The following is a 72,089-nucleotide window of genomic DNA, read 5'->3' on the forward strand; positions in this document are numbered from 1 at the left end:
GGCTCAAACTCAGTATTCTAGCTGACCCTCACTCTCTCTACCTGGGCACCAGGGACCTTCCTCATCTCTGATTGACACCTTTGTCCTCGTAGAAGTTCTCTCCCCTAAAATTGTCATGCCCAACCCTGGCTGTGGTAGTCACATTTCAAAAGTAATATAACTTTAAAAGCAGGGGTTGTAGCTCAGTGGTAAAGAGCTTGCCTAGCATGCCTGAGGCACTGGGTTCAGTTCTCAGCACCACATATAAATGAATAAATAAAAAATAAAGGACCATCAACACCTAAAAAAAAGTAATACAATTTTTACTGAAATAAACTCAGAATGAATAAAATTGGTAATAAACTATAAGTCTTTATTTAATGAGAGAACTTTTGGTATCCAAGGGACCAGCACATGCGGCAAAAGGATCTTGCTTTTTCTTTCTCGTTCTTACATTTTGTCTGTCAGTCAATAGAGGATCCATTTACTTTTGAAATTAATTTCCTAACCATCCGTCATTCCTGACTCCTTATTTTCTGCACAGTGGGATGTGAGCTGTTTCTATTTAAAACTAAAATATATGCTTGCAATTGACAGCAAGATAAGGTTTGGCTTGACTCAGCAAGATTAATCAAAGACAACCATTGCTATTTTTGGAGAAGGGAAGCTAACTAAAAATGGAGCAAATTATATATATTAGAGAACTAATATAATTAGATTGCAATTTTACAGTGACACAGTGATATAAGTAAGCATGACAATTAGAAGCAGGGGGTCCTGAATTAACAGAATGTTCAGTAGCTGTGTGGGGAGTGGGGCTGCATGATCAAAGTCTTTGAAAAGTCTGTGGCAGCCTTGGTTATGAGTATACCCATGAGTTTTTGTCTAAGCATCTTTTTTTTTTTTTTAAGAGAGAGTGAGAGAGGAGAGAGAGAGAGAGAGAGAGAGAGAGAATTTCAACATTCATTTCTTAGTTATCGGCGGGCACAACATCCTTGTTTGTATGTGGTGCTGAGGATCGAACCCGGGCCGCACACATGCCAGGCAAGCGCGCTACCGCTTGAGCCACATCCTCAGCCCCTTGTCTAAGCATCTTAAACATTCAGTACAAGTTATACAATTACATCATTCATTTTATTTATGATTTCTAGCAGTTTATGAGTGATATGGAGAAAGTGATGATCAAAAAACAAACTCTTGTGAAGAAAATAATTCTCCTAGAGAAAATAAAAGGCACAAGGAGACAGGTCTCCCTGTCATTATTTTGGTTTAATTAGCAAAGGTATACATACATACAAATATATATATAAATATTTGTGGTGCTGGAATGAAACTAGGGCTTTCAGTCTACCACCGTGCTATATTGCAAGCCCTATTAGAAATCTTTTCCTGTTTATTTTACCACACTTCAAATTAGCAAAGGATACTGTCTTGAATCAATGCAGAGTTGGGGAGAAATAAATCATGCCTGTTGCAAGGAGGGAGAAAAATAATGAAAAAAAAAAAATAAGGCAGTTACCTTTAAGGATGATTCTTGGCAGAAGGAAGTGGTAATTCACAGAGAGAGGGCAGTAGCTGTGGAAAGATAGTTCCTGTCTACTGCCCAGGATTTGTTCTTGTTTGCAGACTCCATTTGATTTAGGGCAGACAGGAATTGAAGGATAAAATAGCAAAATCTGTTGAGAGAGGCAACCTAGGATCTCTAATCAAAGGTTAACTTAGGGTGAAAATTGCTTGCCCCTTCAAATAGGATCCTAAATTTTAATGGTCATGTCTTGGGTATGTGTGGCTGTTCAGTCTTCTTTAGAAAGGAAAATCTGCACTCACACAGTGGCTCAGTCTGTTCAAGCTACTGTAACAAAGTACCAGAGGCTTGGATGCTTAAACAACAAATTTATTTTCTCACAATTTTGGAAGCCGGAAGTTTAAGATCAAGTTATTGGAGGAGTTGGATTCTGCTGAGGCCTCTCTCCACGGCTTGTGAATGGTCTCTCCTCTCTGTGACCTTAGATGGTGAAGTCTGTGTGTGTCTGTGTCCTAATCTCCTCTTATAAAGACCTCAGTCAGGTTGAACTCTGTGCCACTCTAGTGAACTCATTCTACCTTAAAGACCTCTGCAGAGACCCTCCAAATGAATGGCACTTTCCAGGGGTTGGGACTTCAACAAATAGATTTGAGGGGAGGGATAAGACAACAGAGGGTTATGACAGACCCAGAAAATAATACAATTGGCCTCTAGCCAGGATTAACTTGGGGAAGCCTTTATTGGGAAGTTAGTCCATGACCTGGGAACTATGCCATGTACATCCTTTCTGAAGGAGACAAAGTCTAACCAGTCATTAAGCACTGGTGGGATGCATTTGGCTGATTAGAATAGCAGGAGTCCAGTGGTATGTGTTCTACCTCCAAGGAGCAAGACATTGACAAATTTAAAATGCTTAGTAACAGCTAAGTCAGATATGTTGATGAGGCACTAATGTCTCTCATTTAAAAATGATGGAAGGCCAGGCATGGTGGCTCACACCTGTAGTCCCAGCTACCTGGGAGGCTGAGGCAGGAGGATTGCAAGTTCAAGGCCAGCCTGGGCAACTTAGTGAGATCCTCAACAACTTATCTAGACAGTGTCTCAAAATTTAAAAAAATTAAAATGGCTGGAGATGTGGCTCAGTGGTCAAGCACCCCAGATTCAATTTCCAGTGCCAAAAATAAATAAATAAATAAAAATAAGAAAAGAAATTTTCTGCAGCATGAACAAAGCTCATATAAAGTGCATATTGAGAAGTGCCATGGTTACTTATATCTGTCATCCATAGACAGAATCAATAGTGCAACTGGCCATGAATCCATCAAACCCCTTCACCTGCCCTGTGCTTCTGGAGTAAGTATTCTAAAGAGGCATGGATGGGACCATGGTTCAGTGTGGGGAAAATGAACCCTTTAAATGAGATGTAAATAAGCACTTAAATGTAAGGAGTATTCAATGAGCATGTTAATTCTTAGCAGCACGTCACATCTCTGTCTGAAAATGGGAAGACACGTGGAAGCCAGGAGGCACAGTGGCAGAGGATACACAGCCAGTGTTCACAGAGTGTCCTTCAGGTGAGCCTTCCCAGGGACACGGCAACATTGTTACCTTGAGAAAGATTTTATAACTGTGATTCTTTGTTGTTGTTTTGTTTTGTTTAAGAAAAGTTTTACTAATGTGTTGATATTTCAGCAAAGTTATTGCAATGGGTTTAAAAGGCAGACACATATAAGAGGCTATAAAGTAACAAAGTTTTATACAATTAAAATATTGCACAAACCTATGGGATTTATTGAATAACTACCACATCCAGAAAAGAAATTACATCTGAAAGGTTAAATCCAGGATTAGCATCTACAATATCCCTGAAAGTAAAACTTTTAACTACTTCATTCTCTCCTAATATATTTCTTAACTTTCTCCCAAATACAGTGCTCTCAAACCCAGAAAAGAATGAAGGGCATAAGAAACCCAAACACTAGGAACACACAGACAAAAGAAGAGCTATAAATATTGATTCAGACTTAAGAGTTTAACTTGGAAGTTAAATTAACTTATTTGAACCAATTATAAGATTTCTGTGCACTGAATACTCTAAGAGGCTGCATGAGGAATCTATAAATCATAAAGTTGCCAGTAGGATTAAAAATTAGCAATTTACAGTATTATGCCTATCAATTTTTTTCTCATAAGTTATATTTATAACAAAACTATAATTAAAATATTTACTATATTTGCTTATTACCCATTCAGGGACACAGCAGGGACATATGTGTTTGATGGTTTAGCATTCACTTTATTGTGCTTACTTATTTGTGTAATGAACAAACAACACATACCATGTCTTTCCAACATTCAAGGTAATGCAATAATAACATAAAAATCTCCAAAGAAAATAACCGGAAATTGCATTCAATACTGCTTTAATTAGGTATAACTGCTATAGTAAAACAAATAACATTATACAGTATTTTTTTCAATGAGCTTCGGTTTGAAAACTGAACAACAGAAATCAATCTCAAGGGACTGGGGATGTGGCTCAAGCGGTAGCGCGCTCGCCTGGCATGCGTGCGGCCCGGGTTCGATCCTCAGCACCACATACAAACAAAGATGTTGTGTCCGCCGAAAACTAAAAAATAAATATTAAAAAATTCTCTCTCTCTCTCTCTCTCAAAAAAAAAAAATCGATCTCAAGATTTGAATCATGGCAAAACTGGTAGTTCTTTGAAATCTGGGAAATGCATCAGCATAATCACAGACATAGTCTATCCCTCACCTGGAAAAAAGCCATTTATTAATTTGGGGGAATAAGACTGAACATTCAATAATATAAACTCATTGAAGACTAAAGCCACCTGAAAAACTGGCCCAAGGAATGAATAGATTTCATGGTACTGGTGGCAAGTAAGAAATAAATAAAACTTTGCATTGGGCTGACCAATTGCATATTTTATAATCACTTTGAATAAAAAAATGTGAAATGCTTCATTGTGTTTTCTCAGAAACAAATCAAAAGATTACAGAATCCTACACAATTTAAAGACACAAAGTGGATGCTGAGTGACCAGAGGTCACTCCAGGTGTGGAGTTTTAGAAAGTTAGTCCTTGGAGTAAATGGCACTGTGCCTCTTGGCAGCAGATACAAAGGAATGATGCTCTGCAGAGGAGGTAGGGACCCTCTGTGATCAGCCAGTGGGCAGATGAGGGTCCCAGCTGGATGTGGGATCTTTAATTTTATGGTTTATCTCCCACTGCTCATGCCTCTCTCTTCATAAATGGTAATTTCAATAACTGGAAGTCCTCTCTCAATAGGGTCTGTCAGGAGGAGGCCTTGGGGAGCATGTATCTTCTCACTCTGTTCTTGAATGTACTTGGAGACTTTCTTCAGAACCTTCTCATAGTGAGTTTCCATACATAAGGAAATGGTATATACTCTTAAACAAGCCAAACAGCCTTCAAGATACGATCGGCCCCAAGCTTCTCTGCTTCTGCATAAAGGTTATTTAGAGTTCGAACTCTCTCTTCAAACTGCTGCCTATCAATCCGGTTCTCAGCTCCGCGGGGAACTTGGTCTGGAACTGGCAGCGTGTACCACTGCTGTAGTCTCCTTGAATGAATACCTTCCCGGACACTGGAGCCTGCTGCGGCCTCATGGCCAGGACAGGACTAGCCGCGCTTAAGTCTTTGACTCCTCTATAACTGTGATTCTGAAAGAGTCTCCTTGGATGTTCCAGAGTTGCCATCCCCTGGAACTGGTCGGAAATGCAGATTCTTGGGCCCTACCCCAGACCCACTGAATCAGGATCTCGGAATGGACCTGGGAATCAGGATTTGAACAGGCAGGATCTCTGTGGAGGGGAGCTAGTAGAGCAGACAAAAGCCCAGAACACAAACAACAAATCCAAACAACAAATCCCATTTTTTATTATAAGTATATCCTAGTTATTGAATGGGACACACTTAATAGTAAACGGCTTGTGGGGTTAAGGGTGTATTTCAGTGGTAGACGGCCTAGCATGCACGAGGCCTTGGTTCTATCCCTAGCACTGCAAATAGGTAAATATTTCTTAAAAGGCCTGGTGGCACTCACCTGTAATCCTAGTTACTTGGGAGACTGAGGCAGGAGGATCCCAAGCTCAAGTCCAGCTTGGGCAACTCAGAGAGACTCTGTCTCAAAAGAAAAGATAAAAAATTTAAAAAGGGGCTGGGAATGTATCTGTGATGGAGTGCTCCTAGTAACATACAAAACAGATAAACAATAAATATAAAGTTAAAATTTAATTTTAAAGAGAGGGTTGGGGATATAGCTCAGTGATAAAGCATTTGCCCAGCATGTGCAAGACTCTCGGTTCAATCCAAGAAAGAAAGAAAGAAGGAAGGAAGGAAGGAAGGAAGAAATAAATTGTATTTAACAAATATTCACATAATTCACATTTAACTGGGATGATTTATATAGAAGCCTTGCTTCCAGAGGATTTGGATTAATATCAAAGTTGGGAAAACACAGGGTTGGGGATTTTTGCCAGGTTAAAACCCTGTTCTGGCTATTTCCATGTTGAACTCTGAATACCTTATTTTCTTAGAGACCTTCTCACTCATATTTTCTCCCTCCCCACACACCTCTCCCTCTCTCTCTCTCTCTCTCTCTCTCTCTCTCTCTCTCTCTCTCTGCAGTTCTGGGGGTGGAGCCAAGGCCTCATTCATGTCAGGCAAGCCTTCCACCACTGAACCTCAGCACCAGGTCTCCTCCCTTTTCTTAGTTGTGACTGCATGTTCTATAGACAGTCTCTTCCTGAGTCTGAATACAGGTTCACTCAAACCAGACACTTGTGATGTGCCGGTGTGCTCATCTGGTATATACCAAAAAGGGTTAGACGTGGGGTTGCCCTTCCAAATTCCCTGGTTCCACAGCTGTGGTTGTAGCCAACTGTGGATCAAAAATATGTGAAAAAACATTGCGTCTGTTCTGAACCTGTACAGACTCTTTTCCTTGTCAGTATTCCCTTAGCGATGGGAATGATTTACACAGCATTTGCATTGTATTAGGTATTATAATTAATCTAGAAATTATTTGAAGTATATGGGAGGACATGTGTAGTTAATATGCAAATACCATGCCATTTTATTTATTTATTTATTTTTTAATATTGTTTTAATTTTATTTATTTTTATGTGGTGCTGAGGATCAAACCCAGGGCCTCGCATGTGCTAGGCAAGCACTCTACCGCTGAGCCACAACCCCAGCCCTATTATGCCATTTTATACAAGGGACTTGAGCATCCACATATTTTGGTTCCTGCTGAAGCTGAGGGATGACTGCCCAGCTATTATAGGGAGAAGGACTACTGTCCACCAGCATTTACCATGCTAAAAACTCTCATGTTCTTTCTTATCTCTTTTCTTTCTTTATTTTGTGCTGGTGACTGAACCAGGGCATGCTAGGCAAGTCATCTACCACTGAGCCACATCCCCAGCTCTCATTCCTGATTTTTTTTTTTGTTGTTGTTTGTTTGTTTTTTGGTACTGGGAATTGAACCTATGGTCCCTTAACCACTGAGCCACATCCCCAGCCCTTTTTACATTTTATTTAGAGACAGGGTCTCACTGAGTTGCTTAGGGCCTCACTAAGATGCTGAGGCTGGCTTTGAACTCATGACCCTCCTACCTCAGCTTCCAGAGCTGCTGGGATTGTAGGCATGTGCCACCACACCTGGCTCATTCCTGTTCTTATACACACAGTACAAAATCATTTTGGATTAAGATCTGTTCTGATATTTGCCCATTATCTTAAAGCATTACTATTTGTTTCCACTGAGGAAGGCTCCAGGGCATCTCTGTGCACCTGTTCCTCTAACAAGGGTTCTCCAAGGACAGGAATGCTGGGCACAGTCAACTCCAGCTCAGTCTGCATGATGTCCACCTGCACCAGAAAATTCATGAAATAGCACATTTTTGCAATTACGGAGATTACAGTCGAACCCTGTACTATAATTTCTTTGACTAGCAAAGTGACACATCATTTTGGAGGAATGAAGGGTCTCAGAAAACGACTTTCTGACTTGAACCTTAGACAACATATGAACACAGAATTGTGTAACTAGGCTTAGAGAGTTAGAAAAGGGAGGCCAAAAATTGTGGGATTCCAAAAGCCAGCAATATCAATTATTGACCATATCAGTTTTGGTCCTTAGATCAATAATTTGGGTCAGTTGAACAAAGTATGCAATCCTCACGTTGGTCTCCCTGTTATTTCTCCCTCCCCTACCTTTTTGTCTCATTTTGCCTACTCTCTCTCTCTTCATGTGTGTGTGTGTGTGTGTATACACAAATTTTCTCTGCCTTTTCATATGAATGACTTCTTAGTTCTAGGTTGTTTGCTTGTTTTGCACTACTGAGGATGGAACCCAGGACTTTGTGCATTCTAGGTAAGCCCTCTTACTATAGAGCTACACCCCTAGCCCTCTAGGTAATTTTTTAAAAATGGCCCCCAAATGAAAAAAATTTTTATTGGTTGTGGCTAACTTAGAAAGAGCTTAGACTGTGATAAGCACATCAGCTTGCCCAAGCTCATAAATGCATTTTTAAGACCCTGAAAATGGCTCAGCCTTTGTTCTGTATTTGGTTTCATGCCTGCACATGTACATATTCAGAAAGTTTAGTCATCAATTACTCCTGCATTCAAAGAAAATGAAAAATTCATGCTTCAAAATTGTTGAAGTGGGAGCCAGGGGTATAAATGGTGGAACATTTGCTTATCATGAACATGTGAGGCCCTGTTCCATTCCTGATAACACTTCTCCTACACCGCCACAAAAGTTGAAGGGCATATTCCTGTGTTGATCCTGGTTGGACACTGAGCTACATGGAACTATCAATGGTAAAAGAACCTTTAATGTGAAGGACAGAGGGAATGGTATATCACAGTATTTATGATAGTAAGTGATCAACTAAGAATGGTTTACTTCATTTCACTGAATTATTGATTCAAGATATTAAATCAATTGGCTAAGAAATTGGGAGGGTCACATAATATCTTACCAACATGTTATACAGAGAAATGGAGGTAAAGTATACTCTGTTCTGATTACACATTGGATTACAAACAAAAAACATTAGCCCTTAATGTCTGATGAAACTTTTGAAATTAAAATGTTTCTTCTTTGTAAATATATTTTTGTTTTTGTACCAGGAATTGAAGCCAGGGGTACTTAACCACCAAACCACATTCCCAGACCTTTTTATTTTATTTTATTTTATTATTTTTTTATTTTGAGTCAGGGTCTGGCTAAGTCAGTTAAGGCCTTGATAAGTTGCTGAGGCTGGCTTTGAACCTCCTGCCTCAGCCTCCTGAATCTCTGGAATTACAGACAAGTGCCTCTGCACCTGGTTACAATGTTGTCAACCTTCTAATGGTGCAAAAGCAATGTGCTTTCAGAAGGAACTACCCTTTGACTTTGGAATTTTGATCTTTTCCCAGGCTAGTGGTAAGTGGCACGAACCTCTCTCATGATTCTGGGCAGAATCAGTGAGTCCCACAGTCAGCCCCGCAACCACTGGAGAATTAACACTGCAGTCCGCTGCGTGGCTAAGCTGTGATGTCCAGGTTATGTACATAATGCACCTTCAACTCACGATATTTTCAACTTACGATGAGTTTATCAGGACGGAACCTCAATGGGAGTGGAGAAGCATTTGTATTCTCGTATAATACACAGGCAGGTTAAGTTGACAAAAGAAGGAATGGGGTTATGAGGACATTATTTAAAAGTGTAAAGATCAGCAACCAAAGAATCAAAATGAATTGAGACTTTACAGAATAGTAAGGAGAAAACTGTAATATAAGAGTTCAAAGAAGAGTAATAATTACCAGAAAAGAGTTAACATGGGGGATCCGAGTGTGGGGAGGAAAACTTTTCCTCAACCAACTCGGTTCTGAGTGCTTGTGAGGTGGGAGGCTGCAAATTAATCAACAGACAAATGAACAGAAGAAAAATTTACTTCAGAGGTATTCAGGAGCACCCAAAAAGGAGTGGCTCTCAAACAGCCAGAAAAACGGTTTGTAGATCAGTGTGATTAAAAAGGGCAGAAGGTTAGAAATTTAGTGGGACAGCATGTGAACATATGTATTTCTGTTTGTTGGTTGGTACTGGGGATTGAACACAGGGCACTGGAACACTGAAATAAGCCCCAGACTTTAAAAATTTTTATTTTGAGACAGGGTCTCACTAAATTTCTCAGGCTGCCCTCAAACTTGCAATCCTCCTGTCTCAACCTCCCAAGTAGCTGGGTTTAGAGGCCCGAGCCACCATGCCTGGCTTATGTGGAAGGTTTTAACGGGCTTATTTAACTCAGCTGTTCATCTTGGTGCAAATAGATGGTTTCCTTCCTGGCTGGAAGCTGCCCCAGAGAAGGGATTTAAGGCAGCTTTATTCTCAGACAGCTTTGCTTCTCATCAGACAAGGGAAGCTCAGAACAGCTCCTGTGTCTGCTGCTTCATGTCTTCAGTCTAAAACCATCTTTAGGCCCTTCTGGTGGGGCATGGGGCCCTTCACTGGGAAGCAGTATTTCAGGTCAGGACACAGGGCAAAGGGGATTTTCACGTAAAGCTTTCTCACCTGTACTATTCGATTTCCCTCCTTACCTGTGAGGATCATGGACAAACAGGAAGTCAATCCCTTCCCCAGTTTGACCCAGTAACTGTGACTGGAGGGAGGCCTGGGGCAGGGTTGTCACAGGTCCTGTCAGGGACTGGCCAGAAAAGCCATGCAATGGATACCAGCTGAGGCAGGTGCAGCAGGAGTGTCACCTTCTCCCTGCCTCACTTCTGGGGACATCTTGAAGGAAGTTTTAGGGAACTATTAAGATAATAAATGAGGCACTCGATAATTATAGTTATTCAGAAGTTTTTAAAAATTATTTTAAGATACTCGATTTTCAAAACAGGTCACGATGCCAAGTGTGTGGCTCCTTTGACCGTTGAACCAATTCCAAATGCTTGCTCAGCAGCTGAGCTTCAGTAGCTTGTTTGGAAAGTGACTTAAAAATCCGTGTAAAACAAATATTCAAATAGTTTCCATAGGAACTCAGATAAGTGTGACCCCCCATCTTCTAGTCTTCTATGTTGCTGCATCTGTGCCAATCTTACTTTTAGATATTTATAAGAGTAAGATGTTTATAAGAGTGAGCAAGAGTATAAAATTAGCAGTAATTAAGTTAAATGCCCCCCCCCCAATCCCTTAATGCAAGCTAAACTCTGAGTTCACAGTGATAGGAATGCTTTGTACACATCGATGCTCGTGGAAGAACAAGCTGTCACATGATATTTCATTCTATTTCCCAAGCACAAGACATTGGTAGACAGCCAAGGAGCTGGTCTTCCACTTACAGCAGGAAGCCATGGTTCTGGATTTGCTACATAGTTGGCATGTTGGTCCTGATAACATATAATAGAGAGTGGGCCTCTGGAATCCAGTGGAATTCCACTCTGGGATCCACTCAATGATCCAAGCCTTCACATGTTGGTCCCCGTATACTACTAGATGAATTATACTTTGGATCTTTTCTGCATCAGGAGATTTACATGTGCATGAGCATAAAGTATGCAATTAAATGATTTGTATACTCCGTCACTCCGTATGTAAACATGTGTTGACTCCACTCATCTTTGCCATCAGAGTCTTTGATATGATTTTTTGTGGGGGTGGGCAATTATGCTAACTGCAATGTGACAGCTGCTGCCTGGCTCAGCTGTGATTCTCACTGCAGAGTCTGATGAAGTCCAGTGCTGGGTGGATTGCCATGAGCCATCCATGGGTTGCATGTGGGTCACTGAGCATCAAAGTCTAGTGGATAGAAACCTCTGATGTCTGGGAATGACCAATGGACATTTTCTCTGGTCAATTGCCCAGAGACATTGTGAATTTTTATCCTGCTCTGCCATGTCCCACGCAGCACCTGAGATGGGTGTGACCTGCCAAGATGCCAATCAACCTGCTGACTGCAAGACATCATCAGGAAGCAAGACTCTGCCCGTGAAACCTTATCCCTGCCTTTGATGTACCCTTTAAATAAACCACCAGAGCCATCTTTCCTTTGTCTAGTTCCAACTCTTGTATGGACTGGACATTTTAGGGGTTCCACTTTTGTGAATATATCTCTGACTCTTTGTGTTTTGTTCTTCACTAATTATTTTAGAGTTTAAGTTTTCCAGTGGCTTACATCCTCCTTGGCAGGAAGAAGAACCCCCAAACAAGAGGCAGGCCATTGTCCACTGTTAGTGGATCACATGGGTAATCTCTTTAAATTTAAGCTTCACATCCTTGGGTACAGGAAAGCCATGGTCAACATCAATCAGACACAGGTTGCTGAAACCAACCTCAGTTCCCAAGTCAAAGACAGAGTTGGCATCCAAGACTAGCTGCACGAACATCTGGGGATCAGTACAGACACACCTTGTGTGAAAGATAACATCAACATTTAGATATTTTGCCTGTTCCAAGGAAAGTCTGCAGATTTTGAGGGCAGCACACAGTTTAATACTGCCTTGGAGTCAGGAGTGCTGAACCGCAAAACCAACTTTGCCTTTGGATGTTCTGGTAACTTGTATCAACTTGACTTTGCTATCAAAGTCATCATCTGTTTGGGGTAAAAATGGGAGCTGATAACCCACTTGAATCAAATGTATGGAAGATGATATGCCACGAGCTTTGTAATGTTTTGAACAACCAATAAAATAAATATTAAAAAAAAAAAGTCATCATCTGGATTCCATTATTGGCAGCATACTTAATTTGAGACAGTTGCTTATAAGGATTTGCATAAGATTATCTTCTCTGCAGGCACCCGGAGAATGTGCCAATGTATCGCAGTAGCTAGCATGGTCAAATCCTGTTCCGAAGACAGTGCCCTTGAATTCAACCATAGAACTAAAAGAAAAAGATGCTCACTGCATTGACTGCATGAACGGGGGTGATGCGAGGAAGAGTTTTTAACTGCCTTAGATATTTCTTTAGAGTGTTTCTAAGGTTCTCTGGGCCCAGTGGTGCACACCTGAAATCCCAGTGACTCAGGAGGCTGAGGCAGAATCACAAATTCAAGGCCAGCCTCAGCAACTTAGCAAGGCCCTGTCTCAAATAAAAAATAAAAAGGACAGTGGCTGGGCGAGGTGGTGCTCAGCTGTAATCCCAGCAGCTCAGGAGGCTGAGGCAGGAGGATGTCTAATTCAAAGCCAGCCTCAGCAATTTAGCGAGGTCCTAAGCAACTCAGTGAGACCCTGTCTCCAAATAAAATACAAAATAGGGCTGGGGATGTGGCTCAGTGGTCAAGTGCCCTTGAATTCAACCATAGAACTAAAAGAGAAAAAGAAAAGAGTTTTTCTATCATCTGTGACAGAAAGCGTCCTTATAATCATCAGAAGAAACTTCATTTGATTTTTTGGTCTAGAATGTTCTTGGCATTAAAACCTTCATCAGCTGAACTTCATTGTTCATGGTTTCTTGATGTGCCTATGAAAAATTGGAGACCGAATTTAAAGAAATTATTTCCAGTTTCTCAAAAGGCAATTCTCCAGGAATTCCAAACCCTGTCCTCAGAGCAGCAGTGGAAACATTCTCAGTGTGCCCAGGCACCCCATGGAGGTGCTTTGAGATGGAGATGCTTTGGCTCTCCCTACCTCCTCTCCCTGCCCCACAGGACAGTAGCCTGCAGTGGCGCCCATCTGCTGATTCAGGGTGGTGGCTGGGGTGTTTGTAGGGTCTGGCCTGTGAGGTTCTCATGCTGTAATTATTAAGGAGATGCCAGGTGGCACACACCTTTAACCCCAGCTGCTGGGGAGTCTGAGGCAGGAGGACCACAAATTCAAGAGTACTCGGACTCAGGAAAAAAAAAAAAAAGCTGAGGACATACTCAGTGGTAAAGCATCCCTGGTTCACTTCCCAGTATTGCACACACAAAAAATTGTTATTAATGGACTAATAAGTTGTTAGCAGAGCTTTAAGTTTCGTTTTTTTTTTTTTTTTTTAGAGAGAGAGAGAGAGAGAGAGAGAGAGAATCTTTTTTGTAGATGGACACATCACAATGCCTTTATTTTTATGTGGTGCTGAGAATCGAACCCAGGTCCCGTCCGTGCTAGGTGAGCGCTCTACTGCTGAGCCACAATCCCAGCCTCAAGCTTTAAGTTTTTAATGAAATGTTCTCTAACTCCTGTTCCACTGATTCCCCTGTTCAAATGTCTAAAAATAAATTTGGAATTAACTTTCAAATGTAATTATGCTTCAAAATCATGTTAGTCAAATCCTAGAGTTGCCTGAAAGAAGATATGTTGTTAAAATAAATAAAACATGTATTTTCCACCTGTCCATTCAGCACTTACTCTGTGCTTGGCTCGAGGGCTGTGCTGAGTACCCACAGAGGCTCCACAGGCATTGGGGTGGCCAGAGAACATACAAGGAAGCCCAGAGTGTGGAAATGCCCAAGGGCATCCAGAAAGGCCCCTGTCTCAGCCACCACCTTCAGATGAGGTGGTTAGAAAACTGTCTGTATCAGTCAAGTTATGCTACAAAAATAGATCGATAAGATGTCTGTCTGAACTGGGATTGTGGCTCAGTGGGAGAGCACTTGCCTAGCATGCATGAGGCACTGGGTTCGATCCTCAGCACCACATAAAAATAAACAAATAAAATAAAGGTATTCTGTCCATCTACAACCACAAAAAAAAAAAAAAAAGATGTCTGTCTGTCTGATACCTTTGTTTTAAGGAACTGGCTCACATGACTGGGGGCTGGCAAGTCTGGGATCTGTAGGGCGGATTGGAGGCCTCAGAAGGGTTTGATGCTGCAGCTGGAGGCCAGAGGCCATCTGCTGGCAGAGTTCTCCTCTAGGGAGGATGACTTTTTTACCCCCAAGGCCTTCAACTGATGGTATGAGGCCTGTAGGAGATAGAAAACAATCTTTCCTCTACCCACCTTAAGTCCATTGCATGGGGGCCCTGCAAGCAGACCACAAAAGGCAGATAAGCAAGAGAAAAAAACAAATGGAAGTTTATTAGCATGTACATCTTGCTTATATGTGGGAATACTGAGAGAGGAGTAACTTGAAGGTGTTAGGCCTTGGGCTTCTGTAGCATCTTAACCAAGAACAATAAACTTGCAGAGAAGGGAAAGGGGTCTAGACTTTCAGGTGTCACAACCTGGGAAGGCAAAACATCTGGGAAAACAAGTGGGAGGTAAGTTTTGTTTATGTAGACTCTTCCTTGGTTCCATCTTGTCTCTAGTGGTAAGGTTTGGATACGGGAAGTTGAGTGATACCTTTATAAAAGGGAATTTATGTTCTGTTTTCAGCCTAATTCCATCTTAAGATCACAAAGTCATGCAAAGTTGATTTCTGTTGTATTATAAATGACTGCGATTTCTGAACTTTGTTTGGAATTCCGGCCGGTGCCTCCAACTCACCCATGCCTGGCTTTCCCTGACCGGATAACCACCCTCTCTGAAACCTCAGCGGGGCCTCGTAAATTTGAATGTTGGGATCTGAATTTACTCCCTACCTTGAAATATCATGCCATGTGGATCACTAACCTGCTATCTCTTTTGTATTATGCTTGTTAAAATCCTGTTAGCTGTAAGTTCTCAAGACACCCGCCCTTTGCAACTTTTTGTGCTATTAAAATCTCTTTCCTGAAGAGCTGGGGGACTGGTCTCTCACCTGCATTAGGAGAGACAGCCACTGATCAGCTCTCTTTGTATACATGAATACAAGCTTGCTTTAATTTAATCTAAAAATGGTCTTTTCTTTGAGTCGGGGTTCAACAGTCGATAGAGGGCCGGTGGAGAGCTCCTCTTGTGTCTACTCTTCTTTCCTTTTTGCCTTTGGCACAAAATGATTCTTGACACGAAATGTTTTTTGGAATGGCATATTCTGAACCCTTCCAGGCCCACTTGTATTATGGAGAGTCATCTTGTCCTCAATTTTTACTGGTATTATTATTATTATTATTATTATTATTTGGAAAGGGAATTGAACCCAGAAGTGCTTAACTACTGAGCCCCATCCCTAGCCCTTTTAAATTTTTATTTTGAGGTAGTGTCTGGCTAAATTACTTAGAGCCTCTATAAGTTGTTGAGGCTGGCTTTGAACTTGTGATCCTTCTGCATCAGTCTCCCAGGTTCCTGGGATTACAGGTATGCGCCACCATACCTGGCATTTAAATGTTAAACTCATCTAGAATTATCTGTAGGGTTGAGGCTGTAGCTCAGTGGTAGGCGCTTGCCTAACATGTATGAGGTACTGGGTTTGATCCTCAGCACCACATTAAAAATAATAATAATAAAATAAAATAAAGGGGCTGGGGATGTGGCTCAAGCGGTAGCACGCTCGCCTGGCATGCATACAGTCCGGGTTCGATCCTCAGCACCACATACAGTGATGTTGTATCCGCCAAAAACTAAAAAATAAATATTAAAAATTCTCTCTCTCTCTCACTCACTCTCTCTTAAAAAAAATAAAATAAAGGCATTCTGTCCATCTACAACAACAACACATTTTTTTAAATAAATAAAAATAAAAAAATACCAGAGGGGTGGGAGGGGAAGGGAGGGCTCAGAGGGTCAGCAATGATGGTGAATGTGATGGACATCATTATCCAAAGTACATGTTTGAAGACATGAATTGGTGTAAACATACTTTATATGCAAACAGAGATATGAAAAATTGTGTTCTATATGTGTAATAAGAATTGTGATGCATTCTGCTATCATGTATTTAAAAAATAAAAAGCATTTTTTAAAAATACCTGTACAGAATCATATAATGCTCAACTAAACATCTAGGCACTGTGACCCAGATAAGCTGACACTAGCAGGTGAATGTAGTGATTCTCTAGGAAGGAGGAGGGTTGGTCCTACCTTGGAGGAAAAAAGGCAGGCACTGCAGTAAAGTAGGAAAAGTGGTTTTGTTAAGGAACAGATAGATGAGGATGGTGGGAATATGAGGTTCAGAGAGTAATTCCATAAAATGCGCCCACTCTGCTGACCCCACATGCTTTCTTTTCTAAGAAGCAATTTACCTGCAGCCTTGCCTGGCCTAAGTAGACAGGCTATGTCACATTCCCCAGCAAATGACCTGTTATCTGCAGGAGAAATGCAGGCCCGTGAAACCCAGGAGGCTTTTGTGAACAGATCCTGAATCAGAGAGATGAGGACAATTCCAATAATTCCTCCTAACAATAAAATCTGTAAGAATATATGGTTAAGAACCCAATTAGAGGGGGCTAGGGTTGTGGCTCAGTGGTAGAGAGCTTGCTTAGTACATGTGAGGCACTGGGTTTGATCCTCAGCACCCTTGAAAAACAAATAAATAAAATTAAGATTTTATATATATATACATACACAGAGAGAGAGAGAGAGAGAGAGAACCCAATTAGAACTGGTGAGCATGGGCCAACATCATCTAGAGTGGCCATGGCCGTGGGGACTTGGAAGTCTGATGTCATTCTGCTGTCAGTCCAAAGTCAAGAGGTGGATCTGGGTGGGACTCTCTGGAAACTTCTTTGGGATCCCCAGTAAAACTGGAACATTGTCCCTCTCTGAGAGGATCCACTCTCACCCTGGAGAGCGTCCCCTTTCCCTTTCCCTATTCCTTCAATAAACTCACGCCTGTCTCTCTTGTTAGTGACATGTCTGAAATATCTCTGACTTGATTGCAAGATTGGATCTGAAGAGCAGGGGAGGTCTTCGCCCTGCCTCAGTTTCTCAGAAGGCAACTCTGTAACAGTCTGAAGTTTTAAAAGTGAGGAGGGAAGTTTTGAAAGTCAGGCCAGGACCACATCCTAAAGGCCCCGAGGAATAAGATAGCAGGGTTTGAGTCTATTCTAAGGGCACTGTGAAGGAAACGGCTAACGATAAGGGTTCATGTGGTATTAAACATCATGAACTTCCTCTGTAAAGATTTCCAGTTTCATGTGCCAGGTATACAATGGGATGCTAGAAGGAAAACTGTTTGCATAACTGAATAGAGAATGCAGCTCCTCTCTACAATGGAGAATGATATTAAGTACATAAAGTAGCTTTCTTTACATTTTTACACCTAAAGGATACTTTGACAACTGCTAGTACTTTAATGACCACTTTTAAATATTTTTATATTATAATAGTTCCCTCTTACCTACAGGAGATGTGCTCCAAGGGGATACCTGAATTTATGATAGTACTAATGCCACACTTTTTCCTCTATGTGCCTATGATAAAATTTAATTTATAAATGAAGCACAGCATGAGTTTAACAACAGCTAATGAAACAGAACAATCATAGCAACATGTAACACAAGTAACCTGTAGTACAAGGTGTATGTGTCTCTGTCTTTCTTGATTGCCACAAGGCGAGTAGAGCATTGCTACAGCGGAGGATATGTCTAGAGAAAGGGATGATTAAGTCTGGCATGACATTGCACGATGTCTCGACACTTCATCACACTATTCAGAACAATGCACAACTTAAAACTTATGAATTGTAGGGGTTGGGAGAGAAGCTTGGTGGTGGAGCATTTGCCTAGCATTCAAAAGGCCCTGTATCCATCCTGTCCCCACCACCTCAAAAAATAAGTAAAAAAACGTATGAAGTGTGTATTTCTAGAATTTTCTCTCTCTACATTTCGTTTTATTTTTTGGAAAAAAAAAATTGTGGTACTGGGGATTGAACTCAATGGCGCTCTACCACTGAGCTATTTCTTCATCCCATTAAAAAATTTTAAAAAATTTGAGACCCAGGCTGTCCTTCAACTTGTGATACTTCTGCCTCAGCATTCCAAGTAGTTGAGGTTATAGGCATGCACCATTGACCATGGTTTATTTCTGGAACATTCCATGAATATTTTCAGATTGAGTTTGACCACAGAAACCTCAGAAAGCAAAATCACGGATAAGAGAGACAACTATATGTATGTGTGTATATGTATATATATGTGTGTGTGTGTGTGTGTGTGTGTGTGTGTGTGTGTGTGTGTGTTGCTGTGGAGTGAACTCAGGGGTGCTCTACCACTGGTTTACATACCTAGCTCTTTTTCTTTTTTTTTTTTTTTTCAGACATGGTCTCATTAAATTGCCCAGACTGGCCTTAAACTTGGACTCTTCCTGCTCAACTTCCACAGACTCTAGGATTATAGGTGCATGCTATTACACCCAGCAATATATTTTTATATTGTATTTTATTATATATAAGTGTATGTGTGTGTGTGCGCATTTTTTTTATTTCTTCTTATTTTGGAGGGGGTGGTACTGGGGAGTAAACCAAGGGGTGCTTAACTACAGAGTCACATCCCCATCCCTTTTTATTTTGAGACAGGGTCTGGCTAAGTTACTTAGGGCCTTGCTAATTTGCTGAAGTTGGCCTCAAAATTGCAATTATTCTGCCTCAGCCTCCTGAGCTGCTGGGATCACAGGCATGCGCCATCACACCCAGTTTACATTGTACTTTAAAAAGCATTGTATTATTATAGATCCCTATTAGTTTGGGGGCTATAAAAATCACAAGGTGTTGTGTTTGTTTGTTTATTTGGTAATAGGGATTGAACTCAGGGGCACTTAACCACTGAGCCACATCCTTTTGATTCTGATTGGTTTTTTATCATAGGCACATATAGGAAAGTGTGGCATGTGTAAGCTTTGATATTATCATAAATTCAGGTATCTACTTGGAGCACATCTCCTGTTGATAATAGGGAACTACTAAAATAACTTTTTAAAAGTTACTTTATTTAGAGACAGGGTCTACTGAGTTGCTTAGGGCCTCACTAAGTTGCTGAGGTTGGTTGGCTTTGAACTCATGATCCTCCTGCCACAGCCTCTTGAGTGGCTTAGATTATAGGCATGTGCCACTGGGTCCAGCAACAAGGTATCTTTTAGAACAAGTTCTTTTTAGTATTTGGGAAGTCAATTTGTCTTTCATAATGACAATTACTGTGAAAATTTCTAGAACCTTTACCCTGTTTTTCTCTGGACTCCAGAGACTACCAGTTCATAAGCAGCCACACCTAGCACTTCAAGGCAGAGTGTACTTGGCACAGAAGGCACAGGACTTAGGATCGACAGGTCAATGCTTAAATACTTACCAGGAGTCCCCTCGAAGGACTGCAAAGTGACTGTGCAGGAGTGTTAAAGAAGCCCCAGCGTGGCTGCTGAGTCTGCTGGCCCGACCTGCTGGCCCGTCATGACGTGTCCGAGGTTTTCAGTCCTTTTCTGGGAAAAGCTTTCAGATGGGCTCCCTTTCTTTATCTGGAATCCAGAGGGTTTTCTAAGAGGTTTCTATTTCTAGCTCCTTTTACAAAGTGCATCTTGAGCGGGCTTGATCAGCAAGGAAGTACTTGAGAAAACAAAAGCAGCCCTTCTGGGAGTGGATGAGGGCACTGGGGGCACCTTTCCAGGCCCCACAGCACAGTCTTTAAGTGTAAATGCCCGGCAGGGGCAGGGGCTGGGGCAGGGGCAGGGGCTGCTCCCCGGGGCAGGGCGAGGTGGCTGCTACAGCTGGCTGGTCTGAGCCAAAGACCACCTTCCTGCAGACATCTGGCTTTATCCTTCCCTATCTTCTTTGGAAATGGAGATGGATCATTCAACTCTAGCAAAGAACCCCCACCCCCAAACCAACCCAAATCAAACCAGTACCCCTAACCTGGTGCTTCCCAGGCAGTTTTGATGGCATTTCCATTTTAGGAAGATCACATTAGGATCAATGTCACACTTTCCCTAAAAGTTGGGGCCAGTCTTCAGTCCTCCAAAGGGACATGCATAAGCACAAGACAACTGGGTCCTCAGAGGAAGGTCTAAAAAATCAGGCCCAGTTGCACCTGGGGCCTCTAAGCCTTCCACAAAAAGTTGAAATCACTCCTCAGGACTGCCCTTAATATTTAAGAATCTTTTCCCTCTATGAGTAGGCAGAAGTTAACTGTGTAGGTGGAAAATTAAGGTACATGTCAGAGTTTTGTTCAGGATATAATTGATCTTAAAAAAAAAAAGAAGAGATGAGCCCACATCCTTTTGCATGAAGGTTTTTATATCACTGTGGGCTTAATGGAAATAAATAAATGCCTTTTTCCCCCTGCTGATTAATTTTCTATGGACATTTGTTTTTGTGGATCAAGTGATGGCAAGTGAGCCAGGCCAGAGGCCCCGAGGCCGCAGGACTGGACATCAGCCCCTCCTGATCCACCCACTGGATGCACCCAGAATTAACCCGTGTTCCTGGTCCACTCCGCATCCTGGTAAAGACGTGAGCACATCAGTGTTGGAAGGTGCAGGAAGGCAGCTCAATAGTATCACAGGTTTATTTGGGACAAATCTGCGGAGGGAGCCCCAGTGGAGACTGAGACCACTGGGAGAGTTAGGAAGTGAAGAGACTTTTGTGGTTAGGCCATTGCTAGGGGTTGTCAGGGAAAGGTCACTGTGGTGTCACCTCCATTGTTTGGTCCATTGGAAAGGTCACTGTGGTGTCACCTCCATTGGTCCCTGTTTCATGTTGAACCAGGTTTTTCTCAGGATTTCAGTCCCAGATAACAGTTCCCTTTCTGTGTCATGCTGGAGTATTGTCTGAGGGTTAGGTTGGGCTGAGCGGCTGAGTCCCAGTTACCCAGCGGCGACTGCTGTTCCAAGATGAAGGATATGTTTCAGAAAGGCACCACCTGTGTCACATTCTTCCTAATAGAGAGCAGGCAAGGAGGCCAGCCAGGGCCCTGCACAGTCCACCTATATAGCAGAGGCCATGGTACTGTCAAAGAAAAACCTGCACCAGACAGGTAAAAAAGGTCAGGAAGAGTTTACTGGAAGTTATCCTCATGCGGAGGAGAGGGCAGCCCTCAGCATGAACTCTGCTGAGACTAAGGATGGGGGGCCTTTCAGCACTGGGCAAGAGGAGCCCTCGGGACCCCTGTGTTTGCTAGTTGTCAGAAGAAAGGTAGCTTCGCAGCCTCCTAGGTCGGCACTGGGAGGCGAGGGCACTGGCTCCTGAGATGAATTGCTTTTTTTTTTTTTTTTTTTCGAAACCAGCTCACGTTTAATTGTGACATTTTAAAATTGTACCAGTATTTTGACCACTAGCCTCCCAGCCCCATATTTAGTCTCTTAAAATAACAGGAAAACATCACTGATCACAAGTTTAATGGGTTTAATAAGTTTACCCCTTTAATTCCTATTTTCAGCATCCAGTGTTTCTTTGAAATACCAGTAAGACCTGGCAGTGGCCAAGAGCAAATTTCCACCTTCCAGAGCTGGAAAGTTCAGTTTCTCTGAACATTCTGTGTTACAGTAGCACTTGTCCAGGGCTGGAACCTCCCCATAGCTGGGGAACTTTAAATGTATCAGTGAAAAAGGGAAAAAGGATCACTCCTCAAACCCAGCCAATCTGGCCGTGAGGATTTCATTCTGTCATTCTGTCCCATCTCTTCAGGAAACATCTTTTTTTTCTTTTTCTTCTTTTTCTTTTACCTTTTTTTGCAGTAGAGCAAGAGAGACCAAAACCTAGCCTGAGATACAAGAAACAAGACAGTGATGGTTATAGAGGGAGTAAACAAGGAGCAACTGAGAAACTCCTTTACCTCCCACATCCAATGTATGTTCTTCACAGAAAAACAACAAAAATAACAAACCCACAAAATATAACCGCTAGAATTACAAAACCCTTTTATCCAAGGGTGCTAGGAGGCAGGAAGGAGGGAGGGTAAATGGCACAGGGAGAAAAACAAAGTATTTAAATCAGTCCAGGCACAGGGGCTGGCAAATGATAGAAAATAGCTACAGAAAAAAACTGTGGTCCCTTCAGATTCCCAGGGGTATTAAAAATCCACAGACTGCTGTCAGAAGATTCTGCCTTCCGTGTACCAGAGACAAATTCTAATTCCTCAGAGAGAAGGGAATATACAGAGGGCCCTTGGCAGAGTGGGTCCCGCCTCCCCTAGCCAGGAGAGGATAGAGAAAGGAGCTGCCACAGGCTCCTTCCAATCCACCCGATCCTTTAGATGTCAGGCCGCCACCTCCAGTTGGGCAGGAGATGGATGTGGTGAAGGGAACTTGTCTGCAGACCTTGAGCTGCTCAGCGCAGACACAGATAGCCTGTCCTGTGGAAGAGTCTGTTGCTTAAGGAGACCACCAAGGAGAACAGGCGCAACTGGAAAAGGTCTGCTGTTCCAGGGGTCTTTGCTTCGTTAGCACTGATGATGGATAAAGGAAAGAAAACAGAGCAGAGGCAGCCACTGATAATGTATGAGGACTGCATTGCTGTTAGGAAAGCCAAGGGCAAACCAAATCCAAAGTAGTAAGGCCAATTCCTTTCTATGATTGACAATCGCTGGTGCATTTCAATTCCCAGAATACTCCACCATTCCAAGCACCGCCCTGGAAAAATCTACCAAGAATACGTGACTCACTCTCTAGCTTCCGCTCTATACTCCGGACTCTCCTCTGCGCCAGGACACTACTTGCCCTTTTTCGAATTCGCTCCTCTCTCTCCTGCTGGATTTGAGCATCTAGCTTTGAGATGGTACAAATACCCCAGATGGAGTCTTTGATTCCCCTGCCAAGGTCCTGGAGAAAGGTTTTGACACTGCCAGCCGTCTCCCCACCACCTAGACTGTCAACTACACAGAAGGGAGAGAAGCACCCCAAAACCTCTCACCACGAAGGACCAGCCAGGGGCACTCCCGATCCTGGAGTCCTGTGGGCGCAGAGCTGGGTGAGGAGTCACATTTTTAAGAGAGGGTGCCAAGGTCCCAGAGAAACACCATTCTGGGTCTTAAAAACTAGAAAGAGGAGTTTGTTGGTTCGTTGTCCTGGGGATCGAACCCCGAACTTCATGCATGCTTAGGCAAGTACTCCATCACCAAGCTACTGGGTCTCCTTTGTCACCCAGTTTGGCTTCAAACTCCTGGGCTCAAGCCATCCTGGCAAAAGGCTTTTTAAACAAGATTTACATACATCTGGAAAGGACAGAGAAAAAAATTGCAACAATTGGTGAGACAGAATACATTGCTTTCACTTAAATCTAAATATGGCATATCCCCGTTTTCTAAAGAAAAATGTTCTGAGAAAATGGAGGTCCTTTCCCAGAGACAGGAGGAAGTCCAGTGAGCAGAGAGGAGATTCAGGAGGCCTTGGGAAGCACCCTATGGGACAAGCCCCTGTCTATGGGCCCAGCTGTGTCCCAGCCAGTTGAGGCTGTCTGGCTGCAGGACCCCTCTTCACCTGGATGCAAGGGAGGCCAGGAGAGCTGGCCACTATCAGAGCATGACTAGTAGAGGCTGGTGAGGGGCTGAGTCTGGAAAGCACATTCCACCTTGCCCTCAAAGCAGTTTTCAAAAGTATATTACTCAATGACTCTTGTTTGAAAAAAAAAAAAAAAAAAGGCAAGGTTGACTTTACTTAGGACCTCTGTGATGGGTGGAGGATTGCAGTGGTGGAAAGAGATTGGGCTCATCTCTGAACACAGCATGGGCGGTGGATGGATACTGACGCGGGGGAAATAGAGGTGGGAGGAATTCTGGCTCAACCAGCCTAATGGGATTCCTGCTGAAGCCAGGCGAGGGTAACCAGAGTCACCTGGGGAGGGTGACAGAGGAAGAAGAACCCTATCAGGTATTAAGGGTAAGGGTTCTTGCTAAACTGACTTAGCAGGGCTCTTGGTAAAACGGCATTTTGCCAAGAAGTGTACAGAGGGGCCTAGGAGGAGGTTCAGAAACCTGACTTAAGTTTGATGAAGCAGAATCTTTGTCCCCTCCCAGGCTCCCTCCTCTCCTTGCTCAGAGTCTAGTCTGAGAGAACAGTGCACCCCTCATGCAGGAAGTGGCCTACCACCGAAGCCTCCGGGCTTGAAATATTCATTCCCCAGCTATTTAGTGACGAAATTGATCAGGGAGGCCCAGAAACTTAAGATCACGGCGTGACAAGCACAGGAATGAATTATACATCCCCGCCTGCTGTCTTACAGAAGGGCCATCCCCATTCTAAAACAGGGCTCCACAGCATCTTGTCTTCCAGGGCAGGTGGATTCTCATTTGCATAAATCTAATCATCTATTAGATTCAGAATTACACTGCTCTTTTCTCAGAAGGGACTCTTGGGGATATCCCATATCCAGAATTAAATTAAAACGATGTATCCTGTCTCACCAGATGTTTTGATGCTAAGTGAAATTGCTAGGAAAACAGACATTTATGCAGAGTACCAGTGCATTTTAGGCTCTACTTTGCCCCAAGACAAGATATTTTTTATTCAATCAGATAAGTTTTTAGATTCCAAGGCTAATGGCAAAGTGTGTGTGTATATGTGTGTGTGTGTGTGTGTGTGTGTATGAATTATACATACATATATATATTATTTTTTTTCCTCAAACACATCCCAGTTCAGGTCTTCTTCTTTCCACCAGCTTCATTAGTGAAGTTTTAAGCAGATTTCCACGTGTTACTGGTAAGATATCTCTCATAGTGCATGCATCTAGGGTTTTAGTAGCTGTGCAATTACTTTCTACCATAAACTTACTTTCTGAATAGACTCCAGCATTTTCCTCACATTGAATCTTGTTTATGTCAAAATTTTGAATCTGGTGCTCAGAATTTGTGGTCTTGAGTTTCCAAAGTCTTTTCTTCCAAATCGTGATTTCTGCTGGGAACTTAAAAGCCCATTTTGAAACTCCATGGTGCTGCTCTGCAGGTTTGCTCTGGCTCCTTCTCTAGGGCAGGAGGCAAAACTGGATCAGCCTGGACAAAAGTAACGAATGAAAATGAAAAACACGCTGGTCAATGTCAAGTTAGACCAATCGATCTTTCTGAAATTTTGCCAATTTCAATGAAAATCTCTTCTTAATTTCAGGAATGGCTAAGGATTCAAGGAGCCAGAAGAAAGACTGAGTACACTATATGAAATATGAAAGTCCTTTAGTTCTGTAGCAAAGTGGGAGTCATGTAGCATTCATGGATATATTTATGACCATTTTAAACATCATTTAACAGTTTCAGTTTTTAATTTGGCCACAGATTCATCAATAGTCATTTTGAGAGATGTTTGAAATGTACAAGTCTAATATCATCTGGGCAGAGTAGTTTACTAAATGGAAACCATTCCATATATTTCAATTTTAATATTTATTTTAAAAATAGAAGACTATTTCATATCATTGCTCACTGTAAATACCTGTGGAGATTCTTTGTAATTTTTTTCCCTCCGGGTACTAGCTTTGAACCCAAGGGCACTCTACTACGGAGCTCCCAGGCTGGCTTTGAACTTGGGATCCTCCTGCCTCAGTCTCCCGAGTAGCTGGGATTCCAGGCCCGAGCCACTGCGCTCAGCCCTCTGTGATTTTACTTACAAGCTAATTTTCATTTTTGCCTTACCAGTCTTAAAACACCCATTGGATTTTGACAGCTTTTCACAAGCCCCAAGAGGCTCTTCCGCGCTTGGCACCGTTGGTCCCTGTGGGTCCCCAGCGAGCCTGTGCGCCTTGCCTGCACCTCACCCTGATCTTGGCATCTTCTCCTCGCAGCCTCTCCAGGCCTCTCCTCTTCCCCTGCCAAGTGACCTCGCCTTTCACTCCCGTGCACTCCCCTGATCTCCATCCTGCCTCTTGGATTCCAGGCCCCCTTACCCACCGGGAGCTCTGGCTTCCGGCCCCTCCCTGTGCTTACTTGGTGACCTGGACTTACTCTCTCACCCTCACCCAGTGACTCCGCTGTTACTTTCCTGGAGGAAAAGAGGCCACTGAAAGAAAATTCCCACCACCCCTACTGTGAGCCCATCTCCACTGGAACTGATGTCATAAGGGCCCCAGCCTTATGACGTCACTGGGCCCTTATTACGTCGTATAAGCCCTGTATCAACATACACATGGGCAGGAGCGTCATCCAGTCCGTAACAGGCCCTGGGTCCAGGTTGCTCTTCCTGGGATATCTACAAAGCCAAGCCCTCGGCCCCTGGATGGGCTTCTGCGCCACTTTTTGAGTTCATCTCTGGAGTCATCTTCACCAGGACCACGTGGATTGAGCTGGGGAAATATCTTACCTCAGAAGAATTCAGCGGCTCCTGTCGCAGGAATCCTCAGCGGATGATGGGTGGTATGACTCAAGAGGTGGAACCCATAGCAACATGACAAAAAGCCCGATCGTCTCCGAATATGACCAAGGTGGAGTCCACCGGTGAGTTTCCAAGGATGCTGAGCTCCCTCGTGAACTGCCCCACCCCAAGATGGAAGTTAGAAAATGCAGGAGAGCCATGGAGAGACGGCCTGGGGAAGCATGTGTCGGGAGACCCTTCCCCTGCCTTGTCGAGGGCACGGGTCAGGGGCACAAGGGCTGGGGACAACTCCTGCCCTGGGCCAAACCGAGGGCCAGGGGAACTGCCCTCCCAGGACTATTGTAGGTCCCAGTGTGAGCTTGTGCCTGGGCCAGGGGAGCAGGAGGCCTCCTCTCTTCCTCCTCATCCCTCTATGGACCATGGGTGCCCAGTGAGCAGAGAAGAAGCCAGGAAATAGAGAAGGACCACAGTGGCCCTTCAGAGGTCCCTGGAAGGTGGAGTACGACAAATTGCACCTATTTTAAGTGTGCAGTTAAGTTTGATAAATAACGTACACTCCCGGGGTCGCCACAGTGGGGGTGCAGAGTGCTTCCACCACTGCCGAAGGCTCTCCGGCCTCTGCTGTCACACACATGCCTGCAAGTTTACCTACAGTGTGCAAGTCAGAGCCACTGCCTCACTTAGCTTTCCGTGTGCTTGCTGTGTGTGTGTGTGTGTGTGTGTGTGTGTGTGTGTGTGTGAGTGTGTGTGAATGCTTTACTGGGGACTGACACCAAGCCCTTGTGCATGCTAGGCCAGTGCTCTACCTCTGAGCCATAACCCCAGTCCTTCATGTGCTCACTTTGTTTTACTTGATCCAAGGTTTAAAAAGTTGGGGGTGGGGTTGCAGCATTGAACAAGACTGGATTCCCAAGCCAGAGTCATCTGGGAGGAGGAGGAGGAGGTGGTTTGTAAAGGAATAATCCATATGCCTCAGAAAGGTCCCTATAAAATCTCAGCTGGGCAAGAAAGTGTGAGATAACATGACAGCATCACTTCTTTTTGGTACCAAGGATTGAACTCAGGGGCACTCAACCACTGAGCCACACCCCCAGTCCACAGTCTAGAGACAGTGTTTCACTGAGCTGCTAAGCTCCTTGCTTTTGCTGAGGCTGGCTTTGAACTCGTGATCCTCCTGCCTCAGCCTTCCAAGCCGCTGGGATCACAGGCCTGTGCCACCCCACCTGGCTACTTTTTGTTCTTTGTTGGAGATTAAACGCAGGGCATTGAGCTTCCTGGTCAAACGTTCTACTACTGAGCTACATCCCCAGCCCTGAGAGCTGCTGTTTTTAAGAACTTGAAAGCTAATTTGGCTTCCACAGTGGAGATTAATGACTTATTTACTTAATCCACAGAATAATAAATAATCATGGTGAATCTACTTTGTGCCAGGTGCTGTTTAAACATCAGTGAGAGGGGGTAAGTGTAAGCCTGGCACCTGCCTTCATAAGCTCCTAGTCTGTGGAGGCTGTTGATTATTATAGGGTATTGATGCAAATTCATAGATATCCATCAGCTTTCCCCCATATTTAGTGACGTAAAACCACGACCATTTTATTATTGCACATGATTCTGTGTGTGACTGGGCTGGCTTTCCATGCAGGGACAGCTTGGGTCATCTCTGCTCGGCTTCTTCTCTGATCTGGGTAAGTTGGGCATAGACTGGCTGCTGGTTGGTGGAGCGTGGCCTCAGGCATCCCTCCTTTTCCCCACCAGAGAGCCTTAGCTTTCTGAGCATGACCCCCGAGAATCTAGGCTGGTTCTAACTTGGTGTCTTTGGATTCCAGTTACAGCAAGAGAATGGGCCCCAATGTACAAGCACCCTTAAGTCTCTTCTTGATTTACATGTGCTAATGACCCATCTGCAAAAGCAAATCTCATGGTCCACTCTCCTCTTAGACTTCCCCTCTTCGTGGGGTGAGCTACAAGGCCACATCACAGGGAGCTCTTGCTTACTCTGGATCATAGAGTGTGAGAAGTAGTTTTCTGGTTGAAGACCAGTGGGCCTTAAGGAAGAGCATTCAAGGAAGAGAGACCAATATGTGCAAAGGCCCTGAGGCATTAGAGAACATGTAACATTCAGGAAGCTAGAGCAGCCCAGAGCTGGGGAACCAGATGGATCGCTAGGGCCTTCTAGTCTAGCTAAGGATTCTCTCTCTCAACCTCAGAAGGTTGGAGGCTGGTGATGGGCAGATTTCAGCTTGGTTCTCCAATTGCTCCTCTGGCAGTTGCACCTGATTTTATTACCAGTTTTCATCCAAATCCACTGGGGAATGGGACAATTTCGCTTTTGTTTATTGACCAGGAATCACTTAATCCTGAAAGTCTCGTGAGAAGACAGGGTGAGGGGCTGAATCGAGCACATGCACCACAATGGCCAAGGAAAGGCAAAGAGGACCTGCACATTCTTCTTGACTTAACCTTCTGAACATCTCTGGGCCCAGCTTTCATTCTCCTTCACCCACCATGGTCCAAACCCTCCTCTACCTGGACCGCCTCCATATTTACTGTGGTTTGAAGTGTCCCCCTAACGCTCCTGTGTTGACGCAGGAATATTCAGAGGTGAAGTGATTGGACTGCGACAGCAGTTACCTTCACCAGTCCATCCTGCTTTGAATGATCTAACCATGGTAACTGTACGTGGCGGGGGAGTCGGCCACCTTGGACTGAACCTCTGAAACCATGAGCCCCAAATGAACTTTGGCTCTCCTGAGTTGTTCTTGTTGGGAAGTTTGGTCAGGATGAGGCAAAGCTGACTAAAATGATGTTTTTCTCACTGCTTTCCCTGTGCATTTGCATTTGTGCACTGCTCAGACGTAATCTAGCCTCCAACTTGCAATCAGGACAATCACAAGCACTGGAATCTTCCGTTGCATGTGTAATTGCATACACATGCAAGGGCACACATATTTATGCTGTATCAAGGTTACGATCATCTTGTCAGGTCAATCTGAAAATGTCACTACTATTTGGAGATCTTTGTTTTTCTTTATTCTCTCCAGCTTCTGCATAATATGTGAAACTTTTTTTGGGGAAAAAAAAGAGTATTGATCAGAAAGGGGGCAGTTTTAAAAAATGGGCACAAATTCCTTGCAGCCCCTCCCAGCAGGTATTGTGGTCTATGTCCCCTCTCTTTAGATTGAGTTGGGTTTGTGTCTGCTCAGGTCAACAGAATATGATGGTAGTGATACTATGTGACTTCTGATCCTGAGCCATAGATGGCCAATAGCTTCTTCTTTGTCCATAAGACTCACTCTGGGCACTGGTCCTCTGTATAAGAAGCCACATCCACCAGAAGCCTCCATGCTGGGAGGAAGCTCAGGCTTCACAGGCACACTAGTCAGCTTTCTGTTGCTGGAACAAAATACCTGAGATAATCCACTTAAAAGGAGGAAAGGATCTGGGGGTTCCGGGCATGCCTGGAATCCAACAACTCAGGAGAACATATAGCTCAGTAGTACAGCACTTTCCCAGCATGTGGCAGGCCAAGGGTTCAATTCGCAGCACTTCAAAATTTTAAATCAAAACTTAAAAAAAAAAAAAGGAGGAAAACTTTATTTCAGATCATAGTTTCAAAGGTTTAAGTTCCTAGACATTTGGCTGGGTTGCTTTTGGGCCTGTGGAGAAGCAGAACATTATGGAAAACAGGGTGTGGTAGAGCAAAGCTTCTTATCTAAGGCAGCTGGGTAGCAAAGAGAGAGCGCCGGGCTGGGAGTCCCGAGATCCCTTTCAAGGCCACACCCCAGTGACCTAAGTTCCTCCTGTGAGACCACACCTCCCTAGGTTTAACCACTTCCCATAACCTCACAACCTGGTGACCAAACCTTTAGCACACGGGTCTTTGGGGACCAGCGAAGCCACACATCAGAGCTCTAGTCCCAGAGCCCAGCCACCAGATGTGGGAGCGAAGAAGCCTCTGGATGATTGTGACCCCAGACCTCATGGAGCAGAGGAAGCGCCTCCCAGAGCCCATCCAAGTTCTCAACCTCAGAATTCAACTAGCCTCCTAAAGCAGACCTTGTCTTATGCCCTGGTTCTCAAGGGTCTTATTTTGCAAGAATCCATGATTGGGGTGAAGATGAAAATAGGGGAGGTGCTGGGGTGGCTTGCACAGAGGATGGCAGGATGTTTCATACCTTGTTTCTTGTTAGTTACAATGGCTTCCTTAGAATGTCAAGGCCGACGTAGGGGAGTCGGGAGCTCCTTTTAGATATATGGCAGGAAATAGCAGATGATCAGAGCATTAATTGAGATTATGAATGGACCGACTCACCAGGGCTGGTGATGAGGAGTTGGTTATGGAGAAGAGGCTGGGGGGGACCATCCCTGAGCAGCTGGAGTGCCGCAGTCTGGCTGGGCACAAATCACGAGCCACTGAAGCAGGAACAAACTTTATTTTTTAATTCCACCAAAACACTTCACACATGCCCCCGGGGAATTCTCCGGAATGCCACGGGGCTCCTCCAGGAACCAGCCACCGGAAATATCTCCTCCGGAAATCCCTCCTCCTGCACTTCCCCAACCAATGGGAACTCTCCGGGAATCCCCGGGAATCCCCACGAGAACTCCAAAGTAGCGGCCGAGGCAGATAGTAATGCCTCGCCTGTCAACCAATACTGTTGGGAAAATGCCAGGGGCCATTCCGACTCAGCTGTGGCTCTCAATTGCCATTAACAATTGTCCCACAAAACATTGGGGGTGGAATTCAAGTCTGCCTTCATGAGTGCAAGAGTACTGTGTATCTACATCATGATGTTCTTTGAGTTTAGGACAAATATATTAGTCTGTTTTCTGTTAATATAACCAAGTACCCGGTCTTCTTCTTCTTCTTCTTCTTATTATTATTATTATTATTAACTTATTTATTTATTTATTGGTACCAAGGATTGAACCCAGGGGTGCTTAACCACTGAGCCACATCCCCAATCCTTTTTATATTTTATTTAGGGACAGGGTTTCACTAGATTGCTTAGGGACTCACCAAGTTGCTGAGGCTGACTTTGACCTTGTGATCCTCCTGCCTCAGCCTCCCTAGCTGCTGAGATCACAGGCCTGGGCCACCATGCTGGGCATTCTCGTTCTTTTATAACAACCTCTCAAGAGAGCTAAACCAGGGTCTCGCAACAATGACATTGGTTCCTTCTGAGCGCAGAGCCTACTAAGACCTGATAACCTAGGCCCCACCTCTTAAAGGTCCCGCCATCCCTTAACATTGCCACGATGGGGACAATTCTCTATCACATGAACCCCTGGGGGACAAGCCACATCCAAACCATAGTCATAAAGGAGAACCTTATGAAAACTTGTAGAACTTAGTTATCTTTCTGGATCACTTCACCTTTATTTTTCTTTCCTCAGGAAAGAAGACAAATTCCAAAGGATAGTCGCTGACTTGAATGATTTTTCTCATTGGAAATTCAGTGTTGAGTTTCCAGGGGAGACAGGCCGTGCCTGGGAGGGCTGCTGCTCTCATTAGGAGGCCTGCGGAGGGGATCACCCACCACGCTCTGCGTTGCTCTTGACGGTGGCTTCATTACCTGCTCCCTCCTCGGCAGGTTCCCTAATTATACAAATGGCTCAGCCCTTCCAGGGCTTCATTATTCATCCGTTACTCACGGAGAGCACCTGAGGCCCGTTCTGCTGCCGAGATGGCTTCCTCAATTCGGAAAGATGAAAAGGGAAGATGGCCTTTTGGGTTTGCTTCTCCTGCTTGCACACCGGGCTTCTTCCTGTCTCCAGCAGCAAAACCCTGCAGACGGAGTGATGCCTTATTTCTTGGCTGTGCTTGCTTGCAACTGTTGCCATAAGCAGCCTTCCGCTTAGACTATTTCGTTTTCTGTCATTTAGTCTCTCTCCCATCGTGGTGTCTCAGCACTATTAGATATTCTATAATCAAACCTTTAGTGCAACCATTCCAGAATCTCAGCTTCCAATTATAAACATTGCTGATGCACAACTTTAAAACGAGTGGAAGAGTGCTTCTTGCTCTGTCTTTGGTGATATGTGTAGAAGGCAAATAATTCAGCCGTGTGAAATGAAAGCAAAAAAACATTTTTGTCAAACAAGTAGTTGACATCATTTAAGTGGTTAATTTGGCCATTTAATTGTCATTTAAAAGTATTCAGAAATTCAAAGCCTAGGAGGACAAGCAAAGAACAAGTGGCCTTGGGGGGGGGTGTGCAAAACTAAAGGAACATGTGGGCACACCTATAGTTATGTTAAAAATATGTTTTTTTTAAATAAACTTTGTATTGAGAGAAAAATGTAGGCTCATAGGCAATTATGAAATAATAGAGAGATTGGAATAGCCTTTGCCCACTTTTCCCAGTGGCAATATTTGCAAAGCTACAGGACAGTATCACAGTCTGGAATTGACATCGACTCAGTTAAGATACAGAGCCTCTCATCACCCAAGCATTCCTGTTGATGATCTTTTTCAACTCCTCTCCTTCCCACCCTGTCCATCATCCTGAGCTATCACTAATCTTCATTTCAATAACGATATCTAAATGGAATCATATGGTATGAAACTTTGTGGATTGACTTTTTTTTTTTTTTTTCTCAGTATAACCCCAGTGGTTCAGCCAGGTCATTACAAGAGTGGTTTGTTCTTTTGCTTCCTGAGCAATATTCCCTGGTACAGATGTACCACTCACCCACTGAGGAACAAATGACAGGTTTGTCTGTAGTTTGGAGCTATTACAAATAAAGCTGCTCTGTACATTCGTATGTGGGTTTTGCATGAGCGCAAGTCTCCATTTCTCTGGGATCAATACCCCAGAGCTTACTTCCTCAGTAGGAGAATTGCATGCTTAGTGTTGAATGGGTTTCCAGAGTAACTGTGTTACATCGTATTTCCCCCAGCACTCTGTGGGAGGTTCTGGTTCTCCGCCTCTTTATCAGAGTTTGGGGTCCTCACTGTTCCTTTCCCGTAGAGTCATTCTGTTAGGTTGGTAGTGATGTACCTTTGTGAGTTAACACTGTATTTCCCTAGGGGCTGATGGTGCTGAGCAGCTTTTCATGTGCCTGTTTACCATCCAAGAATCTTCAGTGAAATGTCCATTCTCATCTTTGCCCATGACCTGATTCCTCCATCTTTTAGGACACGGGACAAAGGAGGGGGGCAGATCCTGGTGCATGGAGAGCCTGCTGCATAGATGACCATCTCACACGACTGAAAGGCACTAAAGCTTTTCCCTCTGAAGAATCTCACTCTGTACTGATGAGTTGCCAATGTGCTCCAGGTAGTAGTTCTTGTTCTTGTCTGCTGTCTGCAGACAGACGGAAATCTCAGATTTTTTTTTTTTTTTTTGGTACTGGGAATTGAACCAAGGGGCACTTAACCACTGAGCCACATCTCCACCCCACACCCCACCCCCGCCATTTTCTTTATCTTTTATTTAGAAACAGGGTCTCACTGAGTTGCTTAGGGCCTCACTAAATGGCTGTGGCTGGCTTTGAACTCACAATCCTCCAGCCTCAGCCTCCCAAGCCAATGGGATTACAGGTGTGCACCATTGCGCTCTGCAGATCCAGGTCTTTATAGCAAAGAAATGAAGAACATATGTGTCTCTAGGCAGCTCTTCCTGTGTCCTTGCTGTAAACGGACAGGGAGGCTCCTGGGGGCAGTCAGAGGCGCAGGGAGACAGGGTTCGGGTGGGACCCACAAGAGCCCAAATCCCTTCTTTCCTCCTTCATACTGAAAACTTCACTTTGATCCACAGTTGCTGCTCAAGTGAGAGCCCCTGAGTTTGGGACTGCAAACTGTACTTTCAACAAGCTTCCAAGGCCATTTTTATCTTCTCCTAAGCTTGGGAAATATCGCCGCCTTTGGTTGTGCATCAATTACCCCTTTTAGCAACGTGGAGTTGTTTTGGGAGATGGACTATCAGATCCTGAAAGGTTCCCAGTGCTGCTTAGAGCACGTGATGTAGCCTCTTGTGATCCAAAGTCAGTGGCCATTATCAGCATGTCCCTCAGCGTCCCTGTAAAGTGCTCCTGTAAAGTGTTCCAGTGGGATATTCAGGGACTTCATGGAAGACAACACAGGCACACCTTCTTGGATTGCACAAGTCCAATTAGCCTTCAGACTCTAACTTTTTGCCTCCTTCTTCTTTACCCATCCACAACGTTCTTGGGTGGAGGAATATGTATTAACTATTTGTTAATATTGCACACTGTAGCTTCTCTAAAGAGTCCAGATAGTCATCTGCCCGCAGTCTGGCTGGGCACAATTCACGAGCCACTTGTCAAGCAGGAACGAACTTTATTTTTTGAACGCAGGCCGAACCTCGCGAGCTCTCCGGGAATTTCCAGAGAGCCCAACTGCCACCAGGGCTCTTCCAGTGAGCACCTCAAAGGCAACTCTTAGGTCCCCGCTCCTGAGGCAGATTGGCTGGGTTGCGTGGGCAGAGCCAAAAGAGTCCCCCAATGAGCAGCTCCGTGGTCTGAAAGGGCGGGGGGGGGGGGGGGGAAGCCCAATGAGCATCAGGGCAGAGGAGCCAATCAGCTGGAAGTTTGCTGGGGCCACTTCGGCTGCAGCTCAAAAGTCACCGACTTACAATAGCTCAACTTACAATTTTTCAACTTTACAATGGGGTGAAAGCAATGTGCATCCAGTAGAAACCATACTTTGAATTTGACTTTGGGTCTTTTCTTGGGCTAGTAATATTCAGCTCCTGGGATGCTGGACAGTGGAAGCAAGCTGTAGCTCCCAGGCAGCCTGGCAGTCATTAGGGGAAACAGCTATCACTCTGGAAAGAACTGTTTTTAAGCTTCTGCGATGTTGGTGGATGGGATGTATTAAATGCAGGAAGGGGGCATGACCTCATGGGAAGTTGAGGAGCCTCAAGTTTCAGTGTGGTCAGTCTTCATCATAGTTTAGTATTCAGGAGGGTCATTAGTCACACGGGACGGTGCCCTCCCCAGAGTCTGGTGAAAGTCTCTGCTGGTAGCAGGGAGAAGCTGAGGACCCAGGCCTTCTGATACTGATCCTTGAGATATTTTGAGGGGCTTTTTCCTTCCCTCAGTTGGTACTCAAAAATTCAGATAAGAACTCTGTAGAATACAGAACCCAAACAGGCCACAAGAGTGAGGCTTACCCAAAGATCTGTGAGCGCTGCGGTGAGCTGGGGACCCCTTGTTGAAATGCCAAATCCTTCAGTCCTTGAGAAGCAAGGCTCCCTTGTCCAGGAGGCTACCCTGTGGCTCAGGCAGAGGAATGACACATTTAAAGGTTTTGTCACAAACCCTAGGGTTTGTCAGAACCCGTTGTCTTGAACTTGGGGGTGCAGGCAGCGGACGTGACTTGGCCTGCCAGACTTGGCCTGTGTGGCACCCACCACAGTGGCCGGTGAGAAAACCTCAGCCTTTACTGTGAAATAGGGAAGTTTCTGGCTGTGTGGCTACTGAGCTCTGGCACTGCAGCGGTTGACTTCTAGGTGGAGCTCTGAGTTTGAAATATGCACTCTTTTGAAGGCTTTGGATAATTTTAAAAAATAATGTAAAATGTTTTTAGATTTTTCTATGCCAATTACACATTAAAATACTGCTATATCAGATATATTTGTATTAAGTAAAATGTGGTACTAAAATTGAGATCTCTGATTTTTTTTTTTAGTTTCATAATGTGGTGATTAGAAATTCTGAAATGACAGATGTGGCTTACAGTCCCTCTGTCTTGGTTCAGTCCCTGAGGGCTCCGACCCATCCTGCCTGTCTCCTTACTCTGTATTTTTCTTTGTAGCTCTGACCCTACTTGATTTCATGTTTGTTACTTTTTGCCTCGTCTCCTAAGTGCTCTGAAGTCAGGGACTTTGTACTCTTCCTGCTGAGAACCACAAACAGCACTTGGTAGATGCCAATCAATGTTTGTTGAATGTGTGAATTTACCCACCAGTATGAATGTACATGTGAACATGGCAGTTGAGTTGATGATCTGATGCTATATTTTGTTAACAAGCAATATAATAAATTAATTCTGCAGTGCGAGATTTCTCTCTCTCTCTTTATGACATCTGGAAAAACCTCCAACTCAGGACACCATCCCTTGTAACTAATGATCCCCCTGAATATATTTCCATTTTAAGGATCATTTTGCACCTTCAGCCCTTCATGCCTAGGTCTTCATTTTAAAATCAGACAGAGCCCAAAAGATGGCATTGGACAGCATGGCAATAGTTGTTGTTGATCTTTTTCTGCACACTGTGGAGAGTGATCTACTAGCACAGATGACAGGAAGGGCCTCCTTAACTCCTCTTGGTCACTTGTCTGTGCTCGGTTAAGTTAGCAGCTCTGTTCTCCTACCCTGGGGTTAAAATGCTCCTTGGACAAAATTTGAAGGTGACTTTGATGAAAAATAGCAGAGTTCCAATTTAGAGGCTGAAAGCTGGCTTCCTTCACTCCTGCTTCTCTCTCCCTGTCAGAGCCTGCACCAAGGAGGGGATGTATTTTGCAGCGATGGAAAATAGATAAGAAAAACACCTGCACAGGCAAAGCTGGGTTCAGGAGGTCCTTGAGAAGGGTCAGGCTTTTGCTATACTAGAAAGGGTTACAGATCTGTCAATGGAAAACCCAAGGGTTCTAAATCACCTTGACCTCCCTGCCTACCAGTACCCCCACCTTGCCAGGAAGGGTCACCTGGACTTCAGAGGCCTCCTGTTGGAAATCCACCCAGCATCCTTCAAGTACCATTAGGTTTCCAGATTATGAAGATGCTGCTGTGACTTTTACATGCGCCACCAGGTGGCGCCTGAACCCCCATGCAAATTTTGTTTAGGTGTCGCCCAAGTGCACAATCACAACTCCATTAATACATGTATGAACTGAAACCTCTCAAGTATAATTATCATTTTGATCTTCCGGTCCAATTTCTCTATCTTTAGTATATTATAAGTTTGCGCCTGGTCTGGGGATGTAGCTCAGTGACAGGGCACTCGCTGAACATTTGCAAGGCCCTGGATTCTACTCTCAGTCACAAACACACACATGTTAGTCTAGGAGCAAGAGCCCATTCTCTTAATCTCAGAGGATATCTAAGACTTTATCTTTGAAGAGTGTGAAATTCTAATCCATTATGGGAATTTGCTCATGTTGCCATTCATTTGACAAATACCTTCTAGGGAAAAGGCACTCTTGTGGTTCTGATTTCTCCTTCTCTTTTCTAAAATGTTTTGATAAGAACTTAAGCATGTTTTCACAAATTTAATCATATCAAATATCAATGTAGTAATGGCTCTGCACACTATGAATTTAAAAAAGACTACTTTATTATTCTTTTTTGATCCCCCCCCCCCCAAGTGCTGGGAGTCAAACCTAGGGCCTGGAGCATGAAAAAGCAAGCTCTCTACCATACAGAAACATCCCCAGCCCAACAAACAATCACAGGTTGGCCACAGGCTGGCAAACTTCTGTGAAGGGCCACATAATAACTATGTAGGCTTTGCAAGCCTCTGTCTCAACTACTCAACTTAGTCATTGTATTAGGAGAGCCGCTGTAGATCACGCCTGAATGAGTAAGCTTGAGTGTATTTCAATAAAACTTTGTTTTGGACATTTGCTATAATTTGAATTTTGCTAAATTTTTCATGGGTCACAGTGTTATTCAGTTTCTGTTACAATGGCAAAATACCTGAGATAATCAACATAAAAGGAGGAAAGGTTTCTTTTGGTTCATAGTCTCAGATACTTCAGTCCTTGGTCACTTGACCCTTGGCTGTGGGATTGTTAGCAACCCAGCACAACACAGCAGAGAAAGTGTGGCAGAGGAAGCTGCTCACCTCATGGTGGTTGGGAAGCAAAAGAGAGAACAATGAGGAGCCTGGGTCCCAGTTCCTCCTTCGAGGGCTAAGGACCTAACTTCCCTCCACTAGGCCTCATGTCCTAAGGTTCCCCTGCTCCCGAGAGCACCAGAGGCTCCATAAGACACTCTTGAATAATTGAAAGCAAACACTTAAGTCTCTTATTTTTCTAGATTCAATAGTCTCCGTTCTTTTGTTCATACTAAGATGGCATGGCCCCAGGTACCTGTGTTTGTGCGTTGCTGTCAACTGCGGGTGTGACCCAAAGGCAGCACCCTCTGAAAACTCAGCATCCTGGCCTGTGGGACACCCGGGACAGGAGTTGGTCAGAATCATCTTCTGTGGGATTATTTTCCCCTTAATGCAACCTAATTTTCTTTCTTTTCTTTTTATTTCTTTCCCTTTGGTCCTGGAGATCAAACCCAGGGCCTGGTGTGTTCTAGATAACAGCTTGACCCTGAGCTATGCTAACCCCCTGTTCTCTAAATTTCCAACAAAGCTCTCACTATTATGCATTAAGAAAACAGAGATCTATAGTTTATCAGTTTGACATATTTAATTTTATTGTGGCGCTGGGGACAGACCTTGCTCATGCTAAGCAAGCGCTCACCCCCAGTTCCTGGCATATTTTTTAAAAATGAGATTTATAATGAAACCACTTTGAATGAAAAGTGTGTCTGGGAGGACTGTCCTGTACAAAAAAATTAAAATTTAATAAAAAAGGGACTGGGATTATGTCTCAGTGATAGAGTGCTCGCCTAGCACACATGAGGCTCTGGGTTTGAACCTCAGCACCACATAAAAATGAGATAAAGATATTGTGTGCACCTACAACTAAAAAAATGAATATTTTTTAAAAAATATTTAATGAAAAAGAGCTGGTTATGGTAGTGTATACTTGAGGCAGGAGAATTCCAAGTTTAAGGACAGCCTGGGTGACTCAGCAAGACTCTGTCTCAAAATAAAAAATAAAAAGGGTTGGGAATCCCCTGCTTCAGCCTCCCAGGGAACAGACAACAGGGACCATGCCCCCACGTGGAGTCAGCTTGTGGTGGGGTCTCAGAAGCATTAACCACTGCACTGAGGTGGAGTTTGCTAGAAAATAGTCTTGGAGGGAGTTTAGCAGGACGGTTCCATGAGACTCCCTTCCCTCCACTTTCTTTTCTTTCCTGTGCTGGGGATTGAACCCAAGACCTACGGCTTGCTAGGCCTGCGCTCTAGGCAGAGCTACGTCTCCAGCCCCAGAGGTACTCCCTTGGGAATCACCCTGTGAGGAGCGAGGGTAGCAGGACGCGGTCAGGCAGAGTTTGGCTGTGATGGGAGTCCAGCAGACGCTTCAGAGAACCAGGAAGCACTCTGAGCTGAGATGGCCTTCGTAACCTGCCCGTCAGGGAAGACACATGGCCTTGAGTGAGGCAGCATCCTTCTGATGAGGGCAGTTCTCTAGATGACACTTCCGGGAGCTGGAAAGGGAAGGTTTCTGTCCTGAGGGGAGATCTGGGCAGCACTCCCGTGATCCGCCAAGGCTGTTATTAAATCAATTATTTTCTCCTCTTTTTTTTTTTGTATTAGGGATTGAATCCAGGGGCCCTTAATCATTGAGCCACACACATCCCCAGCCCATATTTATCTTTTTTAAAAATTTTTAGACAGGGATCTTGGTAGGTTTCTTAGGGTCTCACTAAGTTGCTGAGGCTGGCTTTGAACTTGTGATCCTCCTGCCTCAGTCTCCTGAGCCCCTGGGATTACAGGTGTGCACCACCACATCCAGCTTATTTTCTCTTCTTGAATATGGATCATAAGAAAAGGAAAGGCAAGATTGAGAATCCCACCAGACTGGACGTGGCAGGGTCCAACGCACAGCCCTGCAGGTTCTGAGGGAGCCTGTGACCCCTCTGTGACCCGCTGCGGGCTGGGAGGATGACTGGAAAGCCAGGGTTCCAGGACACCCCTGCTCTGAAAACAGGGCTCTCCTGCGTCATACCTAATACCCACCTGGCTTCACCCAAACAGATACTTTCCTACATTTTTTAGACAACACCTTTATTTGTGGTCTTGCTGAGTCTAGAATAAGAAACTATAATTTTAACAGTTTATTAAAACATTGTTTTGATGTGTTGTTCTGGAAAAGACTGGAGTGTGGTTTTTTTTAATTTTTTTTCCTCCAAGCAAAATGCTTTTGACATTTCAAATTAAATCTCCTCAAAATAACTCCGGAAGACAAATGCAAATGAGAAAAGCATCGGTGATTTGAAACTTCTGCAGGTTATATTGTACGGTCTTACATGGAGATAGGTATTCAGCACATACTTAATTACTTTTTTTTTTAGTACCAGGGATTTAACCCAGAAGCACTTTCCACTGAGCTACATCCCCAGCCTTTTTAAATTTTGAGACAGGGTCTCATTAGGTTGGTGAGGCTGGCCTGGAACTTGCGATCCTCCTGCCTCAGCCTCCCAAATCACTGGGATTACAGGCATGTACCACTATACCCAGCAAGCACTTAATTATTTTTTTCATGATTTGTGATTTTCTTATCCTTAGAGCGCTATTTTGAAGAAAAAAATTTAATTAAGAATAAAACAGGGGGCTGGGGATGTGGCTCAAGCGGTAGTGCGCTCACCTGGCATGCGTGCGGCCCGGGTTCGATCCTCAGCACCACATACAAACAAAGATGTTGTGTCCGCCAAATACTAAAAGATAAATATTTAAAAAAATTCTCTCAAAAAAAAAAAAAAAAGAATAAAACAGAATCAGCTTAATAAGTGAATTGTCATGAACTCTTGCCTCCTCTGTATCTACAGACTTCATGGAACACTTAGTGGACCCTGCCCCCACCCCATACTCAGAGATGAGTGACCTAGAGAGGTGGTCAGACCTGGGCTTATTTAGCACCTCCTGAACCCAGTGGCTGAAGGTAGGCATTCTACCACTGACCTACATCCCCAGCTGCATATTGGTCTTTTAAAACCTTTAATGTGATGAATAAAACCTATAAAATAATATATTTCAGTTAATGCATTTAATGTTTCCTTTAACGATCACCATTTGAATTACTTTGCACATCAGAAATACCTTTAATCCAAAATTAATAAAACATAAAAGAATGTTTCACAAACTGTAGGGGAGAAAAAAAAAACTATGCCTTTTTTTTTTTTTTTTTTTGGTACCTAGGATTGAACCATGGATTCTTAACGTTAGCCACTGAGCTACATCCCCAGCCCTATTTATTTATTTATTCATTTATTTATTTATTTTTGAGACCGGATCTTGCTAAATTGCTGAGGCTGGCTTTCAACTTTCGATCCTTCTGCCTCAGCCTCCTGAGAGGCTAGGATTACAGGGTGCACCACTTCATCTGGCTGTTTTTTGATAGTGGTGTCTTGCTTTGTTGCCCAAGTGGGCCCAAAATTTCTGGGCTCAAAGGATCCTCCTGCCTCAGCCTCCTGAATGGCTGGGACTAGAGTCACATTCAGTTCACTGCACGTGGCTTTTGGAAAAACTATCCTTTTTCCTCTACCCACCTCGGGTTTTCTGAATGATGTCCTGCAAATTACACCCACAAAGGACAAATAACCAAGAGACAGACACACGGAAGCTCACCAGGGCCTATGGAATGCTTCTCTGGGGAGCACTCAGAGACGGGTGACCCAGAGAGGAGGTCAGAATCTGGGCCTCTTTAGCACCTTAGCCAAGAGTCATTAATTTGTACAGAAGTGACAAGACAGAGGAACTCCAAGCTCCTGGAGGCAGCAAATTGTGGGAATCAGTTACCTGAGCGAAGAATGGAAACTGGAGCAGTGCGTGAGGCTCCTTTGTGAGACTCTCTTCATCTGTTCCCCCTTCTGGGTAACAGAAGTGGGGCGTGGGGCACTTTACAAGGAGCATTTTGCTTTCAGGAAGATGGAGGATGGCGGAGAGCTCGTCCTGTGTCTGCGTTTACCCGTAGGTTTCAGTTCAAAATGATCCTTAGGCCAGACTGACGCATTTTGGGGTGATGTATTCTGAACCCTTTCAAAACACTGTGTTCGTCAGCTTTTCTTCACTGTGGCCAAGCTGCCCGACAGGAGCAACTTCGAGGAGGAAAAGTTTATGTTGGCTCATGCTTTCAGAGGTTCAGTCCATGGTAGGCCCACTCCATTGTTCTGGGCCTGAGGTGAGGCAGAGCGTCATGGCAGAAGGGCCTGAAGGAGGAGAGCTCTCCAGTTCACAGAGACCAGAAAGGAGAGAGAGGGAGGGAGGGAGGGAGGGAAAGGGAGGGAGGGAGGGAGGGAAAGAGAGAGAGAGAGAGATACGGGGGGCTACAGGGGAGATGAATCCTTAACAGGAAACAGGCCCAGTGACCCGCCTCCTCCAACCATGCCCCACCTGTCTATAGTCCTCATGGTTAGTCTATTAAAACTAGGAGGGACTGATGACGTTGCAGCTCTCAGAATCAAATCATTTCACCTCTGAACACTCCTGCACTAACAGGAGCTTTGGGGGGACACCTCCTATCCACATATGAGAACAAATACACTTCTTGCCTCCTCCTAAGGCTTAGCTGAAGTGGTGTAAGCAGTTAAACTCTTTGATCCAGGGACACATACCCCATGGACTTATCAGGGAACTTTGTTAGACACTGACATCTGTTTTCTGAGACAGCATGAATTCAAACTGGTGAGTCCGTGTCCTGGGGTCCTCCTCAGCATCTCCCTTGCTGCCCTCTGTTCTCAGCAATCCAAGGGTGAAGTGTCCTGCCTGGGCTCACTTTGGTCATCAGTTTCTGCAATGTAGACCTTGTCAAAATGAAAGTGAAAATGAAGATGAGTTCATCTGTGTGAGGCCTTGGAGGATTTTGGGGGAGTGAGGATCAGACCCTTTTGCAGTGTAGAGCTCAGTCCTCACCCTGGGACCTGGGCCTCACTCTGAGGACATCATTCCTGTAGAGCAGGTGGCACAAGGAGGAGAGTGGAGCTGGAGGCCCTGGGCAGATGCTGAGCACATCAGGCAAAGAGCTCATTTCTTGGCCCAGGGCAGCTCCTGCTATGCCGGAGGCTCAGAGCTGCTGATTTTTCTGTAGAAATCAGAATTTATTTTCAATGTGAATCTTCTCAAATTTTTATATGTTGGCAACTATTTGCATGTTTTCAAAAGCACCTGCAGGCCCAAGAGAGCAACAGGAGGGCTCCAGTGCACTCTCCCCTCTCGACCTCTCCCTCTTGCTGCAGGGCCAGCAAAATGAATGACCTGGGAACTAGCACCAGAGGAGAACTAACTGCCCTTCCAGTGCATCCCAGTGAGCGACCCACCACAGCGTTCTGGCCACCCTGCTGGCTGAATTTATAACAGGATGGATTTCTTTTATATAATTGACATCCATTGACTTAAACTTGGGTTTCATGAAAACTTTCTGAAGTGGTTCATAAAGTATGTGCTGCCCCTCAGGAAACCCACATTCCAGATGGACTCACGTAAAGTGCTGGTCTTGTGGGCCTACCCCCGGTCCCCTTCCCTCATGTGTCCTGAGGCCTGAGTTCTTACTATGTGGTCCCACAGCGGAAAGAAGAACTCCTGTGGACAGCCATCTGCTCGTGTGCTGAGGTAGAGGAAGGGAGGCCCAACAGCCTTTTGGCTCTTCCCAGCTCTCTGCCGAGGACCTTCACAAATGGGCACCTTCCTGGGCTGGGGCTGCAGCTCAGTGGTAGGTGCTTGCCCAGCATGAAGGAGGCCCTGGGTTCCCTCCCCAGCACTGCAGAAACCAAGACCCAAAGAGAAAACACGCAGACCTCCACCTTAAGAGGGCCTTCATAAATGTAGGCCTTCGAGAGCCAGTGTTAGGGGTCCCTGTGGTCTCCATAGACACATCGGCACAGGAACAAGACTATGCGGACACTTGGGCATAAGGGAGGCAACGCATGGGGGACAGAAATCTCAGGCTGACTCAGAGGACAAAGGCGTACAGCTTTTATGGCATCTACAGGGTAGGCGGGACTGGTCTCGCAATGTCATCGCATGCAGAGGCAGAGTGAGTGGCATCTGTCCCCTTATTCATCATGCCTCATCATCTGAGCCATGTCTCATTAACATCTGAAGTTTCCACCTCAGGGTGTGACTTACTGTGCTAATAAGGTAAATGTACTTGTGGGTTGCTTCAGTGACGTGTGTGTGTGTGTGTGTGTGTGTGTGTGTGTGTGTGGCACTCTGCAGATTGAACCAGGAGTACTCTACCACTGAGTGACATCCCCGTTCTTTTTTTTTTTGCAACAAAGCCTTACTAAGTTGCCCAGGTTGGCCTCAAACTAGCAATCCTCCAGCCTCAGCCTCCTGAGTTGCTGGGACGATAGGAATGTACCACTGCACCTGGCTACTTCAGTGACTATTCTACATATGTGTTGCTCCTCACAATCTGGAATTTGCCTTTTACCATTTGGGAGAGGCCCTGATATCATTTTCAGAACCAGACAGACTATTGCCCTATCTCAGTGGGTTTGATTTTAGTGACCTTGACTTTCTCGGCTCTGGCTTTTTGGTATCTCTGCTGGCCACAGAGACTTAGAAGATTGAGCTGACTCTCAGCCTCCTGTCTCCAGGTGTGTTTGTTCTATAACTTGAAGACTGGCATACTTTTTAACTCCCAGTTTTCCAGTCAATGAACCCCCTAGACTGAGAGCTAGCTGGACGGCCTCAGGAGGACCTTCACAACTGTGGGTCTTCATAAATGAGGACCTGCACAGACGGGAACCTTTGCAAACATGAGCCTTCACACACAAGGACTTCAGAAGTCACTGAAATGGTCCCAGCCTGACTGTCTGCTACTGTCCTTCTAGTCATAATGGTAAAATCAAACTGTGTCCAGTTCTCACTGCAAGTTTCATTCAAGGAACCAGCTCAATAGCTCCTGTCTCCCTCTGCTTTCCACAAACAGGAACAACAGAGCCAGAAAGGCCTGCCCAGTGGCACTTTGTAAACGATGCTTGCCGGGTACCACTGTATTGTTAGAACTAAAACTAATTCAAAGTTTTATTCTCATCTATTGCCTCTCAGAAAAATCTACAGATATTTTCCTAGTATTTCCTTTGACCATGAACATTCATAATAACTTTGAGTGTGACCTATTAGAAAAATGGAAAAGAGTTGATAGAAACTCATTTATTGGACAAATATCCGATCTGAACTAACTTTCTACCTAGGCGAGCTGCTCCACATCACCACCAAAGTTCAGATTTGATGGTCTTTGTGGTGTTGATTTGGTGCAAACTTTCTCTGGATGAGGAACTCATTGTTAGCTGGCAGGAAGTGAGAACATTCATATTTAATTACCACATCAGTGTTTTCAACTCTTCAAGTCTGCTACAAATTACTCCAGCCTTACAGTATGATTATCTTCCAATAAGACTAAGCCTTTTCGTGCCATGACATTGTAGAAATTGGTCCATAAGGATGCTCTACATACCCCAGGGGCCCCACTACTGGACTTGATTCAGCCCTTGGAAGTACATATGTGGCCGTCATTTGGTATCTGTCCCCAGAGGCTGATGTCTGAACCTAGCTTTGGATCCCATCAGCTGAACGTCTGATGGAAGATTCAGTACTAGGCAGACAGTGCTCACTTTTATATCTCCCAGTAGATTGGGAGCAGATGAAATTCTGAGTCCTATTAAGGAAATTGACTACTTATTTTAAAAGACCATATAAGTTTAAGTGGCAGAGACATTAAAAACAATTATAATTTTTGTTTTCTTCATTTCCTTAGAGTACTTCAAGGTGCTACTACTAATCGTTTTCTACTCCAGCCCAGGATGATATTTCTGGGCACAATAAACTGACATGGTCATATGACATTCTTTTATTGCTGGATTTGGGATTTCCAAAAACTAAGCACATAGATTAGACTGGCATGGTTTAATAAATGTTTTTAATGGGGTCACAGCAGAACAGAAACTGTTTCTAAAGCAAAGAACAAATCAATGTATAATACGATTCAGATGGTCCTTGGAGACAGGATTACAGGACAGCAGTTTCTATGCCTCATACTCCTGGAGATTCTGTGATTCATAGTAAAGAATATATATTTGGTCTTTGTCCCTCTTTCTTGGCAAGATGCTCCTAAACCCCTTGGAATCTTCAAAATGATAAGTGTCTTTTGCTAATGAAATGACGATGCTGGGGGCTCCTGGGGAGCCTCTAGATGGGGCAGGTTGCCAGGGAATCAACCTTGCAGATTAGAGGGTTGCGACTTTCAGCTCTGCTCACCCCCATCTCTAGGGAGGGAGAGGGCTGAAGGGTGAGTGGATCTGAAATGGACAGTGATTACATCAATCATGTCTATGTAATAAACCTCCATAAAAACTCAAAATGACAGGGTCCAGAGAGCTTCCAGGTTGCCGAACACATGGATGATCCTAGAAGGTGGCATGTCCAGAGAGGACATGCCTTCCTCTGTGCCTCTCTTCATCTGAGTGTTCATCCATGTCCTGTATAATAAATGAATGGACGTAAGTAAAGTGTTCCCTTGAGTTCTATGAGCCTCCCTAACAAAGACCTAAGGAGAGCATCCTACGATCCTGATTTACAACTGCTTGGTCAGAAGCACAGACCACAACTTGGGGCCTGGGATTAGCATCTGAGGTGGGGGCAGCCTTGTGTCATAGGCTCCCTAGTTGGTGTCTGCTGGAAAGTTGCTTGATGTGTGGTTCAACCCTCGCACACATCTGGTTTTCCAGAATTGTTTCATGCTGTGTTGACTATGAGTGTAGGAAAATCCGTTTTTTTATTTCACACATTTCTGCAATAAAAACTATAGGTTATCTATTTTTATACAACTATTTGAATGCCCCTTAATAGAATCAAAGAAGAACCAACAGATGTAACATAGGCAGTTAATTCCAAGTAACAGTGCAAAAGATTATAAGTATGGTTTCTTCTGGCTATATGGACTCTTTAAAATAGATCCTTTGGAAAGGGATTTCTGATTATCATAATGTCTTACTTAAGTTTTTTTTTTAATATTTAAACTTTTTTTTTCTGTAGATTTTTACTTGAACCTATTATTTAGTTATTTACGTTGGAAACAGTTTTCCATTCCCCAAAGGCACATGCGGATAACTCCTGAATCTCCTTTCCATCCTCAGACTCCTAAATATGTGAATTTAAATATGGCATTCAAATGTCAATACATTGGTTATTTATTTTAAAAATAGAAGAGGATTTGGTGTGGAGCTCAGTTGTAGGATACGCTCACCTAGTGTTCCTGAGGCCCTGGCTCCATCCCCAGCACCAAAAATAAATGAGCAAACAAACTACAAAACTAGCACAAATCAAGAATTAACATTCAGGCTCTCTGCTCCCTTATTGCCATGTCCTGAGCTGCTTCCCTCCAAAATGCCTTTCTGTCATGGTGCTCTGCCTCACTTCGGGCCCAGAGCAATGGAGGCGGTTGTCTATGGACATAGACCTCGGAAACCGTGAGCCAAAATAAACTTTCTCCTCTATATTGTTCTTGACAGATCTTTTGGTCACAGCAATAAAAAATCTAACCAAAACAGAAATTGGTGTTTAGAAGTGAGGTTGTTGCTGTGACTAACCAGATGTGGCTCAGAAGCCTTTGGAGCTGGTTTGTGGACGAAGGAATTTTGAAATTTAGAGGTGCAAGGTGGAAAAGCTTTAGCATGTTGCGAACCAAACTTACTGGGCCATTCTTGTGGAAGCCAAAAAGACCAGAATGCTGATAGAACTGTGGATAATCAAGACTGGGCTCATGCTGGGTGCAGGGTCCCAGCAGCTTGGGAGGCTGAGGCAGGAGGATTGCGAGTTCAAAGCTAGCCTCAGCAAAAGCAAAGCACTAAGCAACTCAATGAGACCCTGTCTCTAAAAAAAAAAAAAAAAAAAAATACAAAATAGGGCTGGGGATGTGGTTCAGTGGTGGAGTGCCCCTGGGTTCAATTCCCAATACCATCTCCCCAACCTCTAATAAAGACTGGGTTTGTGAGGTTTCAGGGGAGAAGGAAGACTCTTTTGGAAATTGGACTAGAGGCCATTTGTGTTATGTTGTGGCACAGAAGTCAACTATATTTTGTGGATGTCCTGAGACTTTCTGTAAGGCTGAATTTACAGGCAAAGAACTAATTAATCTGGTGGAGGAAATTTCAAGGCAGCACAGCATTCAGGGGGTGGCATGAATATCGCTGTCACCTTTCCCCCAAGTTTACTGTGATAACCAGAAGCAGGGGGAAAAAAGCAGAAAGATTTTTAAAAAACATGCAGTTTGCCCAGAAAGTGTAAGTAAAATTAAGGCCCAGAAGGTGTAGTTGTTAAAAACATTACAAAGAAAGGCAAAGTACTTAGAAACAATAGGAAACTTGGCTTGAGGGCATCTCAGGAATGGTTAAGATTCTGCCCATCACAGGCTCAAAGGTGTCAAAGTAAAATTCCTTTGAGAAGAGACCATGGGGGCACACTGCTTGCACAGGGGGACTTAGGAAGTTGTTTCACCCTGCTCAGCCACTCAGGGACTCAGAGGTCACTGCAGTCATGGGCCCAGGTGGCCTGGATACTACCCAGAGAAGGCAACAGACCTTGATGTAGCCAAGTGGTCCTGGTCCTGCATGAACGCCGGATGCTGGAGCTAGGGGCGCCTGAGGGCTTCCACTGAGATCTCAAAGAAGAACCTGGGAGACCAGGCAAAGGACAGCAGGCTCAGAGTCCCTGCAGGCTTCCCCCCAGAGGGTGAGGAAGGAAAATGTGAGAAGGAGGCTGAAGCTGCCATGGGGACCCCTGAGATTAAGGAATACCAGTCCTGTGGGACGTCTTCAGGAAAGCTGAAGGGATCCAGCAGAAAGAAGCTGAGAGAGGCCGCGTGGGCTGCAGCCAGAAAGGCACAGGGTGCAGCTACCGAGCCCTTTGGAGAGAACAGGTACCTCAGATGCTGGACTGGAAGCTGTTGGACCCCTTTGCCCAGCTGGACTTCGGTCTCACTTTGGTCCCATTCATTCTTTCTTCTGCCTATGTCTGTCTTTTAGAATGGAATGTTCACTCTGTGCCATTTTACACTGGATATATGTAACTTGCTTTTGATCTTTGCTCTCACAGCTAAGAGTTTGCCCTGAGTCTCAGATGAGATTTTGAGCTTGAACTTTTGGGCAATGCTGTAAATGTTAAGGCTGCGGGGACTCTTGGAAATGGACCAAACCTATTTTGCACTGTGAGATGGGCCTGAGATTTTGGAGGCCAGGAGCAGAATATCATGATTTAGACACGAGGTGTCCCCCTAAGACTTATATGTGAGTGTTATGGTTTAGATTTCAGGTTCCCCCCAAAACTCATGTGCGAGACAGTGTATGAGAGTTGAGAGGTGAACTGAGTTAGTGCCCTGGTGGGGATGAACTGAGCTCTAACTGAAGGCCAGCAGGGTGTGGGTCCCTGGGGGCTCGCCTTTGGGGTATGTATTTTGTCCTTATTGGGCAGAGCTCACTCCCTCTGCTTCCTGGGGTGATGTCCTGAGTTGCTTTCCTCCGCCACACCCTTCCGCCATGATGGTCTGCCTCTCCTAGGCCCGGAGCCATGAAATCAGCCATCTATGGACTGAAGCCTCTGAAGCCATGAGCCAAAATAAACTTTTCCTCTTCTAAAACAACAACAACAAAAGCCAAACAGTGTTCACTGGAGGGGTAAGAACTTACCCAGGGCACATGCAGTGTGCCACCCATCTATCTTCTCTTATAATGCCAGATTCGTGGGACCCCAATAGACCTCCAGGAGCCGAATCCGATGCAAACACACAAGAGTCTTTATTGCAAGCTCGAGCCTGGACTCACAGCCGTTTCTGATGCAGTCGTTCCGAGGAGCGAGCCCTGGACCTTTGTTCAGTGAGATTTTATAGGTTTTGGGGGGATACTCTATGCGTCACAACATCACTCAGCAAATCATTTCATACCGCAGGAAAAAAATCAAACAACAACTCTTAACATTGATTAGCAAGTTCACTGGTGGGAACAAGTTGGGTAGGAGGTGATTGGTTAGTACAAGAGGGGGGTTCCTTTGAACTGATTGCTTTAGGCCATGAGGGGTGTACATGCTGAATTACATGGTTTCCCAACACGTTATCAACCACCATAAACTACTGGGGGGGTCATCTGGCAGGTATTTCCCTGTCTCGTGCTGATTGGAGGTTGCTAGGGGGGTTGCTATGGGCCTCACCTAGCCTCACTGAGTCAGGGACACCTGGCTCCACAGACCTCTCCTGTAATTTGCAGACAAACAACTCAGCAGGGTGGGTATGTGCCTAGGAGTGCTCTGTGGGTTTTTCCAAGGACAAGGATCACGCCCCCTTCCTTAGGACAGGCCTTGAGGTAGAAGTTGCTGTTATTTATTTATTTATTTTTTAAAATGGAGTCACATCAGTTTCTCACCCTGTCTCAGCTTTTTCTCTACTTCCCGTAACTGCAAATTTTGTCCAGAGCATCACCCAAAAGGCCATTCCCATTGTATTTTACAGAATTCCAAGAAGAAACCTCATAAAAATGTCATTGATTTCTCCCAGGGAAAATATTCATATTAAAATAATACTAATTCATAAAATAGAGACCCATTCTTTGGTGCTGGTGTTTGGTACTGGGCATTGAACCCAGGGGTACTTTGCCATGGATCTACACCCCCAGGCTTTTTAATTTTTTTTTTTTTAAATTTTGAGACAGAGTTTCCCTAAGTTTCTGAGGCTGGCCTCAAACGTGTGATCCTCTTGTCTCAGCCTCCTGATTTACTGGGACTACAGGAGTGTGTTCCTGAGACTGGATACAGATATTTCGCTTTAGACTTAAATTTTCAATTGGTCATTGTTGTGTGTTGTGTTTTTGTGGCACAGGAGGGAGGTATTTTTCTGAACAAGGTCTGTACAAGCATGGTGGTATAGCCCTTAGATAGATTTGTTCTTCAAACTACTCAGAGCAGGTATTGCCTGGTGAAGCATTTCCTCTTCTATTTTTAATGAGCATTAAAAGCATCTTGACTTCAGTTCACATTAGCAGAGGTTTGGGCCATCCTGTATAAATAAGCCAGCTAAAATGTGTTCATCCTTTAATTTCCTGTAGTTCACAATTTCATTCCCTTTTTGGTGGAACCCATGTCAGTATCTCATTTAAAAACAATTATCCACATTATAAGGTACAATTTATATAAACAAAATGTAATGTTACTGATGCATTATGACATCAATAGTTGCAAAACCACTATCCTCATCATGATTGTTGTGTGGTTTTCAATCATTGTTACCAATACCTGCGATGAGTCAACTTGAAAGGAAGAAAGGCTGACTTTTGTTTACAGTTTCAGAAGTTTGAGTCGTGGTCACTTGGCCCTGTTAGTTTGGGCCTGTGACGGCGCAGTTCATGATGGCAGGAGCACAGGACAGAGGAGGCTTGTTCCCCCGTGAGGGCAAGGGGAGAAAGGAAGGGGCCAGGTCCCAATGGACCCTTCAAGAACATGCTGGCAGTGAACTAATTCCTTCCAAGTAAACGCTACCTCTTAAAGGTTTCTACCACCTCCCAATAGTACCAGCTGGGCACCAAGTCTTTAAGATGTGGCCTTTGAGAGACACCGATCCAAACAAGTGACATCACCATAGTCTCCTTGTCCCATGAAGTTCCCCTCCACCAGGCTTCCTGGTCCCTGGACAACCACCAGTCTGATGTAGACTCATGTGGCATGCACTCCGTATCTAGCTTCTTTCATATTACACAATGTTTTGAAGCTTCATCAATCTGTTGTGTGGATCAATAATTTATCACTTTCATTGCTGAATAACAGTTCATTGTATGAATCTATCATGGTGGGTTTATCCATTCTCTTGTTGGTAGACACTTGAGTGGCTGTCTGATGCTAGTGTTTTTTAGTACATGGTTAGGAAAATGCTAATGTGAAAGAATTTTATAGAAACACACACACCCTCAGAAACCAAGCTAGTTTATAACAAAGTTTCCAATAGAAGTTGGAAGAACAAGGAAGCTGCCCCAAGCTCGATTCTTCTTGAATGGGTCCTTGATTGCTGCTGTGATCATCTGAGGATATCGGGTTCTGGCTTCTTCATTCTTCCAAAGCTGATTGTTCTGGGGCTTCAGCCTCTTGCAATGCACAGCTGCTGGTTCCTCCAGCTCTCCAGCCTGCAGACAGCCACGGTGGACTATCCAGCTTCTGGTCGCATAAACCAACCTAATAAATCCCCTTTTTATAATCATACTTCCTGTTGATTCCTGTTGATTCTGTTCTCTAGAGAACCTGACTAATACACAGCCCCATGATGTTCGTTCTTCTGTTGTTGGCCTCCCATATGTTGAAGCAATTTCAAAATCTGAATGTGGTTATGATATTTTTCTGCTCAAAACTGCCCAGGGAGTGAGTTCCCATCACACTTAGCATATGGTTGGGCTCCTCATTGGAGCCAGCATGGTGCCCCACAGTCTGGCCCTGGTTGCCCTCTCAGTTCCCACCTCCACTCTGCTCCCGGGCACCATCCTCCTCCTCTGGGCATGGAAGATGCCACAGGTACCTCTACTTTTGACCTTTACACCTTTTGCTCCTCTGTCTGAAAGATCTTTCTCCTAGTCCTTCACATTTGGTGATCTTAGGTCTAGAACATTTTTCTCCCATATATCAACATGGCTCAAGACCTATGCTGCGTTCAGAAATAACAAAAAGGTTGGGGCTGGGGATGTGGCTCAAGCGGTGGCGCACTCGCCTGGCATGCGTGCGGCCCGGGTTCAATCCTCAGCACCACATACAAACGATGTTGTGTCCGCCGAAAACTAAAAAATAAATATTAAAAATTCTAAAAAAAAAAAGAAATAACAAAAAGGTCTTCCATGGTCACACCATACAAAATAGCACCCCTCTAGATTCAACATGCTTCTACTTTTTATTTTTAAGAGATGGGTGTTATTTCCTGGGCTGGCCTTGAACTCCTGGGCTCAAGCAATCCTCCTGCCTCAGGTCAGCCTCCTGAGTAGGTGGGACTACAGACGTGAACCATCACACCTGGAACTTCCCATTTTATTCTATATTTGGAGAAATGAGTGACACTCAATAGGTACTTCATCAGCCTTTGGTTGAATGCGAGCAAGGCTTCCCTTTCCCATCTCTTACCAGGAGTGGGCTAAATAACTGGAAAGAATGCAGTAGTCAGAAGCAGCAGCAGATGGCGCTCTAAAAAAAGGGGTGAGTACCACATTTTGGACAAAATTGAGGAGTCTGTCAGGAGCATCAGTTTTGTAAATAGAAAGCGATGCTTGCTATAGGACATCACCATTACTGTTCTGTCTCTCACCCTTAACCTGGGAAACTCTAGTACAGACAGTTCAGCTCCAGTGACTAGGAGAGCTGAGCTGCTTGATTGAACAGTCACAGCAAGGGGGAGGATGGTTGACAACATCGACGACATCACTCTGCAAGGATTTTGTGAATGTGGACTCGAAGAGAGCAGTGGGTGCAGGCATTTTGGCGCATAAGTACCTTGGAGTTCTCCTTAATAATGGAGAAGACCAGCAGAGTGGAGCAAGGAGAACAGGGGAGGAAGAAAGGAAAGTGGAGGTGGACTTCTTCAGTCCCAGGAACCTAAGGCCCTGTTTTTTCATGATGGTTTAAGAAGATTGAAGGAAGTCCAATCTGGGGACTGAAATGGAGCAAATTACATTCCAGGGTATGTGAACATGTCAGAATGAACCCACTATTATGTACAACTATGATGCACTAACAAAAACATTCTAAAAAGAATGGAAGTGTTTACATAGTTTTGGGTATTTTTATGGCTGGTTCCCTTTGTTTACATAGTTTTTGGTATTTTTATGGCTAGTTTCCTTCTGGAGAATCATTGGCAGAATCAGCTTTGGAAGAATGAAGAAGTCAGAATCTGATATGTTTAGGATGAGATTCTGAGCCTTCATAAAGACATTGTTTTATAGTGCCTGGAAACAGTTTTGCTTTTTTCCAAATGGGAGATGATACTCAGACACTCTTGGTGGGATTTTTTGTTTTGTTTCGTTTTTTACAATTTAAGTGTTTTTTTTTGTTTTGTTTTGTTTTTTAAAAAAAAAGCTCACCTCTTGTGCACCACTTCTCAGGAAACCACTGGATGGTTTGCTCCAAAGCAAGAATGCATATAAAGCAACAACAACGAAAATACACTGGAGCTGAGAAACAAGGGCTTGAAAAGAGAATCAAGTTCTCATTGTCACTAGTAAGACACAGTGAATTATATCTGGAATAGAAAAATCAGTAACTAGTGATATGACTATGTTATTGTCCATGTGGAGACAAAGAAAAACAAAACAAACAAACAAAATCAAGCTAAGAGAGTTGAAGTCACCTACCTCCGTGAGAGTGGCCAGCTATCCAGATTTGCCCAGGGCTGTCACTCCACATTCTAGGGCCTTCTTCAGTCCCAGGACACCTAAGGCCCTGGTTTTTCATGATGGTTTAAGAAGATTGAAGGCCAATATAGCATTCCAAAAAAAAAAAAAATAGGGGCTGAAATGAACACTCACTTCAGTGTCAAATGACTATAGCATGGATCAAGGATCATCCACCCGCCAGTGACACTGGAACCATGACTTGAGGTCCACAGCAGTGGGTCATCAGAGGATGAGTGAGTGAATTGACTGATGGTGTTGGGAGTCGACCTGGCTCCAAAGACTAACTTTCCCAGTCCCCCCTTCAGAAGAGCCGTCCAATGGTGAGCCCTGCTGGCTCACATGATCCTTACCCACCAATCAGACTAGCCCTGCTGGCTCACATGATCCGTACCCACCAATCAGACTAGCCCTGCTGGCTCACATGATCTGTACCCACCAATCAGACTAGCCCTGCTGGCTCACACGTTCCTTACCCACCAATCAGAAAGCACCCCATGCCACCTGTCAAACCTTTCAACCATTAAACTGTCATAACTGTCAAACCACCCCGGCTCTATAAATATGCAGAGCTGTTCCTCAGTAAAGGGGCATTTTCTCCTCGACCAGCCTTGTTCCTTCTTTCAGATGGGATTTAAGTGTGCGACTTTAGCTTTACCCGTGGGTTGACTGTGGTATTTTGTATTGAGATAGTGCTGATTTAATTCTTAACATTGGAATACTCTGACATGCTTCCTAAAAGTTCAGACAATGAAAATGGAAATGGTCATAATACCAATGCCAGAACGACCTAGACATCGCTAAAAACGTATAGACAACTGTATTATTTAAATGGTGAATGGAAGGACACAGAATTGGGTTAGGAGGAAAATGAACCACTCTGCAGAGAAAGGTTTGGGTTGGACTGGATATGGTGGAAGAGATGGATTGGATATGGAGGAAGAGGCGATGGTTTTCAGAAGCAGATGAAATCTCACAAGTCCAGGGTGAGGTAGGTGAATGGAGGCCATTCTTGGTGTTCATGGTGATTATGTTCTATAAAATCGTCATGAATGCCAAATAGTGAGCACCTAAATACTGTTCCATGGAGGAATACAGGGTTAGGTTCCTGCAAACTTTGGTAACAGTTTTGGTCAGCCAATTGATACACGACTGTGTTTAATGCATGTTTCTCTTTAAAGATAACATATTTAATATATATTGTTAATTCAATGATGCTTGTCTGGGGAAAGCATCTCAACGTGTAATCTCTAAGAAACACCATGGCCTTCTTGCACTTAGAAACATTAGACACACTTCAGCATTGCATTTGGGGGTCACTTTAGGCACTGAGAACAACAACAGAAAGCAAAAAATAAAATGCAACTCAGATTTTTGGCAGCTCTGTGTATGTCTGTGAATAAACATGAAAACACTTGAATATTGATTTTGGAATTACAAATAAATCTTAGGGAGTAGATGGATTTACAAATATGGAATCCACAGACAATGAGGATAGACAATACTTCTAAATTAGACTCCAATAGATACCAATACTCAGTCAAAAATAGTGACCATTGAATTATTTTGGGTGTCTTGCATAAATGAATATACATAATCATATTATTTACTGGGTTTCCCTTTAAAACAGGGTAAAGTTACATTTCCTGATTCAGAGGTTGTGAATGCAATGTCCTGACGTGAACACAATGGGAACTTTTGATAAAAGATGTGTTGACCCTGATAGTACAGAACCAATCTTATCAGATTCTTAGAAACTTTATGTGTGAGAATCAAAGCAACAAAGAATGTTTCCCTTCATTCTTAGGTATTTTCAAATTTTTTTAAAAATTTAATTGATTTTATTTTTTTTAAATACATGCAGCAGAATGAATTACAATTCTTATTACACATATAGAGCACAAATTTTCAAATCTTTGTATATAAAGTATATTCACGCCAATTCGTGTCTTTAAAGTATTTTTATTTGAAAAATGGAATTTCTTATTGTCTTAATTTCTATGAAAATTTTAATAAAACTTCAGAAAACAGAGGACAAAAGATTGATGATATCTTGTGCCAACACAAGCTGGGCTCTGCTCATCTCTATGAATTCAACAGACAGTATAAAAATAAACATTAGCCAATTCAATTCCACCTCTGAACTTGTTACCAAATAGAGTGAACAGATATGATCTCCTAAATGCCTTGGACACCACACTTCCAAAAGAGGTGTGATTTGCTTATCTAGCATATTATAAGTTCTTGGTGATTTTTTATTTGTCTCAAAATGTGCAGAAGCACTGACTGGGATTTTTGATTTATAGAAATGAAAAAAGATGGCCTCCTTAGACTGAGTGGTTGTCACTAATTCAGGGCACAGAAACTGTCTTGAAAAGCTGGCCTGTCAGAAAATCATATTTGAAAGGGAAGAATAAGAATGTCTTCCTTGCAGGGCACGGTTGGCACATACCTGCAGTCCCAGTGGCTCAGGAGGCTGAGGCAGGAGGATCAGAGTTCAAAGCCAGCCTCAGCAACAGTGAGGCACTAAGCAACTCAGTGAGACCCTGTTTCTAAATAAAACACAAATTAGGGCTGGGGAGGTGGCTCAGTGGTTGAGTACCCCCCCCCCCCGAGTTCAATCCCTGTTACCCATCCACCCCTCTAAAAAAACAATGTCCTTCTCTACTTTGGAAATACATATTGAGGATGAGAATAAAGAAAAAATTATTATAATAATTTGCAAATTTAAGTTCTCTTTTCCCCAAACTATCTGAGGTTCTTTGAGGAAACTATGAGGAGCATGAACAAGAATGAAGTGCCTGCTCCTGGTTGTGGGGATTCTGTGAAGGTTGGGACAGACACAGCAGGAAAAAGAAAAGATGGTGTTGGAATGCAAAAGAAAACTGTCTTTAGGAAAGATCAGCCAAGTTACACAGGATGTCCTCAATTTCTTCACTAAAGCTGTACGTTATTTGGAGTCCAACTTTGATTTCAAAAGTACAAATTCCTTCTGTGTTTTAAAACCACTTCCCTGAGGAAGAGAAATGTTACTTACCATGACATCCTATGTGCTTTGGAGTGTTTAAAAATGATGGGCATTTCAGAGGCGTAGAGCCATGGCCATGAACTTCTAGATGCAAAGAACCTGATGGACATTTGTGGGTGGAGACTTTGGAGAGCCGGAAATGAATTCTTCCACATAAGACCTGCTGTTGTCAGTGAGTAAAATCCTGAGCATTCCATGTGGGAGACCAACCTTACACGTGACTGAGTCGCACTCCCCGGCTGGGTGCTGAGGCGCTCAGTCACAGAAATGTGGCAGAGCTCTCCCCAGCCTTTTGGGGTTCAAGGGACAGTGTCTTGTGCATGGGTGTGTCTTGCTACAGCCCCATGGGTGAAGCTACGCCCACCTGTCCCTTTGTAATATAACCCCTTGCCCTGTTTAGGATAGAATCTTCCATGGAAGTGCCTTGTGTGTGTCCCCTTCTCTTACTGTGCCCTTGGGTGTGGCCTACCCAGGTGTCAGTCAACCTGCTGACAGTGGACATCATGAAGATAGACTCAGCCCCCTGAAACCTGACCCCTGGCCTCATCTGAATAGCTTCTCCTCAATAAAGGGGTCAGCAGCGCCTGCTCTCGCTCTCTCTTCCTGCGGACCCTTAAGGTCAGAGGAACCATCACAGTGACCCCAAACAAAAAGGTATTGTGTCTCTTGTGTGGTTATTTTGCGCAGCCCAGTTAGCCCTGTTCAACTGGAGTGACCCCTGAGCCTTTTAGTCGCAAGAACAGAAACCCGGCAATCCCATACTGAAATGCTTTTGCTGAGAGGATAGGTACACTGACACCAGGAATCAGCATGACACTGGCTTGATGACCGCAGAGTTGCAAATCAAAGCAAATTTTACATTTGACCCCATTCAATTTTACTACTGTGTGAAAGAAAACAAGGATGTCTTAAAGGCGGTGCAGTGTCTTGGTCTTTGTTGCCTCTGCCATTCTTGTTGAAATTTAATGGCCCATGTAATGGCATTGGGAAGTGGTTCCTTTATAGGGGATTAAGCCACGTAGGCCCCGCCCTCATGGGTGGGTTTAATGCCTTAATAAAAGGGCTTTCTCTGTGTGTGTGTGTGTGTGTGTGTGTGTGTGTGTGTTTTGAGGGAGAGTGGTACCAGGGATTGAACTCAGGGGCACTCGACCCCTGAGCGACCTCCCCAGCCCTATTTTGTATTTTATTTAGAGACAGGGTCTCACTGAGTTGCTCAGTGCCTCGCTTTTTGCTGAGGCTGGCTTTGAACTTGCGACCCTCCTGCCTCAGCCTCCAGAGCTGCTGCGTAAAAGGGCTTTCTTTAGGGAGAGGGCTTCTTTTCTGGCTGAGCCCTTTCACTTTCTGTCACATGAGGACCCAACATCTCTCCAGAGCGCTGAAGATATCATCTTGGAAGAAGAGAGTGGCCTCACCAGGTGCCGAGGGCTCCTGGTACCTTGACCTCAGACTTCCAGCCTCCACGACTGTGAGTCAATAGATGTGTGCTCATTATAAACTACCCAGTCTCAGGTATTCTGATACAGCAGCACAAAGGGGCTGAAAAGACAGCCACAAACAGTTCAGAGAACTATTAAGATAAAAAGTAAAGACGGGCTGGGGCAGTAGCTCAGTGGTGGAGGGCCTGCTTGGCATGTGTGAGGCACTGGGTTTGAATCTCTTTATTAATCTCACATATAAATAAAGATAAAGGTCCATCAACAACTAAAAAATTTAAAAAAAAAAGAAAAAAGAATAAGACTAGCCTACAGTATAATGAGATAGAAAAAAAAAACATATTCAGTACTATTTTCTATTAAATATAGATCATATCTTTTTAATTAATTCTGATGTACATTCTTCTTTTTTAAAGACTTATATGTGTATCTTAAGAACATACAATAATATGGATTGCAAAATTTGCCAAATTTAATAAAGAGTTTTAAAAAATGAAACAAATCACTGTATCAAACAAAACATTGTAAAACATTGTTATATTTTTCACAAGTTTATTTGTTTAATAGGCTCTATTACTAATTGCCACTAATAACTGCTTCTATTGTTTTTGTTTAAATAATCATTTATTATTCTGATGATTATTATTTCTATATAAATAATAAATTACACAAAATTATATTTATTATAATTATTTTGTTTAAATAAAGATTAAAAAATCTTTTGTTGAAACAGCATTTATTTAACAGAAGTGTAAATGATATAGGGTAACATCATATGAATTTTAATTTTTTGGGTATTGAGGATTGAATCCAGGGCCTCATGCACCTAAACATGTGCTCTCCCACGGAACTGTACCCCAGCCCTATAGTTTTAAATAAGCATCATTTTTCTTAATTTTATGTTAAAGTAACCCAAAGTGGCTCTTTGAAAATTTGATCAACCTTCTTCTAGGGAGAAAGCTGTGACAGAGAGGAAGGGAGAGAACTTCTATTTTCCTTCTAAAATTATGTACATGAATTGATTTGTTTAAATTTTTAAAATGTACCGTATTTTAAGAAGAGAAGTTCCTAGAACCACATTCCATGATAACTACTGCGCTTCAAAATGTGGCAGATGCAGACAGAGTGAATTAAAATGCAGTTGTTCAAAGACTCAAATCAGTGAGATGATCAAAACTGGAAAATGAAACTGGACGATGCCAAAATAAAGGGAAGAAAGGATTAATAAGCATAAGAACAGAAGTCAGAGAAATATAAACCAAACCAAGCAAACTAAAAGATGATTCTTTTTTGGGGGTGGGAGGGTACTGGGGATTGAACCCAGGGGCACTCAACCCCTGAGCCACATCACCAGCCCTTTTTAATATTTTATTAGAGACAGGGTCTCACTGAGTTGCCTAGCGGCTCGCCATTGCTGAGGCTGGCTTTGAACTTGCGATCCTCCTGCCTCAGCCTCCTGAGCTTCTGGGATCACAGGCGTGCACCACTGTGCGCGGCTTAAAGACGATTCTTTAAAAAAGACAGATTACAGATAATTAAAAAATAAATAAAAAGATGGAATACTTTTGGAAACAAAGTTTGGCTGCGTGAAAATTAATAAGCAGGTAAATTACAAATTAATAGACCCAACTGGGTCGACATTTAAATATTGAGTAGTAAAGAACACATGATAGACAAACATAGGAGACAAACTGGCAAACAGATTTGCAACACTAAACCAGAGTTAGTAACTGAAGATCTTAGGACTTGGGGGACTGGGGAGGGGTACAGCTCAGTGGAAGAGCCCTGGGTTCCATCCCTGGCACCACACAAGCAAAAGGCAAAAATCAAGAAGATATGAAGAATTCTTAACACATCCATGAGACAAAGGCAGTCAGAGAGAAAAAGTCTTCATCTCCAAAGACGAAAACTCATGGCCCAAGAACCAAACAGACACTCAATTTCACTAGTAGTTGAAGAAATTAAAAAAAAAAAAAAAAAAAAAAGAGTCCTATACAAACCCATAAGATTGACAAAATATTTTTAAAGAATTTAAAATATGGAGTGGTGGCTGGGTCCTAGAGAAGCAAGAACTCTTGCTTAGCTAGTGGAAGAGAAAATTGGCAGAGCCATTCAAAGAAGCAGCTTGGCCATACACACGAGAGCTAGAAATGTCCTTTCCTCATGACCAAGAAAATAGAAAAAAATCTGTGCACATGTATACCAAAAGGCACACTCAAAAACGTGTCAAAGCAGCAACACTATAACAGAGAGAGAAAACAAACAAACAAACAAACAAAACCCCAAAAAGCAAACCTGGAAACATCCAAAAATACCTAGAATGAGGAATAGATGAATAAATCATATTCATACAGTGGAGTACTACAGAAGACAAGAAAAGTGATCTAGAGCCATATGTATCACCATGCATAAATTTAACAAAAATAAAAGGGATAAAAAACATAGCTTCAAGATAAAACATAAGGCACAATACCATTTGCATATATTTTAAAGCCAACTTTTAACAGAAATAATCTGTGTAAATATTAATCCATGCAAAATAATATTTTGTAAATAAGCAAAAATAAAGCTGGAAGAAAAAATGTACCAAATTCATGATGGTAGCTGTTTCTGAGGGTTGATTTAGGGGAATAGGGCTCAGAAAACTAAAGAAGCAGAGATTTCAACTTTGTCTCCAATGCTCTTGGATTCTTTTAGATGAATATTTGAAATAAAGTATCTAGATTTGTTTTTCTGTGTAATGAGTACTTTGAGTGTTCAATAACATTACTCTTTCAATATATATTATAATTAATTCAATATATATGTATATGTGTTTATATATATATATTCAATATATTTATGTATATGTGTTTGTATATATATACGTATATATACATATATGTGTGTGTATATATATATATATATATATATAGTCTATAAAGTCCCTCAAAATAGTGAGTCTATACAAAACTAGGAAGGATTTTATTAGGACAAACTTTCTCCCTGAAGTGAAAAGATGAGTTAACTTATCTCAGTTTGAACAACATTAAACAATTAGTCTTTTAGATTTGAAAAAAAAAAAAATGTATGTGTCAATACTGAGCATATTAGACAGGATCCACCCAGAAAGAAGAAGAAGAGCCCAAGCCAAAGGCATACAGGTGATTTATTCGGAGCATATTCCCAGCGCACAGAAGGGGAGGACTGTGGGGACTGGACAGGAGAGAAACCACCAGAGTGAGTCCTGGTTGCTGGTGGTGAGGGCCATAGCCTGCCAGGACTCTCTGTGGAGGATGAGAAGCCTCCCTGGTAGGTTCTCCATCTGCTCCCATTCCCAGTGACCGCGGGTTATCAGTGGCTCAGAAGGTGGTAACACCTGCGCTCCAGGGGCACCAGGGATGTCAAAGGAAGCCCTGGGCAGAAGGCTGGAGAGACATTAGGAAGTGCTTTTGGTGGAGGAAAGTGTTGGCCCAGAGGACGTGAGGTGGTGGGGCAGAATGAGGGCTTGGTTTCCTGGGGATAACCAACCTCAATTGCAGTAGAAGTTAGACATGAGGAAATGGTCCCAGGCCTAAAGGATAAGAACTAGTGATGAAGAAAGCATGGAGACATAATGCAGGGTTCGAGACTGTTCTGCCATCCTAGGTCTGGAGGGTAGGAGGAGAATGTGCAGATCCTTGCTGATGTTCCTAAAGTTCTGAGATTTTAGTTCTAAGTCCTCCAGCTGTGGATTCCCTGTACCCTCCTTCCCCATTTCCTTCTTTCTTCCCTCCCTCTCCTCTTCCTTCCTTCCTCTATCCCCACAAATCACTTGAGTCCTTCTATATCATAGTTTTCTTTTTCTGTATTAAGTGTATCTTAAATCCTACTCAGTTCAAACTCAAATGTGTAACAGAAAGTAGAGTACTACCTTAATAAAAATTTGAATACCTTAAATAATAATGAATTTAATAAAATAGTAATATTTTAAATAATTTGAGGCAGGGAAGGAAGATATTTAATTCAATTTCTTCCCTATTAAGTGGTATTAAAAAAAATCATTGGTGGAAAATCAGCTTTTGTTATCTTCCTTTTATAATTACAAAGCATTATAGTTTGACCCATGTATTGATCAAAGTCTAATAAGTTTTTTTTTAATATCTCTGGTGTTGTTTTTAATCCTACATCATTTATTGATGTCTTCCACATGTAACAGAATTTTCTGTGTCTGCTTGATTTGGGTCCATTTTGGAACTTTCCATGTAAAATATCACACATGAATTGTATTTATGAGCAAAAATTATAATATTTGAATATCATCATAATCTAGAGAAACAAGTGAGGTTAAAGAATGGACTATGAGGAGAGGCAAAAGTAAATCTATTGTCATAAAAATGCAAAGATTGAAATTCCATTAAAAAATATTCTGCTGGGTGCTGCGGACATGCCTATAATCCCAGTGACTCAGGATGCTGAGTGAGGCAGGAACATCATAATTCTGAGGCCAGTTTGGGCAATTGAGGGAGACCATGTCTTTAAAAAAAAAAAAAATGAAATTGAGTGTATAGAGAATATCCCTGGGTTCAATCTCCAGTAATAAACAACAACAATAAAAGCAAAAACAAAAAAGTAACTGCACTGCAAAACAAAGCAAACAATAAGAAAACCCCCAAACAGATCATATCCATTTCTGCTGACTCTCGTAGTCTGTGCCAGGAAATTGTCTGAGGCAGGTCGGGTCTTACATCCTCAGATGTCTTTGGCTTCCAGACAGATAATGTGAATAAATTAAGCCTTAACAGGGAGCTCTGCGGACTGCAAACCTGCAGAGAGCTGGCCACATGCAGAGAATCTTACTCATTTACCTTTCTTTTTGGGAAGGAAGAGGGCTGAATGAGTACCAAAATTGGGGGGGATATGCAAGTCACACGAAACTGAACGGACCTGTGAGCTAGTTCAGACATGGAAGAGAATTTTGAAAAATATAAAGGGGTGTCAAAACAAATGCTGCAACTATTGTTCAAAACCAGGAGACCATTTCATTCTGGTAGTGCTAGAAGCTTCAATGTTTTATAATCCGGACAACAATTAGTGTCAGATGAATTCTTAGCGTCAGGTAAGGCTAAGCTGCAATGATTATCTCCAGAAAGAGCTTTCAAACCCAGGTCAACATCTTCTGGCCCCCTCCCCACCATCCTGGGTCTTCTCGCCCAAAGCACACATTAGTAAATATAATATTCTTCTGGCTTTCAGTTAATTTATTTCCAGAAAAGTCCAGACACTTATCTGCAAAATGGGAAGGAGAGGAGAAAGCTTCGTATGCCTTATATTATTCCAAAACGAGACAGGTTTATTTCAGGCCATAACTCATTTGAGGACATAAAGAGAACTTTGACCTTAATCCATTTGGTCTGGTTTTAAAAGGAGGAGCATCTTATGGTTACTTCAAGGCAAATTTAACCTCAGGCTTGGTTGAATGTGACATTTTATTCCAGAGAACAACTCATGTGGAAGGTAGCAAGGAGCAGAGAACAAGACAAGTAGAAGAATATACAGTCATAAAAGTGATTTGAAACTAATGAATGAGCTTGAACTCATCTCAGTCACTCACTGCCGCTGTAAACTACGTTCCTCATTACGCTGCAGAGTCTTCATTTATAAAATAAGTGTCTCAACGTCTCTTTTGGTTTCCTTAGCCCTGTCTACACCTCTAAAAATTCTATTACTGATTTTCACCTTTCACCCTGCTCCCACCCTCAGACAGAGGAATTCTGAAAGATCCCGGTGATGTTCACGGGCAGCTATAGCTGGGAACCCCACCCCACCCCCCGCACTAAATCTCTTCACTGGAAGCATCTGACGGACCTCAGTCCATTTTCTGCTTAGATCCTGGACATAGGTATTAATTTTGTTAATTACACTAGTCACCCCCTATCCATGGTTTTATTTTCTGTAGTTCCAGTCACCTGATGTGAACCATGGTCTGGAAAATATTAAGTGGAAAATGCCAGTAATCAACAACTTGCAAGTTTTCAATAAAATTATTACAGAATATTATAACTTTTCTATTTTATTATGAGTTGTTATTAATCTCTACTGTGCCTCATTTTTAATTCAAATTTTATCATCGGTATAGGAAAAAGCTTGGTATATATAAAGTTTGGTATTATCTCAGTTCTAGCATCCCCTGGGAGGCTTAGAATGTATCTCCCATGAATCAGGAGGATTACTGTATAGCTTTCATCAGTTCCTACTAAACAACACTCATCCAGTGCCACCATATTCAGACCCTGTGGTAGGCTGTAGAGATACACAAATCCAAGAAATTCCCAATTTTTTAGAGTTCTAACTAATATATAGAAAACACACTTAGAACCTACATTGAAAATAGTGAGAGCTTGTTCTAAAGGATGCACATTGGCATCTGTAATCATATTTATAGTCACGCATTGCTCTGAAATGCACTGTATAAATAAGAAAAGGAAATTAAAAGTATGCAAATTGGGAAGAAGGAAATTAAAAATATCTTTGTTCATACATAAGACTGTCCATGTAGAAAACTGTTACAGTTTGGTGCCCCCCAAAAAACTCACGTGTGAGACAATACAAGAAGGTTTCCAGATGGAATGACTGGGTTATGAAAGCTGTAACACAGCCCTGACAGGGATTAGTGAGTGGTGACTGAAGGCAGGTGGGGTGTGGCTGGAGGAGGTGGGCATTAGGGCATGACTTTGGGTATATATTTTTTTAATCTGGCAAATATATATATATATATATATATATATATATATATATTTATATATAAATTTATTATATAATAATATAATATAATATATATAATATGATATATATTATATAATATAATATTATATATTATTATACATATATTATATATTATATATAATATATATTCTATTATATTATTATATATATTAATATAACAATATAATATATATATATTTTTTAAATCTCTTTCTGCTTCTTGATTGTCACATCCTGGCATTTCTTCCATGAAACTCTTCCACCATGATGTTCAGCCTCAACCCAAGCCCCGAGGAAGGCAGGGCTGAGACCTCTGAAACTGTGAGCCCCCAAATAAACTTTTCCTCCCCTAAAATTATTCTTTTGAGATTTTTTTGGTCACAGCAGCAAAAAAGCTGTGACCAAAAAAGAGAAATCCCCAAAGAACTGATAAAGATAAAAGCAAATCTAGAACTAACAAGCAATTATAACAAGGTCACAGGAAAAAAAGGTTAATACATAAAAAGTCAGTTACTTTTCTATTTACCAGCAGTGGACACTTAGAATTTAAAATTAAAAGCACAAAAGCACAACACCACTATTATTAGCACACACAAAGAGAAATATAGAAACATTTAGGTACCTATCTAACAAAATACGTGCAAGATTTTTGTGAGAAAAACTACAAACCTCTGATGAAAGAAATCACAGAATGTCTAAATAAATGGAGGAAAGGTAATTCGAATTTTCCCTTTTAGGGATTATGTTTTGGGGATCAATTTTCCCTTTCAGGGATTATGTTTTGAAGATCCCAGCTTGATCTACAGACTCAGAACAATCCCAGCAGGCTACTTTGTGATATTTACAAACTGATTCTAAAGTTTTGTATGGAAAGACAAAAGAACCAGAGTAGTCAACTCAATATGCAAAGAACTCTTGAAACTTCACAATAATCAAGGAAACAGCCCAATAAATTTGCAATCCATCCTAACAGACACCTCAACAAAGAAGATACACAGCTGGAAAAAAAAGAAAAGCATCTGAAAAGAGACACAACACTGTACATTCTCAGAGAATGTAACGTAAAGCAATAGTTAGATACCAGTAGACCCCTACCAGAATGGCCCAAACCCAAGACACTGTTAATGCCAAAAGCTAGTGAAGACATGGAATAACTCTGGTTGCTGGTGAAAATGCGAAACAGTGCAGATACTTTGGGAGGCAATGTGGCAGGGTTTTTGCTTTTGTTTTGTTTTTTAACAAAGTTACACGTGGTCTTACCATATAGATCCAGCAACCGCACTGCTTAGAAATTAACCAAATGAGTTTGAAACTTGTGCCTACTCAAAAAACCACACACAGAAGTTTATAGCAGCTTTATTCATAATGGTCAAACATTGGAAACAACCATGATGGCCTCAGAAGGTGAGTGAATAGAAAAACTGGTACATCAATACAATGGAATATTATACAGCAGTAAAAGGAAATAAGGGTGCTCGCTTCGGCAGCACATATACTAAAATTGGAATGATGCAGAGAAGATTAGCATGGCCCCTGCACAAGGATGACATGCAAATTCATGAAGCATTCCATATTTTTCTGTGGAACCAACCTAGATGTCCTTCAATAGATGAATGGATAAAAAAAATGTGGAATTTATACATAATAGAGTATTACTCAGCGCTAAAAAATGACAAAATCATGGCATTTGCAGGGAAATGGATGGCATTAGAGCAGGTTATGCTAAGTGAAGCTAGCCAATCCTTAAAAAACAAATGCTGAATGTCTTCTTTGATATAAGGAGAACAACTAAGAACAGAGCAGGGAGGAAGAGCATGAGAAGAAGATCACCATTAAACAGGGACGAGAGTGGGGAGGGAAAGGGAGAGAGAAGGGAAATTGCATGGTAAAGAAGGAGACCCTCATTGTTATACAAAATTACATACAAGAGGAAGTGAGGGAAAAGGGAAAAAAAAACAAGGGGGAGAAATGAATTACAGTAGATGGGGTAGAGAGAGAAGATGGGAGGGGAGGGGAGGGGAGGGGAGGGGGGATAGTAGAGGATAGGAAAGGCAGCAGAATACTTCAGACACTAGTATGGCAATATGTAAAAACATGGATGTGTAACCTATGTGATGCTGCAATCTGTATACGGGTAAAAATGGGAGTTCATAACCCACTTGAATCAAATGTATGAAATATGAGATGTCAAGAGCTTTGTAATGTTTTGAACAACCAATAAAAATAAATAAATAAAATTTTTTTAAAAAAGAAATAAGCTATCTATCCACAAAAAGAAATAAGCCATGAAGCCACAAAAAAAGAGTCTTGAATGTATATTGATAAGTGAAGCAAGCCAATCTGAAAAGGCTACAAATGCACGAATTCAACTACATGATATTGAGAAAAAGGTGGAACTATTGAGACATTAAAAAAAAAAAATCAGTAATTTCTGAGGGCTTGGGAAGCACCAGGCAAGAGGAAAAGGAAGAATGAGGTGAATGAGATGGAATTTTTAGGGCAATGAAACTATCCTCTATAATACTATAATGGTGATAACTTGACATTGTGCATTTGGCAAAACACAGAATGTACAGCACAGGAGTGAACCCTAAACTGAACTATGGGCCAATATCAATACCAGAGGTGCTCCTTGACTTACAATAGGATTACACCCCATAAACCTGTTATAAGTAGAAAACAATATCAAGTCAAATGTCCAGTCATACACCTAACCTTTCAAATAGGTTATTAAATGACTTGCATTTCCTTAATGGATACTGATATTAAAGATCATTTATTTCACTCTTTTTTTCCTTTACAGTATAATTTGTTCATTCACTCTTTATTGTCTGTGTACACTGTCAGTGAAGTGTGTGTCTGTTCATGTCTTTTGTGTGTTTTCCAAATGCGTTTTTTATGTTGTTTATATTTATATGAGTTTCTATTTATATATTGAGTTTATATTTATGCCAGATCTGCAGTTTGTGAATATTTTCTTCAAGGGGCTTGTCTTTTTATCCTTTTAATCGAGTCTTGTTCAGATCAAAAGTTCTAAATTGGATGAGGTCTCATATGTGAATTTTCCCTTTTAGGGATCATGTTTGGGGATCACATCTAAGAATCTTTTACCTACCTTTAAATTCAGATGACATCTCACATTTACTTTTCCTAAAGGTTTTGTAGTTTCACCATTTTCATTTTTGACTGTGAACCAAGTTTAGTTAATGTTTACATAAGGTCTCAGATTCAGGGGTTTCCCTCCCTCCTTCCTGTCCTTGTCCACTTTAGCTATCAGGACAATACTGGCTCCATAAAATGAGCTGGGAAGGACTCCCTCCTCTTCCATTTTCTGGAGGAGATTGTGTAAAATGGTGTTCATGTTCTCCACCTGTTTGGTCGACGTCTCCAGAGGAGCTCTCTGGGCCTGAAGAGTACTTCCTCAGAGGCTGATTATAAATTAGACTTCTTCAACGGTCAGAGGACCAGTTTCATCTCAGTTGCAGCTTCTGCTTTTCAGGGAGTCGGTCCATTTCTTCCATCATCTTGAACTCGTGATAAACTTGTTCCTGACGGTTCCTCATCTTCTCCTCCATAAGCTGCAGGAACCTGCAGTGACCCCGTTTTGTTCTGTTGGTGGAGATTTATGTATTTTTTCTATCATCGTTAATCTCCCTCAGGGTTTATCAACTATTGATTTCTTTTTTTTTTTTTTAAATGAGCTAGTCAATTGTTTCATTGATTTTCTCTACTTTTTTTTTTTCCTATTTCTTTGCTTTCTGCTGTTACTTTTGTTGTTTCCTCCTTTTTTCTTGCTTGGGTTTAATCTGGGTCTCCTTTTTCCACCTGATGCTTAGGATTTCCTGTGCATTAGGTCATTGCTTAGCTGCCCCTCCCTCACTCCTCTTTGCCTTGACTTTGCACTTTGAGCTTAAAAGTCTTCCCCTGGGGAGAACAATGTTGCATTAGGGAGATTAAAACTTTCCAGGGATAAATGCTAGGGATTTGAGATTTCTTCTCAGAAGATAAATGAGCTCTATTCAAATTGCCCAGAAGTGTAAAATGACACCGATTCCAGAATCTCTTCCAAGGTCTGCTCCTGTTGCCTCCCAGGTCATGGTGAGTGCTTCCTCTTCATTCCTCCCTCTTCCCAAGAAGCATGAAAAGATGCTAGAAAAATACTAGGGGGGAAAAAAAGAATAGTTTCTGAGGCAGATCAGAGAAAATAATGCAGAGAGGAAGAACCCTGAAAACCAACATAAAGCCCTCCACTCCCACCTCACCATCTACAGCAGCCGCACGATAGAAACATTTCTCTACCGTAAATACGGAATCAGAAAGCAATGGAAAATGTGTTCTTTCTGCTTGGATTATGGAACTGAGATAAAGCCAATGTGAAACGTACAATTGTATAAGTGTCCACAGGGGACTAATGAGTCACAGCAGATGGTCTCATACCCTAGTTAATTGCTGCAAATGAATATGAGTATTTTGTCCTTTAAGATGTTCAGTTCTGTCTTGCAACCACCATATGGTCCCCTGTCATCTGCATGGTTATCTGTTGCTTGAATAGTGACTTATTTATTATACTTCAAAAATATTTGCAGAGTGAATAATTAATTAGTACTAGTAAAAATACTCACAAGAACCCATTCTCTAGAAGTGATGGCTGGTGTCTCAGGGCATCCCCTCGGGCTCCCCATCCCTAATCCCTCACAGTGTAAAGGTTTGCCATGAGGTGAAGCATGAAGCAAATCTGCTTTTATATTTGGATGTCAACTTGCTTTTTCTCTCTCTCGGGTTTTGTTATTTTGTTTTCCTTAAATAAACACCCCATGTTGTAGCCACAGGTGCAGCCTGGATCCTCTCTCCAGAGACTGGTGTGGGGATTTTCAAGATGGTGGGTGGATCCCTGATAGGGAGACTTGGCGAAGACAGTCTCTCTGTAGATATCTGGGTCAGGCAGCTGTAGGTCTTGGAGATGGCATCAGAGGTGGCCATGGTGAAGGTGCCCAGGGCGACAGCGCAGCCCTGGCAAAGGTGTCGCCGTCATCAGCACTAGCCATCTGCAGCAGCTTCTTGGGGACAGGGTCTGAGACATTGCCAGTGCCTCTGAGGATAGGGGTGAGTCACACCAGCATGGTACTGAAGAGGCCTGTCACCTTACATGCGTGGGACAGTGACAGACTTGACCATTTCAATTCCCCTGGGGCCATGGAGAGCCTGGTCAGGATGGTGGCCCTCAGGTGGTAGATGGCGGTGGCTGCCTTCTTGGAGCAGTTAACAGCCAGGCTGACGTGACCACTGTGGTCCCAAGAAGGCATGAATGTCCTGAACCTCGCCTTCTTCTGCACAGGCATGATCTTCAAACGCTCGACCTTGACAGATGCCTAACGGAAAAGGCAGTGACCTCCAACCCGGCCATAGGCCAGGAGAAGAGGTGAATCACCTCCAGTGACTCGTCTCCATGTCTTGACCGGGCTGCCCCGCTTGGTGAGGGGGATCCACTCCTTGTCCTTGTCCTTGCCTCCTGGAGCCCCATGGCCTCCACTCCGGAGACTACTGCCAAAGCCTCCTTGGGAGTAGAGGCTACTTCAGATGCCAGTCCTGGCCCTCCACTGCACCATCATCATCATGTGTTTTCCCAGCAAAAAAAAAATCCAACTTTCTAATGATACTCTTTGCTCATGAGTTTTTACTCATTATGCACCAACTGAAAAGAAAACTTAATGATTAGCTTAATTTAGTGATTGAAACTCATGCTGGCATCCCCTCCCCCTCAGCGGCCTCGTGTGCCCACTCATTGCCACTGCAAAACATCTGATTGCCGTTGGGCTCAGTCACATCACCCCGCTGAGATGTGCCGTGGCCAAGTCTCCGACATGCGCTTTTCTTATTATTCCCAAAACACAGCTCTCTTACAATTGTGGTTTTGTTTTTATCTTTTTCTTTCCTGGAGTGGTGGGTTTCCATCAGGAGCCTCTGCTAGCAAAATCTTCCAGTAAAGGTTGGGGGGCAGGTACCAGGGATGGGTACCAGGGGTACTTAGCCATCAAGTCACATCCCCAGCCCTTTTGATATTTGATTTTGAGACAGGGTCTCGCTACATTGCTGAGGCTGGCTTTGAACTCACAGTCCTCCTGCCTCAGCCTCCCCAGCCCCTGGGATGACA

The 72,089-nt window shown here is 43.1% G+C and overlaps 1 non-coding gene and 2 pseudogenes across 1 annotated transcript; 1 reads left to right on the top strand and 2 right to left on the bottom strand.

The window, feature by feature from the left end:
- Positions 1 to 4,745: 4,745 nt before the first annotated feature.
- On the bottom strand, positions 4,746 to 5,157 carry LOC143382927 (golgin subfamily A member 7 pseudogene; annotated as a pseudogene).
- A 6,620-nt stretch (positions 5,158 to 11,777) lies between these two features.
- On the bottom strand, positions 11,778 to 32,439 carry LOC143382722 (ornithine decarboxylase-like; annotated as a pseudogene).
- Positions 32,440 to 67,409: 34,970 nt separating this feature from the next.
- Positions 67,410 to 67,516, top strand: LOC143383028 (U6 spliceosomal RNA). The gene has a single exon (XR_013089079.2). It is a non-coding gene; the product is annotated as a U6 spliceosomal RNA (small nuclear RNA).
- The last annotated feature ends 4,573 nt before the right edge of the window (positions 67,517 to 72,089 follow it).

This window comes from Callospermophilus lateralis, chromosome 17, assembly GCF_048772815.1.
Source record: "Callospermophilus lateralis isolate mCalLat2 chromosome 17, mCalLat2.hap1, whole genome shotgun sequence".
In the NCBI taxonomy this organism is placed as follows: Eukaryota; Metazoa; Chordata; class Mammalia; order Rodentia; family Sciuridae; genus Callospermophilus; species Callospermophilus lateralis.